This window comes from Sapajus apella, unplaced genomic scaffold (genome assembly GCF_009761245.1).
Source record: "Sapajus apella isolate SASKATOON/1434 unplaced genomic scaffold, GSC_monkey_1.0 scaffold250, whole genome shotgun sequence".
Classification (NCBI taxonomy): Eukaryota; Metazoa; Chordata; class Mammalia; order Primates; family Cebidae; genus Sapajus; species Sapajus apella.
The window spans coordinates 132,720-188,916 of record NW_022437190.1 but is presented as its reverse complement, the minus strand read 5'-3'; the positions used below and the strand labels follow the sequence as shown (position 1 = coordinate 188,916).

The window sequence follows — 56,197 nt, the reverse complement described above, 5'->3', positions numbered from 1 at the left end:
TTTTTTTTTTGATGAGAAATCTTGTTTTTAATTTTACACACATATATCATAAAAAATCTTGTTTTTAATTTTACACACATATATGATTAAAAACAGCTTGTAACATTTTTACAAAATGCATACACTATGAACCCAGGGCCCAGTGATGGAAGAGTGGGAACAACCTGGACACTCTCTTTTTTAAATTCTCCCTTTCAGTCACTATTCCCAAGAGTGACTTATATCCTGGCTTTTAATTATTTTATTTTATTTTATTTGAGACAGAGTCTCGCCCTGTCACCCAGGCTGGAGTGCCATGGTGCCACCTTGGCTCACTGCAACCTCCACCTCCCGGATTCAAGTGATTCTCCTGTCTCAGCCTCCCAACCAGCTGGGATCACAGGTGCCCACCACTATGCCCAGCCAATTTTTGTATTATTTCAGTAGAGATGGGGCTTCACCATATTGGCCAGGCTGGTCTCAAACTCCTGACCTCAGGTGATCCGCTGGCCTTGGCCTTGGCCTCTCAAAGCACTGAGATCACAGGCATGAGCTACCACACCTGGCCTGACTTTTTATACAATAAATAAGATTTGCCTGTTTTTGAGCTTAAAAAAAATAGATTAAAACAATAAGTTCTCATTCTTGGTCATCTTATTTTACTCAACATTGTGAAATTGATCTCTGTTGTTGCCTGTAGTTGTGCTTTATCCACATTTATTGCTCTACACTGTGAGGTGATATAAGTACACTACAATTAGTTTATTTATTGTTCATAAACATTTTGGTGATTTTTCAGATATTTTAGTGTCCCTATAAACTGTCTTGGACTTTTTTTAGATTTAATTTTTATTTTTTTATTTTTTATTTTCTAAGATGGGGTTTCACCATGATGGCCAGGCTGGTCTTGAACTCCTGACCTCAGGCGATCCACCCACCTCGGCCTCCCAAAGCGCTAGGATTACAGCGTGAGCCACCTCACCCAGCTTGTCTTGGGCATTTTTAAAGAAAAAATTGTGCAATTATGTAAATGTATAACCACACATATAATTAACATATGTTTGTATCTTCAGCTTGTGTAGGCATTGGCTACCAGCATTACATGAGGGATGATTTATTCCCTAATTGTCTTTATTTTTCAAACTACAGTGTAAACTCAGTGAAGGCAAAAACCTTTAATTTATTTTTGTTGTCTTTTTTATAAAGAGTGTCACCCTGTCACCCAGGCTGGAGTGCAGTGGCACAATCTCGGCTTATTGCAACCTCTGCATTTCGGGTTCAAGCGATTCTGGTGCCTCAGCCTCCTCAGTAGCTGGGATTTTCGAGGCATGTGCCACCAGCAGCGGCCAATTCTTGTATTTGTTGTACTGATGGGGTATCACCATGTTTGCCAGGCTGGTGTCTCAAACTCCTGACCTCAAGTAATTCACCCACCTCAACTTCCCAAAGTGCTGGGATTACAGGCACCAGCCACCACGCCCGGCCAACACCTTTAATTTTATTTATTACTACTATATTTGCAATTTTTAATTAAATAAATAAATTTGATTTGACTTTGAAGCATTTACTTTCTTAGAAATAACTGTGGTATGGCCGGGTGAGGTGGCTCACGCCTGTAATCCAAGCACTTTGGAGGCCAAGGCGGGTGGATCACCTGAGGTCGGGAGTTCAAGACCAGCCTGACCAACATGGTGAAACCCCGTCTTAAAAAAAAAAAGAAAAAGAAATAACTGTGGTACGCCGGGCGCCGTGGCTCATGCCTGTAATCCCAGCACTTTAGGAAGCCGAGGTGGGCGGACCACCTGAGGTCAGGAGTTCAAGAAAATATAAAATTAACCGAGAGTGGTGGCGCACGCCTGTAAGCCCAGCTACTCGGGAGGCTGAGGCGGGAGAATCGCCTGAACGCGGGCGCCGAGATCGCGCCACTGCACTCCAGCCTGGGCAACAGGAGCGAGGCTCCGCTTCAAATAAACAAAAACAAAAACCAACTGCGGTAAAATTTGTTTATCCTTCTCTAAAAATTATTTTCTTTTCGCATCTCCGTTTTTTGTTTTTGTTTTTGTTTTGTTTTGAGATAGAGTCTCGCTCTGCCGCCCAGGCTGGGGTGCAATGACGCGGTCTTAGCTCACCGCGACCTCCGCCGCCAGGGTTGGAACGGTTCTCCTGCCTCAGCCTCCCGAACCGCTGGTACTGCAGGTGCGTGCCATCGTGCCTTGATAACTTTTTGCATGTGTAGTAGAGACGGGGTTTCACTGTGTTAGCCAGGGTGGTCCCGATCTGCTGATCTGGTGAGCCACCCGCCTCAGCGTCCCAAAGTGCTGGGATTACAGGCCTGAGCCACCGCGCCCTGCTCACTGCTCTGTTTCTTAACACACAGGATTTCTCGGTCAGATTTTTTTTTCTTTTTTTGACCATTGTAAGTCAGGGTCACTTTTTTAAAAAGATACTGGAACCAAGCAGGTGCAATTTCAGCACAGATTTGAAAAAGATAGGCCTTGGCTAACCAGGTAAGCTCTAAGCAATTGTAAATCATTACCGTGTAACGATGTATAATTACCTGCCGCTGTGGCTCACGGATGTAATCTCAACACATTGGGAGGCCGAGGCAGGTGGATCACTCCAGGCCTGGATTCTGAGAGAAGCCTGACCAACACGGTGAAACCCCATCTCCGCCAAAAATTAGCTAGGTTGTCGGTGGAAAACGAGGATACACCTATTATTTTATAATGTTACAACTGTACTTCAAATAATCAAAAATAAAATTATTAAATACGGCAATTCCATTTATGAATCTATATATAAAACATGCAACATGGGACCCTTTACATATTTAATACAATGGAATATTATTCAGTCTTAAAAAAAAATCTTGTGACATTTAAAGATACACTTTGAGAATATATTTCAAGTGAAATAAGTCAGTACCAAAATGATGGATGTTATGATTTCACTTATATGAGACATAAAATAGTGACACTCATAAAAACAGAATGTGAAATGGTGTTTGTCAAGGGCTCAAGACAGCATAAAATGGGTAAATGTTATTTAATGCATATTGAGTTTTAGTTTTACAAGAAGTAAAATTTCAAGAAGTGTTTTGCATAATGAGGTGAATGTAGTTCACATGCCTGAAATAGTTTTTTTTTTTTTTTTTTTTTTTTTTAGACAGGGTCTCAATCTGTCACCCATTGAGTGCAATGGCACAATTATGGCTCACTTCAGCCTCACATTCCCAGACTCAAATAATCCTGCCCCTCAATCTCTCAAGCAGCTGGGACCACAGGTACACACCACCATGCCTGGCCATTTCTTATAAAAAGTGTTTGTGGAGAGGATGTCTCCATATTTGCCCAGGCTGTTCTCAAACTTTTAGACTCAAGAAATCCTCCTGTTCCGGCCTCTCAAAATCCTGGTTTCACAGATGTGACCCACCACCATGTCTTCTCCTGACACATACATTTAAATCGATTTAAGAAGGAAATAAGGGCTGGGCGTGGTGGCTCACGCCTGTTATCCAAGCACTTTGGAGGCCAAGGCGGGCGGATCACCTGAGGTTGGGAGTTCAAGACCAGCCTGACCAACATGGTGAACCCCGTCGAAAAAAAAAAGGAAAAAAAAAAAAAGAAGGAAATTATATATATCTTTACAATTATTATTATTTTTAAACTTGAAAAAATACAGAATTATAAATCTTTTTAAAAATTACCTTTTAATTTTGGGATGTCATGGCTCATGCCTGTAATACCAACATTTTGGGAAGCCAAGGCAGGCAGATCATGAGGTCAGGAGCTCAAGACCATCCTGGCTAACACGGTGAAACCCCACGTCTACTAAAAATGCAAAAATTAGCCGGGGGTGGTGGCATGTGCCTGTAGTCCCAGCTACTTGGGAGGCTGAGGCAGGAGAATTGCTTGAGCCCGGGAGGCGGAGGTTGCAGTGAGCTGAGATTGTGCCACTGCACTCCAGGCTGGGTGACAGAGCAAGACTCCATCTCAAAAAAAAAAAAAAAAAAAATTACCTTCAAATCATAAAAGTGTTTTTCTCACACAAAGGATATACATATTCATCATTAAACATGTGGTGAAAATAAGACTATTTCCAAGGCTACTCACTTAGACAAGATAAAACCAACACTGAAAATGAGCTAAGGGACTGGGCAAGGTGGCTCATGTTTGTAACCCCAGCACTTTGGGATGCCGAGGCAGGTAGAACACTGAGGTCAGGAGTTCGAGATCAGTTTGATCAACATGGGGAAACCGTGTCTCTACTAAAAATAAAAATTAAAAAGTAGCGGTGCATGGTGGCACATGCCTATTATCCCAGCAATTTGTGAGGCTGAGGCAGGAGAATTGCCAAGATTGTGCCATTGCACTCCAGCCTCAGCAACAAAAGCAAAACTCCATTTCAATGAAAAAATAAAGAAAATGACCTAAGAAATAATATATACAAGATAAGGTATAACCAAAATTGGGGTCATATCTGTGGATATAAACACACACACATATATATAATCTGATGGTGGTAGACATATGGCTAATTTATCTTTTAGTTAAACCCCACATTAACTTAAAGTATACAAACAATTATAAATTATCTAAAGTTATAATATATAAGTAAAAGCAATAGACACAATAAACTGATGTTAAGAAATTATGCTAAAAAAACACACTAATATAGAACTGCAAGACAATAATAACAGAAATGTTTACTCATAAAATCTAGTTTGCAACATTAATGTACATTAACAAATAGGCCTGGCATGGCAGCTCACGTCTGTAATCCCAACACTATGGGAGGCAAAGGTGGGCAGATCACCTGAGGTCCGGAGTTTGACCCCAGCCTGACCAACACGGAGAAACCTTGCTTCTACTATAAATACAAAATTAGCTGGGTGTGGTGACCCATGCCTGTAATCCCAGCTCCTTGGGAGGCTGAGGCAGGAGAATCGCTTGAACTTGGGAGGAGGAGGTTGTTGTGAGCCTAGATCCCACCACTGCACTCCAGCCTGTACAACTCCATCTAAAAAAAAAAATACAAATATTTTGTCTAGATAACTGCAATGTGTGACTGTCACTGTGCATTTGTGGAAGGCAGGGATTTTAAATTACTGGCATCTTTTGTATAGCAATAAGATTTCAGGGAAAATGCACCACAACCAGAAATAGGAGATGCTAATGAGAAACTTTACTAGATAAGCATTTAAAAGAAACTAGTGTCCATTTTTAAGTTTTAAATATATGCCATTTTTACACAAAATAAAACTACTGTAATCCAAGTTTAGAAGCAAAGAATAGCCTTACATCGCTAAATTATGTATATATATATGTACACACACACACACACACACGCACACACATTTAGCAGAATATGGTAAGAGTATCATATAAAAAACAAATATTTGGGGAATAAATTATATTCTTTAGATAAAGGCTAACAGAAGCAGTTTAAAATTTTATAATTCCTTTTTGCCTGCCTGCATACTAATTATCTAATTTAATTCAGGCACAACATGTAAATTCTAGTATATTGCCCTAAATGTCTGAATCTAAAATGACAGACAAATTTGAAGTAGAAAATGAAGAGTAAAAATTCATATGGACAGTGACATTAATAAGACAAGAAAGTAAAGGGTGCCCTATTTGCTTATCTTCTGACACCAAGAAAATCTGTCACTGATTCCTGACAAAAATCCCTTTATGAGAGAACCAGGCATCATGGTTCACACCCGTAATAATAGCTACGTGGTACATTTGGAGAATTGCTTCTGGTCAAAACACTAAGACCTGCCCGGGTTATGTAGCAAGACCCTATCTCTAAAATAAGTGCCTTTTTTTTTTTTTTTTTTTTTTTTTTTTTTTTTTTTTTTTACAGACTCTCCCTCTGTTGTCCAGGCTAGAGTGCAGTGGCACGACCTCGGCTCAGTACAACCTCCACCTCCCAGGTTCAAGCAATTCTCCTGACTCAGCCTCCCGAGTAGCTGAGATTACAGGCAGGCACCACCATGTCCAGATATTTTGTATTTTTTAAAAATTAATTTATTTACTTTAGGTGCATACTATATCTGGCATTTCTCCCCATGTTATCCCTTCCCACCCTCCCCTCCCTCCCCACCCCCTCCACCCCCTGCTGTCTCTCCCTACTCCCCTCAACTGCCCCCAGCGTGTGATGCTCCTCTCCCTGAGTCCACTTGTTCTCATTGTTCAACACCCACCTATGAGTGAGAACATACGGTGTTTGGCTTTCTGTTCTTGTGTCAGTTTGCTGAGAATGATGGTTTCCAGATTCACCCAAGTCCCTACAAAGGACACAAACTCGTTTTTTATGACTACATAGTATTCCATGGTATATATGTACCGCATTTTCTTTGTCCAGTCTATCATTGATGGGCATTGGGTTGATTCTATGGAAGTCTAATATATATATATTTTTTTGAGGCAGAGTTTCCAGTCGACACTCAGAAACAGGTTGTTCAGTTTCCAAGTGGTTGTGTGGGTTTGCATGTGTTTCTTGATCCTGAGTCCTAGTCTGACTGTGCTGTCGTCTGATAGACTGTTATGATTTCTGTTCTTTTGCATTTGCTGAGGAGTGATTTGCTTCCAATGATGTGGTCAATTTTAGAGTATGTACAATGTGGTGCTGAGAAAATGTATATTCTGTGGATTTGGGGTGGAGCATTCTGTATATGTGTATTAGGTCCACTTGGTCCAGCTCTGCATTCAAGTCCTGGATATCCTTGTTAATTTTCTGTCTCATTGATCTAATATTGACAAATATTATTATTGCGTGGGAGTCTAAGTCTCGTTTTAGGTCATTAAGAACTTGCTGTATGTATCTGGGTGCTCCTGTGTTGGGAGCGTATGTATTTAGGATACTTAGCTCTTCCTGTTGGATTGACCATTTTACCATTATGTAGTGTCCTTCTTTGTTTCTTTTGATCTTTGTTGGTTGGAAGTCCATTTTATCAGAGACTAGGATTGCAGCCCCTGCTTTTTTTTGTTCTCCGTTTGCTTGGTAAATCTTCCATTCCTTTATTTTGAGTCTATGTGTGTCTTTGCACGTGAGATGGGTTTCCCGAATACAGCACACTGATGGGTTCTGACTTTTTATCCAGTTTTCCAGTCTGTGTCTTTTGACTGGGGTGTTTAGGCCATTTACATTCAATGTTAATACTGTTTTGTGTGGATTTAATTCTGCCATTTTGTGACTGACTGGTTTTCTTTCCCATTGGTTGACTCATTTTCTTCATTGCATTTTTGGTCTTTGCCAACTGGTTTGCTTTTGCAGTGACTGGTACTTGTTCCTTTCCGTGCTTAGTGTTTCTTTCAGGAGCTCTTGTAAGGCAGGTCTGGTGGTGACAAAATCTCTCAATAATTGCTTGTCTGTAAAGGATTTTATTTCTCCTTCACTTACGAAGCTTAGTTTGGCTGGATATGAGATTCTGGGTTGAAAGTTCTTTTCTTTAAGGATGTTGAATATTGGCCCCCACTCTCTTCTGGCTTGTAGGGTTTCTGCTGAGAGATCTGCTGTGAGTCTGTCTGATTGGCTTCCCTCTGTGGATGACCCGACCTTTCTCTCTGGCTGCCCTTAGCATTTTTTCCTTCATTTCAACACTGGTGAATCTGACGATTATGTGCCTTGGGGTTGTTCTTCTTGAGGAATATTTTTGGGGAGTTCTCTGTATTTCTTGAATTTGAAATTTGGACTGCCTTGCTAGGCTTGGGAAGTTCTCCTGGATAGTACCCTGGAACATGTTTTCCAGCTTGGATTCATTCTCCCCATCATATTCAGGTACACTGATCAAGCGTAGATTAGGTCTTTTCACATAATCCCATATTTCTTGGAGGCTTTGTTCATTTCTTTTCTCTCTTTTTTCTCTTGTCTTGCCTTCTCTTTTTATTTTATTGAGTTGATCTTCAATCTCTGATATCCTTTCTTCTCCTTGATCAATCTGGCGATTAAAACTTGTGTTTGCTTCACGTAGTTCTTGTGCTGTGTTTTTCAACTCCATCAAGTTGTTTATGTTCTTCTCTAAGCTGGTTATTCCAATTAGCATTTTGTCTAACTTTTTTTCAAGGTTTTTGGTTTCTTTGCATTGAATTAGAACATGTTCCTTTAGCTCAGAAATGTTTGTTATTAGCCACCTTCTGAAGCCTGTTTCTGTCAATTCGTCACACTCCTCGGTCATGTTGTGATCCTGTGTTGTTGAGGAGTTGTGATGCCTTGAAGGAGGAGAGTATTCTGGTCTTTGATGGTTTCATCTTTTTTGTGCTGTTTTTTTCCCATCTTTGTGGATTTACCTGGCTGTGGTGTCAGGGAGCTGCTTGATGAGGTTGCTTGCCTGCCCAGGAAGGCCAGGTTTCTGTAGTTCTCTAACATCACATTCCTATATAAATTCTGCTGTGCAGTGTCCAGGCATTGCCACTCCTCCAGAGAGAATTCTATGGACACATCCCTAAATGTCAACGGTTCCATTTCTAGGCTTCCAGGGGATCCTGGCGTCTTAGCTGTGGATCTCCAATACTTGCAAGTCACAGGGCCACACAAGCTAGGCGTCTAGGAGCAGAGAACACAGAGAAGTGAAGACAAGACCCGGAGCTTCGGCTCTCAACATATGAATTTTGAGGAGACACACACATTCAGACCACAGCACTGAGTAATATTTTGTTTAATTCCAGACATTGTAAACTAAACCTTGCTGAGTTTTAAATCATTTTTCTTCCTTCAGGTATTCTTAAGATTTAGTCTAGGTTGCTGTTATGTTCTTAGAAGCAATTTGATTCTTTGGGTCTTGCCTTTAAAATTTGTTAGGTGGGATCCAGTCAACAAGTGGCTAGGACTAATTTCCCACCTCTGTGCCAAGACACACCTGCGAACTCTGCCCAACACCCCATGAATTGTGAGTTTTCTATGTGAACAGTCACTTTTCCTGGCCCTTTATGTAACTCTAATCCTTTATCATTCTTTCCCCAGGCTCAGGTAATTTCCCCAAATGCATGCACTTATCAACACTCGGCTAAATACTCAAAGGGGACTCTACAGATATGCAGCTCTATCTCCTCCCCTCCTCCCTACTCTCTCCCTCTCTTCTCTCTCTCTCTCTTCCTGCAACTATCCCCTCTATGAGACTATTTCCTGTGAATTCTAGCCACCCTAGTCTTCAGGATTCTCAGCTTCTTCTCCTCAACTCTGGGAATCCTCTGATCATTCTCTGGGTTTCCTATTCCATGTTACCCTGGAAACTATCTCAAGGCAGTAAACTCAGCTTAGCCTCTCATCTCTCATGATCACTATCCTTGAGATCCAGGCAACAACTATTCTTGCTGCCTGATTTTCAGTGTCTTGAAAATCATTGCTACACACGTTTGGTTTGGTTTTTAGTTGTTTCAGGTGGCAAGGGAAACACACTTCCCAATTCTTCATTTTGAATAGAAGCAACGATGTCTTGTTCACCTAGCTTTTTAATTTTTCACCAATCTATTTCTTCCATTCTTCTACTGTAACTTTTCAATTGGGCTCTTATGCTATTAGATTTTTGCTATAATATTCTACTTTCTCTGAATTTACTCTTGCTCTGATTTCCATTGTTAGCCTGGCCACAAATCATCCTCAACATCACCACCAAGATGAGATCTGTAAAAGACAAAGCACTTTAATACTCATGTGTCAAACTATTTAATGCCATTACTTGCCTACAGTGTAAAATTATAATTCTTTAAAATGGTATATAAAACTCTTTATGTAGCCCTTGTCTACCTCAGCAATAATAACAACATTATCAACAACAGCAACAAAACAGGTAATATTGAGTACCTCCCATCTGACAGGGGCAGGTGATGTCTTTTTGAAAAAAAGGTAGTTCCTATCCTGATATCTTAAGACTAGCAAGGAAGATAAACAATAAATACAAAAAGTATGATTGACAATCCTTATAAGTACAGGCCATCATGAGTGCATATTTTCTGGGGTCATTCAGGGGTCGAGTTATTTCTCCTAGTGAAGTGCTGTTTACTGAGAAATAAAGTATATGTGAATAAGAGTTAGCTTAGAGAAAGGTACTGGTAGGGAGGCAGTAGACACAGAAGGAACAATATGTCTGACATACCATGAGGCAGGGAAAGATTTGGCAGGCCCAAGAAATGGAAGAAAGTCAGGGTGCCTTTGTTGCCTGGGTTCTAGTGACTGTCTCTGTGGAAGGCTGGAGATGCACCTTCAATTCCCCATTTCAGGCCCGTCGCTCACACCTGACAGTATGTATTCCACAATGAACTATTAGTAGTTCTTTTGAGCTTGCATGTTTTATACACAAATATTCATTTGTGTGTGCTGTTTCTTGTGCCTTAAACTCCTTTATCATTTGCCCCTTTGGCAATATTCTTTTCATCTTTTAATATACAATTTAAGCCTCTCCTTAGAGAAAAGAATTTTCTGACCGTTCATTCTGTTCTCTCAGTAGGTAGGACTAATTTGTCCAGTATTTTTAACCCTGCACTTTAACTCTGTGTTTACTATTGTCATCATATGTGTTTCTCTTACTTGAATCTGAGTTAAATGGAGCTGAAAACATGTTTTGTTGATTTTTGTTTTAGCATTTGTAAAATCAGTAATAGTCTTGGCTAATTCTCTTGGTGTATTTCATCCCATTAGGAAAGAAATGACAAATGCTGTGTCTCAACAACTTACACAAAATTACTCATTAGACACATTTGATTATGGAAATAATATTAAAAGTAGACACAATAAAACATTATTTAATTATGCTTTGCCTGTTTTGCTTTAGTTTTTTAACATAATTTTTCTACATAACAATTACTACTTTTTTGTGTGTCTTATACGTTTGTCCAAAATGAAGTTCAAAAATGTAAAATATTTAGTTCAGCAACAGCAGCATATTAGTATTTCCCCTAATTTTTTGAAATCTGTGTGAAGTGTTTCCCAATTTCCTTTGGTTGTTTCATGTCACATAGTGAAGAGAACATGAGTATGAAATGGAACCTCAGCTCTTTCAATGACTTCCCTTTTTGGGTTGACTCCACCTCTATATGTGGGCTTTTCATTTTCATGAGAGTGAAGTGATTTTTAGAATTCTTAGTCCTTTCTTTTAGAAGAACATTTCTATGGAATAATACGAGAAGATTTAGGGAATTACTGAAGTTATAAAACTTTGGAATGAACAAACTCAGAATGACGCTGCTTGAAGACTCTGGATCTGCTGGTAAATGCTTCTCATTTATTCTACATTTCCTCTTTAATGGGGTATATCATTATTATGACAGTTAATGGATGTGATTTAAAAGTGGCATCAGGAGAGTAAGGAGTGAAGAAAGGACATAGGCTTATATGGCAGCACCTTTGATCTGCCAGAGATTCAAAACTGAAGATGAGATATAGGAATCAGAGTTGGCATTAATTTTATAAAACTGCTGAGGTAAAATTAAGTCACGAACTAAAGTTAACTGAAATGTAATTAGCATGAAAACAATAGTTGTCAGAAAATCTGGAATTTGCAGAAATGAATATTGATAGAGAGTTAATTACATAAAGAAGATTATCTACTCTGATAAGCGAGTTATCTGCTTTAAGATGTATATGGACATGTTAAAATCATTTAGCATTTTTAGTTTCAAATTAGTGTTGGGTTAAAGTAACAAGAAGATATGGGAGGAATAACAGCATTAAAGAGCGTATTAGGTGATAATGATATAGGTAGAGATGACAGGATTTAATATTTGGGTTTTTCAGATATGAACATCACCATTTTATTCCATCAAGGTATTGTTCAGCTAGCTACTATTTGGCAAGCATCAAGCCAGGTACTGATGACATTATGGTGAACATGATAGATAGAATGCATTTGCTCATGGAATTTATCCTCTGTCAGTGCGGCTCAGGTAGACTTGAAGATGGGGGCATCTGTCATTGAATATAGAGGGGGTTAGGGAATATACAAGTCTCAGGATAGCTTCCCTGTGCCGGCTGGGAGAATTGTCCACTACTAAGTTTCACTGATAGTTTCCATTTTCCAGGTTTTAAGGGCTGCCTTTGCGATTCTTATTTCCACCACCAACCTTCTTCTCCTCCCTTACCTCAAGGTTGCCTATAAACATGAAAGTTTTCAAAGCTATTTGCAGAAACTATATGATCCTGGGTATGAATGTTTCCTGCTTGCCTTGCAGTTTAGAAGGAAGGGTTTTCTGTCTTGGTTTGAGCTTCTTTGTTAATTAACCTCTGAAACCCATCTATCTTCTCCAAAGTCTCTTTTTGGGAAGATGCTACTTTTGCCTTCTTTCCTTTTTCACAGACTTCAGAAGACATTTTGTCAACTTGAGTCCCTTCACTACTGCCGTGGTTTTACTTCTCAGTGCCTGTTTGTTCACCAGCTCTTGGGGTGAGTACTTTGTCAAATTTACTTACAGCCTTAGCCCATTCTGACAATGAATGGTTAAAAAGCAATTTTTCTGAAGGCCGAGTAGCATCTAAAAACTAGGTGGCATGTTCCATGCATTCCAAGGATTAGATATTATAAAAGCACACACTAAAAATATAACCATGCAACACCAAAATATTAGCATGATGCCTTCCCAAAGAAAATAAACTCATAGAAGAAAAATAAATTTTACTTAAAGATTGGAAATAATGTTGAGCTGAAAAATAGGAAAGAATACAAAGGAGGAGAAACTTCAGAATTATTAGAATAAAAGTGAGTTTGGGGAACACATTAGTAAATTCAAATGCCAAAATTTATCTAAAAATGTTTTGAGAGATGCCAGGTTGGTGGGACCACCAGGTTCCTAAATAAAGCTAAAATATGCCAAGGAGGCAACTGAGGTCATCTACCATCTGTGGGTGGGAGCAAAGTACACAGAGGTTTATTTTATGGCAGAAAATAACAGGAAAATATCTCCATCTTAATTTTTATTTAAGTAGATAAATTTCAGTCAGATTTCAACTAGTGTTTTTAAGATTTACGCTATTTTTCATATATGTATGAAATAAGGGTTAAATTTCTTACACCTAGTCTTTTCATCTTCATGAATTCTCTATCAGCCTTCTTTCTATTGATCTTAGGATTCTGGAGAAACCTGTAAAGCTCATCCCTGTAACACTTTGTAGCAGCTTATTTAACTCAAAAATGTTTCATGGAAATTATATAAATTGCCGTTATTAAGACCATCCAGCCATAAAATAAATGTATTAAACACAATTGTGTTACTTACCTTTACTGTTATATGGAGCTGCTTAATTTGAAGCCAGTGCTACTAACATTTATATTTGAATGCCTGTGAAATATCATTTTTCTATTTTACCATGGATAGGACTAGGATGGGAATGGTTTTCAAATCTGACTTTGAAGGATTAAATAAATCATGTAATTTTGCAACCTTGGCCAATTACTGTCTTAATCCATTGTTGCAGGAGGACCAGACAAGGAGCTGAGGCTAACTGATGGTGAAAACAAGTGCAGCGGGAGAGTGGAAGTGAAAGTCCAAGAGGAGTGGGGAACGGTGTGTAATAATGGCTGGAGCACGGAAGCAGTCTCTGTGATTTGTAAGCAGCTGGGATGTCCAACTACCGTCAAAGCCGCCAGATGGGCTAATTCCAGTGCAGGTTCTGGGCGCATTTGGATGGATCACGTTTCTTGTCGTGGGAATGAGTCAGCTCTTTGGGATTGCAAACATGACGGATGGGGAAAGCATAGTAACTGTACTCACCAACAAGACGCTGGAGTGACCTGCTCAGGTAAGACTTGCATTAGTCAAAGCCTCCACACAGAATCCTTGGTGGGAAAGAAATATGTAGATGGGTTAAAACCTAGAAAAGGCCACTTTCCTGTAAACAATCTAGTTCATGTATAAAATTACTCAATCCGTTGCTAGAAAACCATAAAACACAAGCTCATTTTTTTTTTAATTAAAAAGAATTCTGAGCACTGTGATTAATGAGGAAGTGACTGGCTTCAATTTTATCGACAATCTTAGACAAAGGACCAAGAAGTGGTGGCTTAAATTTTATATTTAGTAAGCTTACTGTAACCTCCTACTCCTGAATCATAAAAATATCATGACATCTAAGTTATTTCCTTGTTTTCCTTCCAAGTGACTTGTTTTGATGTGTTGACCCACAAATTATTACCCTTTTGTACATTAACTAAGAATCAATTTAGTGAATCAAAAAACAACTATTTCTAGCATTAATGCATCATTTCTTGTTGTAGGAAGGATTCTTTGAAAGTATAATTGCTTGATCCAGTGTACAATGCTATTCATTTCATCTACATTGTTGTTTTAATTTACAAAACATTTTCACATGGTTTATTGCAATTGACCCCACAATAACTGAGAAAGCCATGTGTCAGACCTTTCTGCTGACAAATCCCAAGGGCACGTTTCTGACCCAATTCAAATTCTTGGGCTCCCCATTTCTCCTTGTTTGTTTCATTAATTTTTATGCAACCCTCGCACCTCCCAGCCTCTCTTGTAGAGACTATCTCTTCCATAAGACTGTCTAGAAAGGACTTATCTCTATCCAGACATCATAATGTGATAAGAGAAACCCACAGTAGCATCTAGAAAAATGCCGAAATAAATTCTCACATAGCTAAAGCATGTATCATATGATTTTGTGTAAGCTGTCAAATCTAACAGTTTCTGAGGACTTAATGATATAATACATGTAAAACCACTGGTACACTGTTTGGTATGTAACAAGTGCTGAAGATCCTCGTGGCTCAGTTCTCTTGGTGACTCAGTTCTCTTTCTTCTCTTCCTCTTCCTTCTCCTCCTCCTTTCCTTTTATTTTTAATTACTATGGGAGGTGTGAAATGGGGAATAAAAAAAGTAACATTTACAACAAAGTTTAAAATTATCATAAATTTTACCAGGCTCTTACCATAATTATTACGGTCTAGAGAACTGGTTGTTTAGCTAAAACATCAGTGTAGTACTTTTAGCTCTTGTTTTCTGTTGTTTTATAACTACCAGTGGAGTTAATCAATTTGCTTTTGAATTTACACACCTAAAGCTTTAACTGGAGCATAATAGTAGAAAAGAACCAACAGCCATTCAAAGACCCACTAATTTCATGTGGTTACAGAGTCTTCATTTCTGAGATTCTCCTCCCTAATTAATGCTCAATCCTCAGAGCCTCTACCTCTTGGGAGATTATGTTATTATTACATGCACTGAGGAGATACAGCCTAAGAATCAAGAGACTCTGGTGCTAGCTAGACTGCTTTTTGTCCTATATCCTGTCTCTGTTATTTTCTAGGTATTTGACACTGTGCCAATTATTCCACCTCAGTTTACTTGTCCTTGAAGTGGGGATAGTGATAGCAGCATATAATGCCTAAAATTGTTGTGGCGATTAAATGCGATAGCATGTGTGATGCAGTAAGAACAGCATATCCATATATTGACTGTGAATTCTTATTCAAATTCATTGTTATTATTTGCTCATAATAAAAATTCTTGTGAAGTAGTGGCCTTTGCGTGGAGTTTAGAGCTCTTAAAATTAAACTCCTTTTTTCGAGAAGCGCTTCTAAACATTTTCTTCAACCACAAAGAGGTTTTTTTTTTTTTTTTCGGGTGTCTCAAAATTTTATCCAAAATTTTCTTTTCTCGGGTATTTTAGGCCTCATAGAGGATCTAAGGGATTGTGTATAGTGAGAAATTTCTTCATGATAAAGCTACTTGTTGATTAAAAAAATGGTACCAGATGCTTTGGGGAGGAAAAAAAGGCTTTGGTTCAAACGGGAACTTGGTAAAAAATGAATATTTTGGTCTATTTTCCCCTCAACTGTTAAGAATTTGATATACCACAAGGTATTTTTGCAAACTGTTATGCGTGTTTATGCATTTTTGTCTTTGCTTTTTCTTCCTTCCTGATTTCAAATTCAACTTTAGTCAATCATCGTGTTTTGAACTATTTATAATAAAGAAAAGCTAAAATAAATGATCAACTGATGACCAGTTTGTCATTTTTACTTCCTTGTTGTATGGGCCAATTTTCTTTTTTTAAATAAATAACTTGAGTCAAATTTATCTATTTCTACTTAAAAAGAGTATTTACATCTGTCTTAGTAATGGAAGGAAACAAAACAAAAGAGAAAGTTTAAAAACTTTAACTTGTAAAACATTTTCCTTTGTAAGTAGTTATAGATAAAAATCCTAATTGCGGCCGGGCGCGGTGGCTCACGCCTGTAATCCCAGCACTTTGGGAGGCCGAGGCGGGTGGATCACGAGGTCAAGAGATCGAGACCATCCTGGTCAACATAGTGAAACCCCGTCTCTACTAAAAATACAAAAAAAAAATTAGCTGGGCATGGTGGTGCGTGCCTGTAATCCCAGCTACTCAGGAGGCTGAGGCAGGAGAATTGCCTGAACCCAGGAGGCGGAGGTTGCGGTGAGCCAAGACGGTGCCATTGCACTCCAGCCTGGGTAACATGAGTGAAACTCCGTCTCAAAAAAAAAAAAAAAAAAAAAAAAAAATCCTAATTGCTTCCTAGATTGTATCATCTTAAAATTCTCCACTGTGTGGAGCTGGGCAACATCTATAATCAGGCACCATTTTAAGGACAACATCAAATCCCAAGTTTCCAGAGGAAACTTAATTTCTAAAATAACTTCCAAATGAACATAATTTCTGAACTCTGGTCTTTTCTCTGCTCCAGATGGATCCGATTTGGAGATGAGGCTGACGAATGGAGGCAATATGTGTTCTGGAAGAATAGAGATCAAATTTCAAGGACAGTGGGGAACAGTGTGTGATGATAACTTCAACATGGATCACGCGTCTGTGGTTTGTAAACAACTTGGATGTGGAACTGCTATCAGTTTCTCTGGTTCAGCTCATTTTGGAGAAGGCTCTGGACCAATCTGGTTTGATGATCTTGTATGCAATGGAAATGAGTCAGCTCTCTGGAACTGCAAACATCAAGGATGGGGAAAGCATAACTGTGATCATGCTGAGGATGCTGGAGTGATTTGTTCAAGTAAGGACTGATCTTGGCTCATTCTGTTCTCCTGGAGAGGACAAAAGTAAGGGGGAATAAATCTTAAGAGCCTGAACTCTTAACTTCGAGTTCCAGTTCTGATACCTGTGGACTTTTTACCTTGACTGAAATCAGGAGAAATAGGTTAGGGAAGAAGGGTGTATAGTGAAACTGAGATCCAGGTCATAAGAAAAGAAGAACGTGTTTAGGAAAAGCCCATAAATAAAGTGAGAGACCAAAAAGAGAGGAAAAAGGAAGGACGGAAGGGCTTTACCAGGAAATTTTGCTCTATGAAGGAGTTTTAAGAGAAAACCACTCCAGTTATCACCTAACCCACGAAAGCCTCCTTTTTCGCTGCATTAACCCACTTCTTCCCAAATCACTTTTCAAGTTCACAGAATCAAATCACTTTTTAAAAATTGATATTGGTTTCCCGCTAAAACTTTACTCATACTAGACATGCGTTGTGTCTGTCTAGAGACTTTCACGTTGTATACTCAGGCTGGGGGCAGGGACAGTGGGTTTTCGTGTGCAGGGATACCACTCTTCGTTTTTCAATTGAATTCTTAGTATGAAAGGAGATTGAGCGTGTCCTGAACCCCAGAGAACACTTAGGAAAATAAGAGTAGAAAATCTCTGTCTTCACCAGGTCTCTCTCTCTCTCTCTGTGCAAATAAAGGAACGTCCATTGAAGTTCATTTAAAAAGAAGGGAATACTGGCTTCCAAAACTGGGAAATCCAGAGCGTATAGTTAGCTTCATGCATGGTTGGATTCAGGTTTTGAACGTCATCTGGATTCTATCTCTTTCTCCATGTCTTGAACAGGCTTTTTCTTGTTGAATGATGTAATCAGCTATAGCCTGAACCATAATGAATGGAACTCCTAAAGAAAGATAGATTTTAGTAGCTGAAGAATGTGAAGAATTGGAGTAGAAAAAACACAGACTGTACCTTCCATTCTTTTTTACCCATCAAAATTTCTCCAGGCTCCCAGTCAGCACATGCTGAGGAATCACAATAAATAGTATTGTGGGAATGAAAACTGAAGCTGCCAGAGGAATTTTATTACAGAATATTCTTCAGAATTAATATCTGTTCTTTGAAGAATATTGATTTGGGGAAGGTGATAATTTTAGTAATGAAGTCTTCTTTCTCTTTGCTCTGCTTTTAAACTAAGGAAGTGGTCACAAAAGGTTCAGGTATACAATACACTAGGTAGTACCAATGGAGAGTACAGTCCAAGGGAATGCTAAGTATGGAGGCAAACTGAAGGATGTGGGTGCCATCTGAACACATGCAAATATATTTTAACCAGGAAAAGTAAACAGTTCTAAGAAGAACTCTGTGGTGGTCAAATAAGCAGGTCTCTACATGAGATTCAGCCCTTGGATCTCCTGTTAGGAACACTTCCTGTAGTATGTGCTGTCTATACTGGAAAGTCCCATCTTCCCGCCTGCTCCACTCCTTCTCCCATCTTGAATGATTTCAGGTGGTAAACGCCACTGTTTTCCTTGTCTCTACTTAGATCTCTCCCTTTTTCTTTTTCTTTTTTTTTGAGACGGAGTTTCGCTCTTGTTGCCCAGGCTGGAGTGCAATGGCGCGATCTCGGCTCACCGCAACCTCCGCCTCCTGGGTTCAGGCAATTCTCCTGCCTCAGCCTCCTGAGTTGCTGGGATTACAGGCACGCACCACCATGCCCAGCTAATTTTTTTTTGTATTTTTAGCAGAGACGGGGTTTCACCATGTTGACCAGGATGGTCTCGATCTCTTGACCTTGTGATCCATCCGCCTCGGCCTCCCAAAGTGCTGGGATTACAGGCTTGAACCACCGCGCCCGGCCTCCCTTTTTCTTTAACTCGTCTCAGGTACAGTTATTTACAGTCTCTTGTTCTTGCTTCCTTATCTCAGACCTGTTTTGTGTCTCTGTTACAGATGGAGCAGATCTGAGCTTGAGACTGATAGGTGGAGTCAATCAATGTTCTGGAAGATTAGAAGTGAGGTTCCAAGGAGAATGGGGGACAATATGTGACGATGGCTGGGATAGTAACGATGCTGCTGTGGCATGCAAGCAACTGGGATGTCCAACTGCCATCACTGCTGTTGGCCGAGTTAATGCCAGTGAGGGATCGGGACACATCTGGCTTGACAGTGTTTCTTGCCAGGGACATGAATCTGCTATCTGGGAATGTAAACACCATGAATGGGGAAAGCATTATTGCAATCACATTGAAGATGCTGGTGTGACATGTTCTGGTAAGTTAAAACCAAACCCAAACCAAAAAGCTAAACAAAAAGAAAAGCAGAAAGAGAAAGCCCTATACTCCTTAGGAGTAAGAATAGATGTAAGGAGTAGAAACGACTAGGAAATTCCTTGCTGGAATTTTTTTTGTACTTGTAATCTTTGCCATGTTCTTTATTCAACTAGTTTGGAGGGTTGTGTGATGTTATTCTCTGCAATAATTATTCAGACTGCTGTTATGGAGCATGCTTCAAACTCAGAATCTACCTGGAGCTCAGAGAGACAAAATTTCATAGGACTCTCTTTTTAAAAATTTTTTTATTTACTTATTTTTTTTACTTTAGGTTCTGGGACACATTTGCCTAATGTGCAGGTTTGTTGCATAGGTATACATGTGCCATGGAGATCTCCTGCACCTATCAACCTGTCATCTAGGTTTTAAGCCTCACATGCATTGGGTATTTGTCCTAATGCTCTCCCTCCCCTTTCCCCCACCCCCTGACAGACCCTGGTATGTGATGTTCCCCTCCCTGTGTCCATGTGTTCTCATGGTTCAACTCCCACTTATGAGTGAGAACATGTGGTATTTGGTTTTCTGTTCTTGTGTTAGTTTGCGAGGATGATGATTTCCAGCTTCATCCATGTCCCTGCAAAAGACGTGAATTCATCCTTTTTTGTGGCTGCATAGTATTCCATGTTGTATATGTGCCACATTTTCTTTATCCAGTTTATTATTGATGGGCATTTGGGTTGGTTCCAAGTCTTTGCTATTGTAAATATTGCTTCAGTAAACATACCTGTGCATGTGTATTTATAGGAGAATGATTTATAATCCTTTGAGTATATAGCCAGCAATGGCATTGCTGGGTCAAATGATATTTCTGGTTCTAGATCCTTGAGGAATCACCACACTGTCTTCCACTCCACAATAGTTGAACTAATTTACACTTCCACCAATAGTGTAAAAGTGTTCCTATTTCTCCACATCCTTGCCAACATCTGTTGTTTCCAGACTTTTTAATGATCACCATTCTAACTGGCATGAGATGGTATCTCATTGTGGTTTTGATTTGCATTTCTCTAATGACAAGTGATGATGAGCTTTTTTTCATATGTTTCTTGGCCACATAAATAAATGTCTTCTTAGAAGTATCTGTTCATATCCTGTGCTCACTTTTTGAGGAATCTCTTTTAAAGCTAAATTGCTCATATTTTTCTTCCATTGACAATTTTAATCAACTCTTGAAACTATAGTCCCATTTCTAACAAAAATTTATGGTCTATATTATTGCTTCTTAAGAAGTCAGAAAATCAGTAAGCCATAATTTCCAGTGTATCAGTATCAGAGAAAACGAAAGACCAAAAAAAAAAAAAAAAATTGAAAGCTAACCTCCATATGTATCAATGATTTAAGTTCATGTTTCTTTTGCAGATGGATCAGATCTGGAGCTAAGACTTAGAGGTGGAGGCAGCCGCTGTGCTGGGACAGTTGAGGTGGAGATTCAGAGACTATTAGGGAAGGTGTGTGACAGAGGCTGGGGACTGAAAGAAGCTAATGTGATTTGCAGGCAGCTGGGATGTGGATCTGCCCTCAAAACATCCTATCAAGCGTACTCCAAAATCCAGGCAACAAGCACATGGCTGTTCCTAAGTAGCTATAATGGAAATGAAACTTCGATTTGGGACCGCAAGAACTGGCAGTGGGGTGGACTTAACTGTGATCACTATGAAGAAGCCGAAGTTACCTGCTCAGGTATGACTTTCAATCAACTTGTTAAGAAGAAGGGTGTACATTTCCAGTAATACCTTTGAAATTCAAAAGAAACATTGGTCTTTATGACTAGATCACTCTCAAGAAAGCAGAAAATAGCTACACAAATTCCACTGCGAGAGTCAGATAAGTTTACAATCCATGTTGCACTTTGGATAGAAGTGTTTGGGTTTTGCTCACTTTGGCTTTTGAGTAATTTTTAAATCAATAGAGATATAAGAGATTAAGGAGGATTAAAATTAAAAAAATAGAATTCAGTACTTTTCTCACAGGATGTCACCAAAAGATTTAAAAAATAGCTGTTGGATAAACTGACATAACCTTTAGCTCCCTCTATTGTACTGTGAAAGAATTTTCTTCTTTTTGAAAACCTGTGGCTATTTCACTGCAACCTCTTTAAAAAGCTCAAAAATGATTTGTGACCTGGTTAGGTTTGCGGATAATCTTTAGTATTTTATGCTAATCATATTTATACAAATGCTAACTTTGTTAAAAATTGATGCTTTTTAAAATAACTCTAAAGTAAACGTAGCTTTTACTCATGCAGCAAAAAGGCTTTAGAAGACCCGGTGTATGAGAAAACCATTAAACACGTAGAGACCTCGTAGCATGAAAACTGGCATGCGCTGTACTTCCTCTAACCAACAGTATGGCTCCAGATATCTCTCAACCTATGCATGCAGCAAGGGGCATTTCCCTGACGTTACAAACTGTGTTTACCTTTAGTTAAGTGGAAATTATTCTCCAATTGAAAAAAAGGCAATCATTTAAGACATATGTTTAAATTGCCATATTGCTTTTTAAAAAACATCCTTGACTAGGCAATATAATCATATGGTTTAAACTTCAAAATAAAAAAGTATATACTCTTCCCCTGCTACAATCCAATTCTTTTCCTCACAGACAATTTGTGTGTTTGGAATATTTATTATTTGAGATATTTCATGTAAATACAAGAAAATACAAGCAAATCTATGTATAGCTATCATTCACGTTTATTATACAAATGGTGTCACGTTTTAGAAATTGTCTTGTACCTTAAATATTTATTTAGTAAATTTCTTGATCATAATTTCACAGTAGTATTTGAAGAGCTTTCTGAAATTACTTCTGTATCAATAACATTTCTCCTCATCACTTATTGCCATGTGTATTCATTTACTCTTTAAATTTCCTTCACCTGACAAAATTTGCATTCTTTTGGCTAATTTTTTTTAAAAAAATCATTATTTGAATTTTAAAAACTTAATGTTACCTTTATTTGCTTTCGAATTCATTAAAATTTACTTTTCTTTCTGATAATTCTCTTCAGATTTCTTAAAGTTTCATTTCTTTTTGGCTCCTAACTTCTTGAGTTGAATCTTAAGTTTTATTTCTTCTGATTTACTAATATAAATATTTTAGGTTATAGGTTTTCCTTCTAATTTACAAAGGTTTGTATATTTTCTTATTAATTGTATTTCACATCGATCAGCATTAAGTTCTGCTGTATCTAAAGAGAAACAAATAATACTGGCTGAAGAAAGACAGTGTTTACTTTTTCTCATTTAAAATTAGTCAAATAGGTAAGCAGTTTAAGGCTGTTTTGGTGGCTCTGTGGTCATCAAGAAACATCCAGAATAGATTTGCTGCAATAATTACCAGATCCTACTGGACGGGAAGAATGAGCCACCCTGCAGCTCAGTGACTTCCTTGGAAAGCCAATCTAGTAGACAAGGTGCTGCCATCTGAGAAGGTGTCTTCCGTGCACTGTCCTTCATTGCCCAGTGTTGCTCTCAGGGCAGTTCTTCCTGGTGCATTATTCTTCATCGTTACATCCTAGTTTGATTTGAAGAGTATTTCTATCTAACGACAACACAACTTTCACAGCCCACTTTCTGCTAATATTATTTTATGGACCTTTGGATTACTCTAAAGATTGACTAATCAAGGGCTGATGTCAGCTACCCTCAAATTCAACCGAAAAGTTCTTCCCAAAGTTACTAAGCTTCTAGTCAACTTGCATTATAACCCAATGCCATCTGAAAGTAGCTGTAGTCCAAGAGCATATGAATATACTTTGATCTATGCTGTGACTAGCCATTCTCTTTAGTTATTGACCACTGCCTTAAGGACATTTGAAACTGTGGATTTGGGAGGAAGGACAAGACCTAAATTCTGACTTTGCTGGTAGACTCATTGTCTTTCTATCTGGAGCATCAGTTTTATCTTCTGATAAGGCTACAGTTTTACCACCACCTCAATTTGGGGGACAGGATACTTAAGAGTTTTTTCTTCAATTCTTCAATTCCAAATTATAGGACTCTTGATTAACTATATGCAACACCTGCAGGCAGACCATACCTCCTTATAAAATTGATATTTTTCCTCCCATTTCTGCTTGCATTCTGACTACTTATAGTCTGAATTCCTCATCTCTCTTCTAAATGCTGAAATTGGCAAGGAGGATCCATGTCATGCAAACATTCTGATTTTTTTTGTAGTTTTTTTCTTGTACTTTGCCCAATAAATTCTGCATTTTGTTTTTTTCTTACAACAGTCTTGCTCAGTCACCCAGGCAGGAGTGCGGTGGCACGATCTCAGCTCACTGCAACCTCTGCCTCCCACGTTCAAGCAATTCTCTTGCCTCGTCCTCCAGAGTAGCTGTGATTACAGGCACCTGCCTCCACACCTGGCTAATTTTTGTATTTTTAGCAGAGATGGGGTTTTACCATGTTGGCCAGGCTGGTCTCGGACTCCTGACCTCAGGTGATCTGCCTGCCTTGGCGTCTCAAAGTGCTGGGATTATAGGCATGAGCCACTGCCCTGGCCAAACTGCATTTTTTAAGCTTCAGTGAGCACATGGTTTTCTTTTCAAAGTGAGGTTTGCCCAAAAATTTTACCACGTGTAATAAGACTTATTAGCTTTTTAGCCTCTCGTATCTGAGTCATTAGTCCATTCTGCCAATCAACTCCATTCAACTGCACCCATATTTTAGGTTGCATTACTAGAATCCCTTAGTTATGGCAACAGATTCTGAATTATTTGATTCTATTCAGCTGCATATAAGGGAAATCATAAATAACATAAATTTGCCACTTAAGATGGGCTCCTTGCTCCACAGAGCTGTATTTTTATTTGCTATTTGCCATGTGCACTTTTGACTTACTTTTGCAAACTCTTTTGCTATATTTCTGTAGGTTTTGGAAGTTCTTCGACTTATGCTGAGGGCATTGGTTTTTAGCATTTTACATATTTTGTTAGTAATAGAGTTTGTAATTTTGTTTTTTTATTTACTTGACACTTTCAGTGACGACATGCGGTCTCTTTCAATGATGGACGTGCTGTCTCTGTGCCTGCCAAATTCAAGCTACGAATTTGATAATCTGTTTAAATTCTTTTAACTTTTATATGGTACAGGGAACCAGAAGAATTCAACTAAGCAGGACAACTGGAAACAATTTAAGATGCATTGTTGACAGAGAAAGGTCTAGGAAATTTTGGTCACAAAATTACTTTGAATCTCAAACATTTTGCGATATCTGTCTAGGTACTGTAGAGGACATCTGACCTTAAGCAACAGTTCATTTGAGCTGTGCTGTATTTTAACTTAGGATTGAGAAATAATTCTGACATTATGATGATCTATACTTCCTTAGAGTCTGAAAAGCATTAAATGTTGAAAATCCATTAATGCTTCTTTAAATCATATTGTGTATTTTATTTATCAGTAAACAAAAGGAAATAATTCTAGTTAATTATGTCTTATTAGCTATTCATTTTTCTAGAGAAAGAAAGAAAAACAGGTTTGTTTGCTTATGCCAGAAGAAAACTGAAGTTGTTGATCAATGTCTCTAAATCCAGGTGCAAACATTTACTTAATGGCTTTTATATAAAAACACAGTCATAGATTAACAGGAAAAAAGATCCATTAAAGAGATAAATTTCCAATATTCTAACCATGTCTAAAGAGTAATGATATAACGAAAGCAACCTGTAGGATAGATTAATATGTTACTAGCAGATTCACAAAATAAAGGCTGAGGATGCAATCTCCAAGTCACTTTCTGAGTGGGAGACTTTCTCCTCTGCCCTGACTCAAATATATTAGGACAAAGAAAACAAGAATATTTATAGAAGGGACTTGTTTTTAAATGCTTAATGAGTTTTCACAATGGAAAAGAAAGTATTTGTTTTTTGTTTATTTGTTTGTTTTTCACGGGTTTTCTTTTACTATATTTTGTTCAAGATGGACCCAAACGAAAGAGTGAGATTTTACAAGAAATCAGAATTTGGCTCGATCTAGGCAACTGCCTTTACTTAAAGATTTAGGGCATCCAGAAGGGATTGGGATCATAAGAATACTAGTTAATGATATCTTAAGAGAAATTTCATGCTTGAATAAAGATTCAAAAAGAAGAAATGAAGAACCATCCAACTCAAGGGTCATTAATTGTGTTGTAGGGGTGTTATTTGCTTTCAACTCTGAGCTATGTTCAGAAAGCGACATGTTTTTTCATCTTGAATTTGGATAGGGATATGTTTTTGCAGATTTAATGGATAATTGGTGAAATTTCGACATGTTAAGGTATTATATATTGCCGTAGTACAGAATATGTCACATCCAAAACATCTTCTAGGACATTTTAGTATAAGGTGATAGGTTTATGAGAGAAGAAGGGACATCAGAGTACGCAGAATGGCAAGGGCTGATGGTGTGTCTATATCGTGGTGACAGTAACATCAAGAGTTTACAAAAATTGTTCATATTCGATAGCAGGTATCTGTAAACAACTTAAGACCTTGAGAAGGTCTAGTTTTCAACTGCATTTTCTTTATTTCTTTAAAACATGGGTTAAAAGAAATAGTTTGTATCTCTTAAGTAATTTATATTGCCTCTGAGTATTTTCAAAGAAACTCACTTATCTTGATGGTTGTGTTTCTTAACTTGACAAAGAGCACCTTCATAATATAAATTCCATTTATTATTTCTGGTGTGTCTTTTCTTTATATTTTAAATTTCAGCTACAGTAAGTTACTTATAATTCTTCGGTGACACCATGCTCTTCCATGACCACATTCCTTAAAGGCTGTTTCACCCACTGTGTATTTGGCAAACTCAACTTTTTCCAAAACCCAATTTAGATTTATGGTACTCTCTCCTACATAGCCTAAATCAGAGTGGATGACTCCTTTATTTGTTAGTTTTATATCTAATACATATATCTATTTTTTGATTCATCACTATTAAAATATGTATAACTGCAGTAAACTGTGTTCGTGGAAGAGAAGGCTATTCGAAAGAAGTTGAACAGAAAAGAAGTAAGCTTTTCCCAGGTACATAAGCTAGGGAAACACATTTTAAGTAGAGAGAAAAGTTTCTACAGAGCCGCAGATGCATGAAAATTATAGCATGTACAAGCATATTTAGGCCGGAGCATCAGATTAGGTTGATAAAGTAATAGATGCTGTTTTTTTTGTTTTTTTTTTTTTCATGATTCCTTCTTTTTTTTTTTTTTAAAGACAGGGTTTCACCATGTTGGTCAGGCTGGTCTTGAACTCCCCACCTCAGGTGATCCGCCCGCCTTGGCCTCCAGAATGCTTGGATTCCAGGCGTGAGCCTCCACGCCCGGCCTTCATGGTTCCTTCTTTTGCCTCAAAGAGTGACATTTATTAAAGAAGGAAAAAAAAAAAAAGACAAGCTGTCCCTCCTTTGGCTCCCTTCCCTCCCCCATCCTGCTGCCCTCAGCTCCACCAAGACTGAACGCTGGCTGGGGCTAGGTGGTAGGACAGCCCCCCAGATAAGGTCAGCAAGTGTACTAAGGAATTAGTGTTTGTCATTTCTCCTTATTTTACCTTGTAGTTGCTGGATGAAATTAGGGAATCTATGAAAGCTCTTTATGCTGCAGTTTGCTCAGAAGAAAAATGGGAATAGTAATAGGGCCCACCTCACAGGAATTACACAGTGAGCTATAAAAACATGTGAGCTAATATGATTATAATTATTGTTTTTAGTATTATTTTCTATCTTCACTGACATACTGAGTTCTGCCAGCCTTTTGTTTTTTTTTTTTTGAGACAGAGTCTCACTTTGTCTCCAGGTGCCAGGCTGGAGTGCAGTGGCACAATCTCGGCTCACTGCAACCTCTGCCTCCTGGGTTCAGGCAATTCTCCTGCCTCAGCCTCCCGAGTAACTGGGACTACAGGCACACGCCACCAGGCCCAGCTAATTTTTTTTTTTTGTTTTTAGTAGAAACGTGGTTTCACCATGTTGGCCAGGATGGTCTCGATCTCTTGACCTCGTGATCCACCCACCTCAGCCTCCCAAAGTGCTGGGATCACAGGCTTGAGCCACCGTGCCTGGCCCGTGGCAGCCTTTGTAACCCACCCATCCTCAAATATCTAAAGGAGTCAGATAACTTACATTATAAGTCATTACATTGATACTTTTGGATTAATTAATGTATACATAATTATATGAAATCATGTAAAAGATTATTGCATAAATTGTAAGGAAACATTAAGTCATCGAAAGATAAAACATCACATGAAAATATTTGAAATTTATTAATACATATTAATAATCATGGCATAAATTTCTTGGAGAAAGGAAACAATTTAGGAAGCTATTGTAGAGGTCTGCCTGACAGATCATGACAAATCTCTTTATGGCAATAAATAGCAATAAATATGGGGAAGAAGAAATACACTGGAGGACCGAAAGATATGGTGGTTTTCTGTGTGTGTAATGCATTGTGAGGGTCAACACTGTAGGCTCTGGAATACAGTCTGACTTCAAATTCTGTCCCCTTACTGATTCTGTAGTAATTTGCTGTGTGGCCTTAGCAAATCACTACATCCCACCTCTCTATGTTTCAGATTCCTTGTCTATAAAATCAGAATTATATTAACAATTATCTCCTAAGACAATTTTAAGGATTAAATGAAATAGTGTTTGTTAAATGCTCATTGGAATGCCATATGTATAATATAGTAGATGCTCACTTAATGTTCACTACCATCATTATTACCGTTATTTGTGGTGAGATAAAGTGGTTCAATTTAGGTGATTCTAATTTGGTCTAGATATCACTAATTAAGTAAATAATATAGTGGACTTGTCATACAATAATTCATTCAACTTTGAATACTTTAAGCTCCACATGTCTAAGCAAATGTGTTTGTGAATCTAAAGTGAAAGAAAAAAGTATGGATGAAAATATATTTATTGGCAGTTGAGACATGTCCATTGAGCAGATGAGAAGGTTATGGACAGAACCTTGACTCAAGGAATACATGACATGTTTTGATAAAGCACTGTCAGAAAGGGAAGAGGAGAAAATGGAAGAAAGAAGGGTCACGTGTACCAAGTGTAACAGGCGTCAAAAGGAAGAAGTCTGATGTTCATTTGGAAAATTAGCAGTATATTGAAAAACTTTACATAGTACAATTCAAAAAGATTGAGCAAAGCCCAGACTGTAGCACATGGAGGATTGAGTACAAGACTGAGATAGAGATAGAATATATATATTGTTTGTGGTCTCTAATGTTATTATGAATAAATTAAGCAACATGTTTGAAGAACAGAGTTATCATTGGCTCTGAGGATGGTTGACTGCACAAGGTAAATTCTCAGAATCCTCTCAGATGGACGAGTTCAGCTAGGCATAGGGAGGTCTAGAATTATCCATACCCAACTCCAGGCAGAAAGGCCAAGACAAACCGGTGTAGGAAATCACTGAACACGCTCTGGTCTCCCTTTCCCACTCCTCACCACCTTCCTCACCCTCATCGTGAACGGAAATCTGGGAGTCATGTTGTCTGTCACTGAAATGATATTTATTTTTCAGCCCACAGGGAACCCAGACTGGTTGGAGGGGACATCCCCTGTTCTGGACGTGTTGAAGTGAAGCATGGCGACTCGTGGGGCTCCGTCTGTGATTCTGATTTCTCTCTGGAAGCTGCCAGTGTGCTATGCAGGGAATTACAGTGTGGCACTGTTGTCTCTATCCTGGGGGGAGCTCACTTTGGGGAGGGAAATGGACAGATCTGGGCTGAAGAATTCCAGTGTGAGGGACATGAGTCCCATCTTTCACTCTGCCCCATAGCATCCCGCCCAGACGGAACTTGTAGCCACAGCAGGGATGTTGGAGTAGTCTGCTCAAGTAAGACCCAGATAACACCTTGAATCAGTTCCCATACTGTAAAAGGGATAGGGTTAGGGAGTCCTAGCTGACTTTTTCTAAAGCCGTGTCTCCTTGCAGGATACACGGAAATTCGCTTGGTGAACGGCGAGACCCCATGTGAGGGCAGAGTGGAGCTCAAAACCCTTGGGGCCTGGGGATCCCTCTGCAGCTCTCACTGGGACATAGAAGATGCCCACGTTCTTTGCCAGCAGCTTAAATGTGGAGTCGCCCTTTCTACCCCAAAAGGAGCACGTTTCGGAAAAGGAAGTGGTCAGGTCTGGAGGCATATGTTTTACTGCACTGGGACTGAGCGGCACATAGGAGATTGTCCTGTAACTGCTCTGGGTGCTTCACTGTGTCCTTCAGGGCAAGTGGCCTCTGTGATCTGCTCAGGTAAGAGAATGAAGGGCAGCCAGTGATGGGTCGTAAGAGCAGGTGTACCTAGGGATGAAGAACAAAAGTGAAAGGCCATGATCCATTTTGAAGGGTCATGAGAAGAATGAATACTAATTCATGCTTCAGAATATTAACCTCATTTGTCTTTTCAGAGAGTGAGCAAACCTAATTTTGATGGAGTCATAGTTGTCCAGTGCTTACTATGAGCCAAGCCCACCTCAAAGCACCTGATTTATTCCAAACTTACTGACTGTCCACCTTCCACTCTCTCTCTGAGCTATGCCTGTCCTCACTCATGCAGATAACATTCCACCTGAGCCCCGAGCCTTTTGTATCTCGTATGACTGAGTACTTTGGCGTTTGCAGGGAACCAATCCCAAACCCTGTCCCCGTGCAATTCATCATCCTTGGGCCCGACAACGCCTACCACTCCAGAAGAAAGCGCTGTGCCCTGCATAGGTGAGACTCTGTGACCAATCTATGAAAATATGAATAACATGCATTCCTCAATCCTTTGGAATGCTTGTTATTAATATTTTCATTTCTCTTTGCAGAGAGTGGTCAACTTCGCCTGGTAAACGGGGGAGGCCGCTGTGCCGGGAGAGTAGAGATCTATCATGAGGGCTCCTGGGGCACCATCTGTGATGACAGCTGGGACCTGAGTGACGCCCATGTCGTGTGCAGACAGCTGGGCTGTGGAGAGGCCGTGAATGCCACTGGTTCTGCTTATTTTGGGGAAGGAACAGGGCCCATCTGGCTGGATGAGATGAAATGCAATGGAGAAGAATCCCGCATTTGGCAGTGCCATTCACATGGCTGGGGGCAGCAAAATTGCAGGCACAAGGAGGATGCAGGAGTCATCTGCTCAGGTAAATTATGCCTATAACCTCTGGTCACAATTCCACAGAGAAAGGACTGAAGACGAGTAGTGAGGGATATTAATCTTAAAGATTTTCCTGAAAAGCAGGTCCAAAAGGAATGAGCGCAGGAGTCGGGATACCAGAAGCTTGAGTTTGATGAGCCAGTGCTACTTCATGTGCAACGTGGTGTGATATTGTAAAGAGAAGAGACCAGAAATGGTCTTGTAGATAATGAAGATGACAACAGAGCTAATAATGAAGGTTTTTAATAGATATGTTTGGAGCTGGATATTAGAGAGCGATCCGCATGGCACCACCTGATAATTACTGTATTAATAAAGAAGTAGATTTAATGGGACAAGAAGAAATACATATGGTGCATCATTCTACAGTAAAAAAAGATAATTACCATGCCCAAACAATTTTTCATGGCAGATAAATGAGATTTACTTGTCACAGAAACAAAAATTAGCATGAGATTACTGTCCTTGCTTTGTATACATGATGAGTTTTAGAAAACATTCTGAAATCTAAAAATGTACTATTTCATAATATATTGGGAGAAACAGTACTATGATTCAGTAACTTAAGGAAGTGAAAAGCTCTGTACGCCAGAAGTGATTTATTCCCGTTTTAATGACATAAGTCTGGTAGAAGACATGCACAGCAGAACTGAAGTGTCAGCAAACGAACTATGTCATTTTAAGACATGTACACAAAACATTGATTTTAGTGCCGAAGTGTCTGACAATTTTAACTATCAAAGACAGTTGCAAAACAACAACCACCACCAGAGTATTTTTGGGGAAAAAATCCAAACTATGTAATTGAAAAAGGCTCTGAGCGTTTGAGATCTGGAAATCCTCTTAGAATCATTGAGGGTAATCTAAAGAGGTCCCTGAGTACAAAACCTAAGACTAAAAAACTGTAATATATTTGTAGAATAAATACTCTGTTTTAATAACATCTATGAAATTATCCAGAAGTTACTAAAGAATTATTAGTAACTGACATATTGTACCTATTTTTAAAGCCACTCTTACATCAAGGTAAAGGGAAGGAGTATCTAAATCTTCAGGAAAGATGCAAAACTACTAATTCTGTGTTTCACTGCAGAGTTCATGTCTCTGAGACTGACCAGTGAAGCCAGCAGAGAGGCCTGCGCAGGGCGTTTGGAAGTTTTTTACCATGGAGCCTGGGGCAGTGTTGGCAGGAGTGGCATGTCTGAAACCACTGTGAGTGTGGTGTGCAGGCAGCTGGGCTGCGGAGACAGGGGGAAAATCAACGCTGTGTCTTTAGAGAAGGCAACGTCCATTCCCATGTGGGTGGACAATGTTCAGTGCCCAAAAGGACCTGACACGCTGTGGCAGTGCCTGTCATCTCCATGGGAGCAGAGACTGGCCAACCCCTCGGAGGAGACCTGGATCACATGTGACAGTGAGTATCCATCAACCCGTATGAAAATTCCATTCTGCAGCCCCACTCTCATCTTCTGATAAGGCACATTGGATTTTCTTTTTCTCTTCTCATACTGGCTTAAGGTGTTAGATCTAATTAAGCAAGGATGGGTAACCTGTGGGTAATATCTATTCCACTTGGATGGTGTAGTTGATTTTATTTAATTTGACCTGCAGGTATTCAGGACCAGTGATTATTATTCCAAAGGAGATCATACTTCCCATGGTCTGCTGGAAAGGTTTTTTCAATTGCCTTCTCTGAGGAGGAGAGAATATGTGATTTAATATTTGACTGTTGCGTGGTCTACTTTACCTTTCCCATTTTTCAAATATTATCTTGTTACACTAATATAAGGAGAAAAGCAGTCAGAAAGATCAGTCCTGAAGTATTTCTACACTCGACATCTTCTAGAAATGTGAGATTTCTATCAACCTGGCAATTTCCCAAGATCGTGTCCACTTGAAAGAAACTGACATCACATATTTATAATGTTAACTTTAATCATTTAACATTTACTGAGTCACACCATGTATCTTAGATGCAGGATGAAATACACCTAGTTTGCTGAAATGACAAGTCCTTTCATAAAAGATAAATTTTGTAAAAATAGAAATTAAAAAATGCACATTCAGTAACATTTTAAATAGTTTTTTTTTTTTTTTTTTAAGTTTCAAATCTCTCTTTTCCCCTGTGAACTCTTGGAAGCTTTTAGAAATCTTAGAAATAGCCTACATGTCTCTGATTTTTCAGACAAGATAAGACTTCAAGAAGGACCTACTTCCTGTTCCGGACGTGTGGAGATCTGGCATGGAGGCTCCTGGGGGACGGTGTGTGATGACTCCTGGGACTTGAACGATGCTCACGTGGTGTGTCAACAACTTGGTTGTGGTCCAGCTTTGAAAGCATTCAAAGAAGCAGAGTTTGGTCAGGGGACTGGACCCATATGGCTCAGTGAAGTCAAGTGCAAAGGGAATGAGTCTTCCTTGTGGGATTGTCCCGCCAGACGCTGGGGCCACAGTGAATGTGGGCACAAGGAAGACGCTGCAGTGAATTGTACAAGTAAGTGCCGGAAGGCTGGATTGAGCTTGTAATCCCTGGCAGCAAAGAGGGGTTGGGCAGTGATGTGTGTTGTGTAAAAATCAGACTTATCAACACAGGGATCTGGTGGGGGTTCTCATTAGAAAAGCATAATGTCTCTACTGAAAGAATGACGAAAACAATTGTTACATACTGGCCTTCACCAAGGAGAAGCATATGACCTATATCCATTGTGCAGAGAAACAAGACTCGAGGACTCTAGTTTTAGGTGGGAAAGAGTTATTTACTTGGTTGAGAGGGACTAAGAGTTCAGACAAGGAAATAAAAATGTTTGTTCTATATATCACTCAAAGAATTAAGCCTCTATCTCTTTTCTCCTACAGATATTTCAGAGCACAAAAACCCACAAAAGGCCACAACAGGTATGTTATGGAGTTTATGATCATGGGACCAATTATATGCATACATAGATTTTTTGTTGTTGTTGTTTAGAAATTTTAGGTCAGAAGAGGTTCTGCGGATTTGATATTTACCTCAGGGATCCTGTGTCTGACCTAAGAGAGAGTCAGTGACTAGGGACCTTGGCATTTTCCATAAGACATATCCTGTCTCTTGATATTTACTTAGGTCGCTCATCCCGCCAGTCCTCCCTTATTGCAGTCGGGATCCTCGGGGTTGTTCTGTTGGTCATCTTCGTCGCATTATTCTTGACTCGAAAGCGAAGACAAAGACAGCGGCTTGCAGGTTTGAATCAAATTAGGGTTTATCTAACGTGTCTACAGGATAAGGAAGTTCTTGGGAAGAAAAAATATTAGACTCAAGTCTAATGGCCAGAAAGATGGAATGTAAAAGAGGCTTAAGCAGCTTCTCAAAACAGAGGGAAGGGCCAGGCATGGTGGCTCACACCTGTGATCCCAGCACTTTGGGAGGCCAAGGCAGGAGGATCACTTGAGTCCAGGAGTTCAAGACCAGCCTCGGCAACACAGGGAGCCCTATTTTTTTTTTTTCTTTTTTTAAATAGAGGGAATACGATTTCTGAGGAGAAATGGGGCTTTACGTTGCATTGAGGATTCTTGTGCTCTATCTACCTGCTTAATGAGAGCATTATAGAATTGAAAGTTCAGAATGAGTATCTTATATATTGTTTAGGATGGCATTTTGCCTCAACATTTATTTTCTCTTACTATAATCAATCGCCTTATTGGAAATTTTGCTGTTCTGTTGAGCAATGTATTAGGCTCTGAAGATACAGACATGGGCAATAAATCTTGGTGGAACCTTCAAGTCTAGTGGAAGAGATACCTATGTAAACAAATACACTACAATGCAGCCATTATACTTATACATTAATAGGAATAAGGAACGGAAGTGGCACAGGGAAGGGAGTGATTAACTGAAAGGAAGGGGGTTACTGGAGGCTTCAAAGAGGTTTGGGGGACACATTTTCAACATAGAGGCTCAGACAATTGGATGAGGAACATTCTAGAAAAGACGATGTACAAGTGTAGAGACGCGTAAAGGATGAAGCATTTCTGGTTTTTTTTCTGTGGGGCGGGGGGAGTAAAAGTTGAGTGTAAGGAGAGAGGCTGCTAAGTCTGAAGAAGAGAAAAGGCACAAATTATGACGTTCTTATGTTTCACAGTAAGATTCATAGCATTAAAGAGTATTATGTAGGGGGTGAAATGGTCTGAGGTCTTTTAGGAAGATCTTTGGCCACAGGATGTATGAAGGATTCAAGGAAAACCACATGACTGAGAGGGATGGCATTTTCTAACAGTTGCGGTGAAAAATGAAAAGTACTAAAACCACAGTGAGAATGGAGGGGAGAGAAAAGACTTTTAGAGAGACTTAAGAAAAGCTCCAGCCGGGCGCGGTGGCTCAAGCCTGTAATCCCAGCACTTTGGGAGGCCGAGGCGGGTGGATCACGAGGTCAAGAGACCGAGACCATCCTGGTCAACATGGTGAAACCCCGTCTCTACTAAAACTACAAAAAATCAGCTGGGCATGGTGGCGCGTGCCTGTAATCCCAGCTACTCAGGAGGCTGAGGCAGGAGAATTGCCTGAACCCAGGAGGCGGAGGTTGCGGTGAGCCGAGATCGCGCCATTGCACTCCAGCCTGGGTAACAAGAGTGAAACTCCGACTCAAAAAAAAAAAAAAAAAAGAAAAGCTCCAGTGAGTTATGGAAGACCGCTGGCTTACTTGGGGAAGAAAAGTGGGTTGTTATATTACTACAATGGCAGTGGGGAAGATTTAGCCTTGTGCCTATTTCATTTGAGTGTGTGGCATGATACGGGAAGAGCGTGGTGGTGGAATGGGGTAGAAACAATAGCATGGATAAAGACGAGGTATGTTTGCAGCGCTGGGAAAAAGCACACATACAGGAAAGAAAATTCTTATGATGATGGCTGATCTCTAACCTAGGATCTCTGTTGTCAGTTTCCTCAAGAGGAGAGAATGTTGTCCACCAAATTCAATACCGGGAGATGAATTCTTGCCTGAATGCAGATGATCTGGACCTAATAAATTCCTCAGGTCTGTAGGTTCTTGGAGGGTCTATTGCCCTGGGGTTCAGACCAGTGGCTTCAATTGAGGCCTAGACATTTTACTTTGATAAGCAGTTTAAAAAAATCTAAAAATGTAGTAGGAAGCTTAGATGCATATAAGGGACAAGAATGACTGAAAATTATTCTTAGTGAACATCAAAATTGCAGTCATAGGGAGGCCTTTAGCTTAAGAGGCCTGTGATTATTCCTGACAGAGGTATGCAAAAGACCATGCAGCAGAATATTCTGAGCTGGTCTTCCTTTTATTAAAACAGATATTAATCTATATTAATCTTACAAAAGACTGTCAAAAGTGACAGTTTAACTTTTTTCTTTAAATAAATTTTGTTGTGTATATTTAAAGCATCCAACAAAATTTTATGGGATGTATATAGACAGTAAAAAGCTTACTAAAGCAAAGCAAATTAACACATCTATCATCTGACATAGTTACTTTTTTGCTCTTGTGGCAAGAGCAGCCAAAACCTCCTCACTTACCATGAATCTCATATACAGTACAATTTTAGTACCTATAATCTTCATGTTGTACATTAGACCTCTAGACTGTTCATCCTACATGTCTGCTACTTTGTATCCTCTGACCTAGGTATGTTTTTCACAGTTTCTTGCATTCCCATTTCCTATTACTTTTTTTCTATAGCTTCATATTTATTATAATTTCCCTAAAAGCCTAAAAGCTTAAACTTTCCATTTCTTTATTGCAAAATCCACAGGACTAGCCTTATTTTTCATCACATCATGCTGCTTTGTCCTTGAACTTCAGTTTAGCATGGATGCACTAATTCTGCCTCTGGGCAGCATAAATTTACTGAGTTGGAAGAAATATCCAAAAACCCATTGTCTTTACTCCAGGAAGGGTCCCTGACCTTCTGAGAGGGGGCTTCCTCACTTCTTCAATCCAAAGAATTATGCATCTGCTACGGTGTCAGGGATCATATTTAAGGTGTAAGAAACATGTACTGTTCCTTTGTCAGGAAATATATTTAAGGAAAGGAATAGGAGAGACTCTATCTGCCCTCGAAATCACACATGCTTGTGGCTAGTGTTTTTAGTTGCTCAGAGAGGCTCACAGTTACTTGAGGAGAGGTCTGGTTTATTTCCCAGTAATTATTTTCTTCCTTTCAGAAAATTCCAATAAGTCAGCTGATTTCAATGCTGCTGAACTAATTTCTGTGTCTAAATTTCTTCCTATTTCTGGAATGAAAAAGAAGGCCATTCGGAGGCACACTGAAAAGGAAAATGGGAATTTGTAACCCAGTGAGGTGAGTGAGGAGAATTTATTAGTCATTGTTCAAAACAGCTACATTTCTTTTGAGGACTGAGAGCTCCTCTGGCATTAGAAAGAATGTATGTATACATATTTTATATGCTTATGTGTATATGTTTGTATACGTATATATCTATATCGAGACTATGTAAAAGCTTATGATAAAATGACTCATTCATCTTTTAATTATACACACACACATATATAGTAAGCAATAATAACACATCCATAGAGCTAAGGAGAAACTGAGTAAACAAATATAAATAAGTCTTTTGAAGACATTACAGGTATCATTTAAGAAAAAAGATAAGACAAACTATTCATCTGCATTGTATAATACATGCTATGGCAACAATTATTCAAGACATTACAAGAATACAGAAACTTTCCCTGAGAAAATTTGGGGTTGCTGTAAGACGATGTGATATTTAAGGTAAACTTTAAAAATGACTGAAAAATAGACAATTCCAAAGAAAGGACACAGTATGTGCAAACTAGAGGCAGAAAAAAGAACCATGCCTTTAGGGAATTATATGAAGCTTTTTATTCAAGAACATATATTGAACATATTAATGGTAACAAGTAGCACTTTCAGCACTCAAGAGACAGAGATAAAAGATATTATTGGCAAAGACACGATTGTTTAATAAAAGATAGCATAGTCTATAGGTGGTAATATGAACAGGTCATGCGGAGAGAAAAGGTGGTGGGAGTCTAAGCTGGAAAGGCTGCATAGAGCCCTTTAATGAATGGTCTTACCTGCGATATTTTATGCTCGAATTTAATTTTGGGGTCTGTTGAGGAGGTGGTGAAGAGCTTTGAAAGTTTCGGATGAGACAAGATGATTAGAATTGCATTTTACAACTTGCTTTCGTGAGAAAAACATAAAAGAGAAAAAATTTAAAATGTGAACAAGATGTATAGTTAAGCTATACATCAAAAGAAAAAGACTGTGAAATGAGTTACTGGATACATTTTCTGTTTTAAAATGACACTTTGGGGACAACTACATGTAGAAATGAAATGCAGAGGAAGTATTTCTTATTGAAATATTATTTATGGCATATAAGAAATATCGATGAGACAAAGGACGAAAGTTGGAACTCAAAGTGCACAAAATGTAAATTGTGGACATCTATAAAATGCAGAGCTAATTTTACATACTACACACACACACACGTATACATGGAGTTTTTATAAATTGTACAGAGCACAAAAGGGTTAATATATGTGAATGTAAATTGTGTGTATGTATGGGTATGTGTAACATCCAATGGATAATTGGGCAAAGGTATGAAAAGACAATTTGCACAAAATGAACTTCAAATGACAGATATTTTTAAGTGTCCGGAGGACTGGAATTATAATTAACAATGAGGTATCACTTTATACAAATCAGACTAACAAAAATATAAAATACCATTAATATTGATTACTGGTGGGAATACAGAGAAAAAGTTCGTTTCAAACACTGCTCTTGGAAGTGTGAGATATGGTAACCTTTGGAGAAAGCAATCTGGCAAGAAACGGAGAGTTGAAAGCAGGGAAATAGGAGCTATGGCTTGGCGGGTCCCACCCCCACAAAGTCCAGCAAACGGAAGCCCTCCTGCTAGAGTTTTGCAGCCAGCACATCAGTTTGAACTCCAGCCGGGAGGATGGAGCTTGGTGGGAGGAATGACGCCCGCCATTGGGAAGGCGGGTCTAACCTCACCAGTGTAAGCAAAACCCAGGAGGACTACCCAGCGGCCGGGCTGCGCCCGAGGCAGCCCAGCAGCGCCTCTGCGGACAGCCTTATCAAGCGGCTTCCAGACAGCTGCATAACCAAAAAAACCGCCTCATACAGGAAAAATTATTTTCAAAGCTTCACAGATCCTTTGACCCAACAATTCTATCCCTGAGAATTTCTTCCAATACCAATAAAGTCGCTAGTATGTAATGACAAATATACAAAGATTCCTTTTTGCAATGTTGTTGATAGCGGCAAAAAACTAGAAACAAAGTGATTGGAGTAGTGGCGGGAAAAATTATGATTTAACCAATCAAAAAAGGAAAAATCACCTGTAAAATATGACAACATGATTCTATGTATATTTTGGCTATAATTAAATATAATGTTTACATCTATAAAATTATGCATTTCAATGGGCATAAAGAAGCTAAATATTCTGGCAGTGTTGTAAAATGAGAACTATGAATAAGTTTTGATTTATAATCTGAAGCATATGAATGTTTTCTGATGTGATAAATAATAATCGAACTACTTTTTCCTTAAAGAGTAATCACTGCTTAATAACTGCTTCAGAATCACATGAGGGTGATTTTGAAAATAATGTTTCTTGTTTTTTAAAAATTTTACTTTAAGTTATGGGATACATGTGCAGAACATGCAGATTTGTTTCATGTGCTTTGCTCCACCAATCAATACATCATCTAGGTTTTAAGCCCCACATGCATTAGGTATTTGTCCTAATGCTCTCCCCGCCTTTACCACCCACCCCCTCACAGGGCCTGGTGTACCGTTTCCCTCCCTGTGTCCATGTGTTTCTCGTTGTACAACTCCCACTTGTGTGTGAGAATATGCAGTGTTTGGTTTTCTGTTCTTGTGTTACTTTGCTGAGAATGATGGTTTCCAGCTTCATCCATGTCCCTTCAAAGGACATGAACTCATCCTTTTTTATGGCTGCATGGTATTCCATGGTGTGTATGTGCCACATTTTCTTTATCCAGTCTATTTTTGATGGGCATTTAAGTTGGTTCCATGTCTTTGCTATTGTAAATAGTGCTGCAATAAACATACATGTGCATGTGTCTTTATCATAGAATTATTTATAATTCTTTGGGTATATACCCAGTAATGGGATTGCTGGGCCAAATGGTATTTCTGGTTCTAGATCCTTGAGGAATTGCTATGTTGTCTTCCACAATGGCTGAACTAATTTACACTGCCACCAACAGTGTAAAAGCATTCCTATTTCTCCACATCCTATTCAGCATCTGTTGTTTCCTGACTTTTTAATGATCGCCATTCTAACTAGCATGAGATGGTATCTCATTGTGGTTTTGATGTGCATTTCTCTAATGATTAGTGATGATGAGCTTTTTTACATATGTTTGTTGACAACATAAATGTCTTTTTTTGAGAAGTGTCTGTTCATATTCCCACTTTTTGATGGGATTGTTTTTTTCTTATAAATTTGTTTGAGTTCCTTGTAGATTCTGGATGCTAGACTTGTCAGATGCATAGATTGCAAAAATTTTCTCCCATTCTGTAGGTTGCCTGTTCACTCTGATGATAGTGTCTTTTGCTGTGTAGAAGCTCTTTAGATTAATTAGGTCCCATTTGTCAAATGTTGCTTTTGTTGCAATTCCTTTTGGTGTTTTAGTCTTGAAGTCTTTGCCCATGCCTATGTACTGAATGGTATTGTCTAGGTTTTCTTCTCACATTTTTGTGGTTTTAGGTGTTATGTTTAAATCTTTAATGCATCTTGAGTTAGTTTTTGTATAAGGTGTAAGGAAGGGGTCCAGTTTATTTTCTGTATATGGCTAGTCAATCTTCCCAGCACCATTTATTAAATAGGGAATCTTTTCCCCATTGTTTGTTTTTGTCAGGTTTGTTGAAGACCAGATGGTTGTACATGTGTGGTGTTATTTCTGAGGCCCCTGTTCTGTTCCATTGGTCTATATCTGTTTGGGTACCAATACCATGCTGTTTTGGTTACTGTAGCCTTGTAGTATAGTTTGAAATCAGGTAGCGTGATGCCTCCAGCTTTGTACTTTTTGCTTAGGATCATCTTGGCTATACAATCTCTTTTTTGGTTCCATACGAAATTTAAAGTAGTTTTTTCTAATTCTGTGAAGAAAGTCAATGGTAGCTTGATGGAGATAGCATTGGATCTGTAAATAATTTTGGGCAAAATGGCCATTTTAACAATATTGACTCTTTTTAACTATAAGCATGGAATGTTTTTTCATTTGTTTGTGTCCTCATTTATTTCCTTGAGCACTGGTTTGTAGTTCTCCTTGAAGAGGTCCTTTATATCCCTTGTAAGTTGTTTTCCTAGGTATATTATTCTCTCTGTAGCAATTGTGAATGGGAGTTCACTCATGATTTGATTCTCTGCTTGTCTATTATTGGTATACAGAAATGCTTGTGATTTCTGCACATTGATTTTGTATCCTGTGACATTGCCGAAATTGCTTATCAGCTTAAGGAGATTTTGAACTAAGACAATGGGGTTTTCTAAATATACAAGCATGTCATCCATAAACAGAGGTAATTTCAGTTCCTCTTTTTCTATCTGAATACCCTTTATTTCCTTCTCTTGCCTGATTGCCCTGGCCAAAACTTCCAATATACTCTGTGAATAGGAGTGGTGAGAGAGGGCATCTTTGTCTTGTGCCGGTTTTCAAAAGGAATGCTTCCAGCTTTTGCCGTTCAGTATGATATTGGCTGTGGGTTTGTCATAAATAGCTCTTATTATTTCGAGATATGTTCCATCAATACCTAGCTTATGGAGAGTTTTTAGCATGAAAAGGTGTTGAATTTTATCAAAGGCCTTTTCTGTATCTATTGAGATAATCATGTCGTTTTGGTCTGTGGTTCTGTTTATATGATGGATTACATTTATTGATTTTTGTATTTTGAACCAGCCTTGCATCCCAGGGATGAAACCAACTTGATCATGGTACTTTTTGATGTGCTGCTGGATTCAGTTTGCAAGTATTTTATTAAGGATTTTCCCATCAATGTTCATTAGAGATATTGGCCTGAAATTTCCTTTTTTCGTGTGTGTCTATTCCAGGTTTTGGTATCAGGATGATGCTGGCCTCATAACATGAGTCAGGGAGGAGTCCCTCCCTTTCTAATTTGGAAATAGTTTCAGAAGGAATGGTATTAGCTTTTCTTTGTATTTCTGGCAAAATTTGGCTGTGGATTCATCTGGTCCTGGGCTTTTTTTGTTTGTTTGTTTGTTTTGGATGGTAGGCTATTAATTCCTTCCTCAATTTCATAACTTGTTATTGTTCTATTCAGAGATTCGACTTCTTCCTGGTTTAGTCTTGGGAGGGTGTATGTGTTGAGGAATGTATCTATTTCTTCTAGATTTTTCAGCTTATTTGTGTAGATGTGTTTATAGTATTCTCTGACGGTAGTTTGTAATTCTGTGGGATCAGTGGTGATATCTCCTTTATCAATTTTTATTGTATCTATTTGATTATTCTCTCTTCTATTCTTTATTAGTCTGGCTAGCAGTCTATTTTGTCTTTTCAAAAAACCAGATCCTGGATTGATTGATTTTTTGAAGGGTTTTTTTCTGTCTCTATCTAGTTCAGTTCTGCTGAATCTTAGTTATTTCTTGTCTTCTGCTAGCTTTTGAATTTGTTTGCTCTTGCTTCTCTAGTTCTTTTAATTGTGATGTTAGGATGTTGATTTTAGCTATTTCCTGCTTTCTGATGTGTGCATTTAGTGCTATAAATTTCCCTCTTAACACTGCTTTAGCTGTGTCCCAGAGATTCTGGTATGTTTTGTCTTTGTTCTTATTGGTTTCAAAGAACTTCATTATTTCTGTCTTAATTCTGTTATTTACTCAGTAGTCATTCAGGAGCAGGTTGTTCAGTTTCCATGCAATTGTGTTGTTTTGAATGAGTTTCTTTTTTCTTCTTCTTCTTTTTTTTTTTTTGTGTGTGTGTTTTCATTGTTGTTGTTGAGTGAGTTTCTTAATCTTGAGCTCTAATTTGATGGCACTGTGGTCTGAGATACTTTGTTATGCTTTCTATTCTTTCGCATTTGCTGAGGAGTGTTTTACTTCTGATTATGTGGTTAATTTTAGAAAAAGTGCTATGTGGTGCTGAGAAGAATGTATATTCTGTTGATTTGGGGTGGAGAGTTTTGTAGATGTCTATTAGGTCCATTTGGTCCAGAGCTGAGTTCAAGTCCTAAATATCCTTGTTAATTTTCTGCCCCATTGATCCATCTGATATTGACAATGGGGTATTGAAGTTTCCCACTATTATTGTGTGGTAGTCTAAGTCTTTTTGTAGGTCTCTAACATCTTGTTTTATGAACTGAGTGTTCCTGTATTGGGTGCATATATATTGAGGATAGTTATCTCTTCTTATTGCATTGATCCCTTTACCATTATATAATGCCCTTCTTTGTCTTTTTTCATCTTTGTTGATTTAAAGTCTGTTTTATCAGAGACTAGCATTGCAACCTCTGCTTTTTTTTTGCTTTCCATTTGCTTGTTAAGTCCCCATCCGTTTATTTTGAGCCTATGTGTGTTTTTGCACATGATATGGGTCTCCTTAATACAGCAAACTGATGAGCCTTTACTCTTTATCCAATTTGCCAGTCTGTATCTTTTAATTGGGGGCATTTAGCCCATTTACATTTAAAGTTAATATTGTTGTGTGTGATTTGATCCTGTCATCAAGATGCTAGCTGGTTATTTTGCACATTAGTTGATGCAGTTTTTTCGTAGTGTCATTGGCCTTTATATTTTGGTTTGTTCTTGCAGTGACTGGTACTGATTTTTCCTTTCCATATTCAATGCTTCCTTCAAGGAGCTCTTTTAAGGCAGGCCTGGTGGTGACAAAATCCCTCAGCATTTGCTTGTCTGTACAGGATCCTATTTCTCCTTTGCTTATGAAGCTTAGTTTGGCTGAATATGAAACTTTGGATTGAAAATTTTTTCTTCGAGAATGTTGAATATTGGCCCCCACTCTCATCTGGCTTGTATGGTGTCTGCAGAAAGATTTGCTGTTAGTCTGATGGGCTTCCCTTTGTAGGTAACCTGACCTTTCTCTCTGGCTGCCCTTAACATTTTTTCCTTCATTTCAACTTTGGTGAATCTGATGATTATGGGTCTTGGGATTGCTCTTCTTGAGGAGTATCTTTATGGTGTTCTCTGTATTTCCTGAATTTGAATGTTGACCTGTCTTGCTAGTTTGGAGAAATTCTTCTGGATAGTATCCTGAAGTGTATTTTCCAAATTCGTTCTATTCTCCTTGTCACTTTTAGGTACACCAATCAATCATAGGTTTAGTCTTTTCACATAGTCCCACATTTCTTGGAGGCTTTGTTTGTTTGTTTTCATTCTTTTTTCTCTGATCTTGTCTTCATGCCTTTTTTCAGTAAGTTGTTTTTCAATCTCTAATATTCTTTCTTCCACTTGATTGATTCGGCTATTGATACTTGTGTATGATGCAGAAAGTTCTCATGCTGTGGTTTTCAGCTCCATCAGGTCATTTAGTTTCTTCTGTAAACTGGTTATTCTACTTAGCAGTTCCTGTAACCTTTTTCAAAGTTCTTAGCTTCCTTGCATTGTGTTAGAATGTGCTCCTTTAGCTTGGAGGAGTTTGTTATTACCCATTTTCTGAAGCCTGCTTCTGTCAGTTCATCAAACTCATTTTCTGCACAGTTTCATGCCCTCGCTGGAGAGGAGTTGTGATCATTTGGAAAAAGCACCATTCTGGTTTTTGAAATTTTTAGCACTTATGCATAGTTTTTTTCTGTCTTCATGGATTTATCTACCTTTGATGTTTGGGGTGATGACCTTTGTTTGGGGTTTTTGTGTGACATTCCTTTTTGTTGATGTTGATGTTGATGTTATTGCTTTCTGTTTGCTAGTTTTCCTTCTAACAGGCCTCTCTGCAGCAGGTCTGCTGCAGTTTGCTGGTGGTCCACTCCAGACTCTATTTGCCTAGGTGTCACCAGCGGAGGTGGCAGAACAGCAAAGATTTCTGCCTGTTCCTTCCTGTAGAAGCTTCATCCCAGAGGGGTACTGGCCTGATGCCAGCCAGAGCTCTACTATATGAGGTGTCTGTTAATCCCTGTTGGGAGGTCTCTCTCAGTCTGGAGGCATGGGAGTCAGGGATCCACTTGAGGAGGCAGTCTGTCCTTAGCAGAGCTCCAGTGCTGTGCTGGGACAATTCTCTGTCAGGACCCCCTGCTCTCCTCAGAGCCAGCAGACGGGAACATTTAAGTTTGCTGAAGCTGCACCCATAGCTACCCCTTCCCTCAGGTTCTCTGTCCCAGGGAGATGGGAATTTTATCTATAACCTTCTCACTGGGGATGATGCCTTTCTTTCAGAGATGCCCTGCCCAGTGAAGACGAATCTAGAGAGGCAGTCTGGCCACAGCCGCTTTGCCGTGCTGTGGTGAGTTCTGCCCAGACTGAACTTCCTGGCCTCCTTAGCACTGTCAGGCAAAAACCACCTACTCAAGTCTCAGTAATGGCAGACATCCCTCCCCGACCAAGCTTGATTGTCTGAGGTTGACTTCCGATGGCTGTGCTAGCAGAGTTTCTCATAGCTTGCTGTGCTCAGTGGGAATGGGACCCACTGAGTAAGACCACTTGGCTCCCTGGCTTTAGCCCCCTTTACAGGGGAGTGAATGGGTCTGTCTCCCTGGGGTTTCAGGCGCCACTCAGTTGGAAATGCAGAAATCACCCACCTTTTGCTTTGATCTCAGTGGGAGCTGCAGACTGGAGCTGTTTCTATTCAGCCATCTTGCCAGCTCCTAAAAATGACATTTGTTAATTCCTCTGTATTTCCATGGAATAAAAGTAATTCTTATGCACAGGGAAGTTAAAAAAAATAGCATTTAAGGTTTCTTATCAGGAAAGTAGTATAATTTTTAACATAAGTGAGTCTGTCTTTGTGTTATAATGTAATGAATTCTTATATGCATATGAAGAGGAAAATGACATTTTTCTATTTATGGTTTTAGTTCAGCCTTGAAGATACCTTGATGAAGACCTGGACTATTGAATGGAGCAGAAATTCACCTCCCTCACTGACTATTACAGTTGCATTTCTATGGAGTTCTTCTTCTCCTAGTGTTCCTAAGAGTGCTGCTGAATTTATGAAAGTTAAGTTTGTGAACGTGACTACTTGACGGTGTATATGAGACTTTCAAGAGAATTAAATAAATAATTAAGAATATTACTGATTTGAGTATGTGTTAACTATTTTTTCTTGATTCTATTAATTTCTAAATGGGCTTCCTAATTTTTTCTAGAGTTTCCTAAGTATATTATAATGTCTTTTATTTGACAGTGTTTCAATTTGCATATACAGTGCTATATATTTTTTCTTATTTGGTTTGAATAATGTAAAACCTAAAACTTGAAAAAAAACCCTGGAAGACAACCTAGGTAATACAATTCAGGACATGGGCAGGGGAAAGATTTTATGATAAAGCCAAAAGCAATTGCAATACAAACAAAAATTGACAAATTGGATCTAACTAAAGAGCTTCTTCACAGCAAAATAAACTATCAAGACAGTAAACAGACAACCTACAGAATAGGAGAAAATGTTTGCAAACTGTGCATCTAACAAAGGTGTAATATCCAGCCTCTCTAAGAAACTTAAATTTACAAGAAGAAAACAACCCCATTAAAGACTGGTCAAAGAACAAGAACAAACCTTTTCAATAGAAGACATACATGCAGCCAACATGCATATGAAAAAAACTCGATATCACTAATTGTTAGAGAAACGCAAATTAAAACCACAATGAGGTACTATGTCACACCAGTCAAAACGATTATTAAAAAGTCAAAAAAAAAATCGCAGATACTGGCAAGATTGTGGAGAGAAAAGAATGCTGTTGGTGGGAGTGTAAATTAGTTCAACCATTGTGGAAGACAATGTGGCGATTCCTCAAAGACCTTAAAGACAGAAATACCATTTGACTCAGCAATGCCATTACTGTGTATATACCCAAGGAATATAAGTCATTCTATTATAAAGACACATGCATGTGTGTGTTCAATGCAACACTATTCCCAATAGCAAAGACATGGAATCAACCTAAATGCCCATCAATGGAAGACTGGATAAAGAAAATGTAATATATATACACCAAGGAATTCTGTGCAGTGAGACTACATCCTTTGTAGGAACAGGGACGGAGCTGGAGGCCATTATCCTTAGCAAACTAAGGCAGGAACAGAAAACCAAATGCCATATGTTCTCACTTATAAGTGGGAGCTAAATGATGAGAACACGTGGACACATAGAGGGGAACAAAACACACTGGGTTTTTTGGAAAGTGAAAGTGGGAGGAAGGAGAGGATCAGGAAAAATAACTACTAGTACTAGGCTTAATAACTGGGTGATGAAAAAGCTGTACAACAATCCCCCAGGACACAGGTTTATCAGTGTAACAGACCTGCACGTGTAACCCTAAACTTAAAAGCTAAACAACAAAAAAAGAGAATTCAAAGGGGATTGAGTGTTATTACCTAAACCTGTGGTGGTCATGGCAGCCTCTCAGCACGAGGGGGCACCATAAGCCCCAGAATGCTACAATTTTTTTTTTTTTTTTTGAAACAGGGCCTCACTCTGTTGCCCAGGCTGGAGTGCCATGGCGCGATCTCAGCTCACTGCAACCTCCACCTCCTGGGTTCAAGTGATTCTCCTGCCTCAGCCTTTCGAGAGGCTGGGATTATAGGTGTACGCCACCATGCCAGGCTAATTTTTATATTTTTAGTGGAGACAGGATTTCACCATGTTGGTCAGGCTGGTGTTGAACTCCTGACTTCAGGTGATCTGCCTGCCTCGGCCTCCCAAAGTGCTAGGATTACAGGACTAAGTCACCACGTCCGGCCAGAACACTATGATTTTTGCAGACTCAGATACACAGCCTTGGTGGACTTGGGGAAGATAAAAGAGAATTCCCTGGGTTCCCAGGTGGAGTCTCTTGCTCTCTTCCTTCAGTTTCTCCCAAGCAGGAGTCTCTTTCTATGCTGGGCTGCCTGGAGATGTGGGAGGTGTCATTCAGGCACTCATGGCCACCACAGCGGGCATCACACTGAGTCACACCTGAGGCCAATGGCCTCCTACACCAACACAGTACTTGGGCTCACCCAAGGTCTGCAGACACTACTGCCTGGCTACCACCGATGTTTACTTAAGACCCATGGCTACTTTAGTCAGCAGGTGGGGAATTCTGCTATGGCTGAGTCTGTCCCATCAGAACAGTGGATTCCCGTTTGGCATGGGTGGGCCTAGAAATGTTATTCAGGAGGAAAGGCTTGGAAGTGAGGTCCTCAAGAATCTGCCTGGTGCTTTATTTTACTGTGGCTCAACAGGTACCTGAGTTGCCAAAGTACTCCATATTCCTCCGTCTTCTTTCCCCAAGTGGAAGGGGTCTCTCCACATACTCCTCTGTCTGGAGTTGAGTTGAGAGGTGATGTAGGCACTCCCATGGCCACCACAGCTGGTGTCACGTTGGGTCATATTCCAAGCCCACTGCCTCCAAGACCAGTGCAGCACCAAGCTTTGCCCAAAGATTGCAGTCACTGTGGGCTGACTGCCACTTGAATTTATTAAAGGCCCCAGGCCATTGTAATCAGGCTGTGGTGAAGCTGGCTGGAACTCATTTTCCTTCCTTTGGGATGAAGGAGTCCCCTCTGGCCGAGTGCTGGTCTCAATGGGCACTGGCAGAATGCTCCCTGATGTTGAGTTCCACTGTGACAAGACGGCACTGAGCTCCAATGCAAAGTCTCACACTCACTTCCCGCTCCTTCCCCCAAATACACAGATTCTCTCTCCATGCTGTGTTGCCTGAGGCTGGGGGTGGGCAGTGTAGACAACGCAAGACTGTCCTTCCTACCTTCTTCACTGTCGCTTTCTTTGTTTTTTTTTTTTAATTTTTTTTTATCCCTTATTCTGGCTTTATTAAGGAAAAGAATTCATTAAAAAATACAGTAAAGATTGAAACCATGTTCACTGCTTCTTGAACAGAATAAGAAGAAAATATTTTAAATGATTGAGCTGGTCATTAGACTATTACTCATTTATCTTAAAGGCAGAAACGTGTCAACCCAACAATGTGATACAGAAGCATGATTTGCTCAGGCAGGCGACATTGGAGTCAGGCTCCTCAGTTGAAGCTTCCCGAGGGCACGAGGCAGACAGGACGTGCCCATCATTCCGAAAGGGAGGACAGGAGAGGCCCGGGAGAGTCCTGGGCTGTCTTCTCATCGAATGATGGGTGCTGAGCTATCATTCGTCACTGTCGGGCGGAGCTTCACAGTGGCAAAGGGGTTTTCTCCGCTGAGAAAAGGTGGCTTCCCAGTCCCGTTGGCATCGTTAGGAGCCACGGTCTCTGGCTAGGACGCTGGCGACTTGAAGGTGGATGTAGTTCTGGCCGCGTCTGCCCTCTTGTCGGCAGCTGCCCCCATGGACAAGCATTCCAGGTAGTTCAAGGTGCTGATGCTTCTCACGGGCGCGGGGCTTGGTGTGGACACAGTCATTGCTTCCGTCTCATTTTTTTAAATTGCATTTTAGGTTTTGGGGTGCATGTGAAGAACATGCAAGATTGTTGCATAGGTACACACGTGGCAGTGTGATTTGCTGCCTTCCTCCCCTTCACCTATTTCTGGCATTTCTCCCCATGCTCTCTCTCCCCAACTCCCCACCCCCCACTGTCCCTCCCCTATGTCCCCCTATAGACCCCAGTGTGTGATGCTCCCCTCCCTGTGTCCATGTGCTCTCATTGTTCAACACCCGCCTATGAGTGAGAACATGCGGTGTTTGATTTTCTGCTCTTGTGTCAGTTTACTGAGAATGATGGTTTCCAGGTTCATCCATGTCCCTACAAAGGACACGAACTCATCATTTTTGATGGCTGCATAGTATTCCGTGGTGTATATGTACCACATTTTCCCTATCCAGTCTATCGTCGATGGGCATTTGGGTTGGTTCCAGGTCTTTGCTGTTGTAAACAGTGCTGCAATGAACATTCATGTGTTAAAACCAGGTACCACAATCTCTCACCTGTTTGCTCTGTTTGTTCTGTTTGGGCATATTTCCACCTCCAACCATTAAAGGCATTAATCCATTTTGAGTTTATTTTTGTATGTGGTGTTAGATAAGGGTCACATTTCATTATTCTTGTGGTTATCCAAGTTCCCCAACAGTATTTAATACAGATACTATTCTTTCTCCATTGTGTGTTCTTGGCATCTTTATAAAAAATGAATTGACCTTAATGAATGGATTTATTTCTTGTCTCTTTATCCTGTTCCTCTGACCAATGTGTCTGTTTTTATGCCAGAACCACTCTGTTTTAATTCCTATAGCTTTGTGATCAGTTTTGAAGTAAGGTACTATGATGGCTTTAGCTTTTATATTTTTGTTCATGGTTGCCTTGGCTTTGGAGGTCTTTCGTGGTTCCATTCAAATTTTAGAATTGTTTCTATTTCTGTGAAATTTTGATGGGATCGCATTGAGTTTGAAGATTGCTCTGGGTAATATGGATACTTTAACAATATTAATTCTTCCAACCCATGAACACTTGATAACTCAGCATTTATTTATGTTGACTATAATTTTTCATCAATGTTACTGTTTTCTGTGTACAGATTTTTCACCTCCTTGATTAAAGTTACTCTTCATTATTTTGTTTATGACATTGTGAATGGGGTTGGTTTCTTAATTTCTTTTTCAAGTACTTTGTTGTTTGTGCTAAGGAATGTTACTGAGTTTTGAGTGCTAATTTTGTACCCTACAAGGTGACTGAATTTATCAGTTTGAATAGTTTTTCAGTGGACTTTTTTTGTTTTGTTTTTTTGAGACAGAGTCTTGCTCTGTCACTCAGGCTGGAGTGCAATGGCGCAATCTCAGCTCACTGCAACCTCCACCTCCCAGGCTCAAGCAATTCTCTTGCCTCAGCCTCTCAAGCAGCCAGAATTATAGGCATGTGCCACCACATCCAGCTAATATTTGTAATTTTAGTAGAAACAGGATTTTACCATATTTCCCAGGCTGGTTTTAAACTCCTGGCCTCAAGTGATCCTCCCGCCTTGGCCTCCCAAAGTGCTGAGATTACAGGTGTGAGCCACTATGCCTGGCCCTTTTAGGATGTTCTCTATGTTAGGCAATGTCATCAGCAAAAAGAAACAGTTTTACTTCTTTTTCTATTTGGATGCTATTTATTTCTCTTGCCTCATTGCTCTGGGTAGACTTCCACAACTATCTTGAATTAAGTGGTGAGAGTGAGCATTCTTGCATTCCCTATCTTAGAGGAAAAACTTTGAACTTTTTACCATGAAAAACATCATGATGTTATATGTAGGTTTTCATATGTGGCCTCTATTGTGTTGAAGTACATTTTTCGACATCTAATTTACTAATGAAAATACATTAGATTTTGTCCAGTGTTTTCACTGCACATGTTGAGATGATCATATAGTTTTTGTCTTTCATTCTGTTATTATTATGTATCACATTTGTTAACTTGAATATGTTCAACCATCCTTGCATCCCAGGGATAAACCCCCCTTAATGATGGTGAATGATCTGATTAATGTGTTGTCGTCTTCAATGTGCTAGTATTTTGTTGAGGATATTTGCATCTATGTTCATCAGGGATATTGGCCTGTAATTTTCTTTTCTTGTAGTTTTTTTTTTTTTTTGGCTTTGTATCAGTGTAATGCTGACATTGCAAAATGAGTTTGAAAATTTTCCCTCCACTTCCACTTTTTGGAAGAGTTTGAAGAGAGCTGTGTTAGTTTTCTTCTTCTTTAAATGTTTGGTAGTATTTCACCATGAAGCCCCCTGGTTCCGGAATTTTCATTGAGAGAAGATACTTTATTATTGATTCAATCGTTTTACTCATTATTAATCTGTTCAGTTTTTCTATTTCTCCTTGATTCAGCCTTTGTTGGTTGCACATTTCTAGGAATGCGTTCATTTCTTCTAGGTCGTTCAAGTTTTTGGTATGTAATTGGTTATAGTAGCACCTTATGGTCCCTAGTATTTATGGGACATCCGTTGTAATGCCTCCTTTTTCATACCTAATTTAATTTATTTGAGTTCTTGCTTTTCTTGGTCTAGGTAAATGTTAGTCAATGTTGTTTATTTTTTTAAAAACAAACTCTTAGTTTTTTCAATCTTTTGTTTTGCTTTTCTAGTCTCTGGTTTACTTCTGCTCTGATATTTATTATTTCCTTTTTGTACTTAGCTTTAGGGTTAGTTTGTGTTTCTTTTTCTAGTTCCTTGAGTTATAACATTAGGTTGCTTATTGGAGATTGTTTTTTAATGTAGATGTTGAATGCTATAAACTTCCCTCATCAAACTACATTTGTTGCATCCATAAGCTTTGATACGTTATTTCCATTTTCCTTTGTCTCACAATACTTTCTGATTTACCTTTAAATTTTTTTCTTTGATCCATTTGTTGTTCAGGAACATTTGATTAATTTCCATATATTTGTGAATTTTTTCAATGTTTTTGTTACTGATTTCTATTTAATAGTATTATGTTTGGAAAAGACACTTGAGGTAATTTTAGTCTTCCTAAATTTGTTAAAACCTGTTTTGTGACCTAACATATGATCAATGCTGGAGAATGTTCTATGTGTGCTAGATAAAAATATTTACTCTGCTGCTGTTAGATAGAATGCTTTGTATATGTCTATTAAATGTAGTTTAATCTGACGTTTCTTTATTTTTTTGTTTGAATAATTAGACAATTGCTGCAAGTTGAGTATTTAAGTCCCGTATTATTTACTATATTATGTTCTGTTCCTCCCTTCAGATCTATTAATATTTATTTTACATGTTTAATACATAGATTTACAATTGTTGTGTCCTCTTGATGAATTGACCCCTTTAGCATTATATAATGACCTTCTTTTTTCTCCTTATACAGTTTTTTTCTTTTTCTTTTTTTGAGACAGGGTCTGGTTCTGTCACCCAGGCTGGAGTGCAGTGGCACAATCTCAGCTCACTGCAACCTCCGCCTCCTGGATTCAAGTGATTCTCCTGCCTCAGCCTCCTGAGTAGCTGGGGTTACAGGTACCCGCTACCGCGCCTGGCTAATTTTTGTATTTTTAGTAGAGACGGGGTTTTGCCATGTTGGCCGGGCTGGTCTCAAACTCCTGACCTCAGGTGACCCGCCCGCCTCAGCCTCCCAAAGTGCTGGGATTACAGGCATGAGCGACTGCATTGGCCCTTTTACAGTTTTTAATTTAAAGTTTATTTGTCTAATACAAGTTTAGCTACCTCTGCTCTGTTTTAGTTTCCATTTTCATGGATTAACTTTTCCTAGCATTTCACTTTCAGCCTGTGTGTGTCACTAATGTTAAAGTGAGTCACTCGTAGTCAGTGTGTAGCTGAGTCCTGTTTTCCACTCTGTCTTTTGATTCGATAATTTAATCCATTTACATTCAAAGTAATTACTAATAAGTAAGGTCTTATTACTGACATTTTGTTAATTATTTGCTAGTTGTTTTGTAGATCTTTCGTTACTTTCTTGCTTGCTGTCTTCTTTTGTCATTAGATGATTGTCTCTAGTGGTATGCTTTGATTTCTTACTCTTTATAAAAATAGAGATGGGGTCTCAGTCTGGAGTGCCGTAGCTGTTCACAGGCATGATCATAGTATGCTATAGCCTCAAACTCCTAGACTCGAGTGACCCTCCTGCCTTGGCCTCCCAAGTAGCTGAAACTACAGTTATGTGCCACTACATCGGTTCTGATTTCTTACTTTTTATTTTTGGGGTATCTATTATGGGTATTTGCTTTGTAATTACCAAGAGGCTTATATAGAATACCCAATAGTTATAATAGTCTGCTTTTAAGCTGACAACAATGCAACTTTGCATAAAAAACAAGACTTTCACTCCACTGCTCAGTATGTTTTATGTTTTTGATTTTTACATTGTGTACCTAACAAACTATTGCAGCTATTACTACTTTATTTATTTATCTTTCAACTATCATATTAAAGATATAAAAATATGTTTTTCATCTATTACACTAAAGATATAAAAATTTACATACTAAAGATATAAAAGATAGATAAAAATTTCACCGTTGTTACAGTATCAGAGTATTCTGACTTTGACCATGTTCTTACTTTTTATTAGTAAGTTTTGCACTTTCGTAGGTCTTCATGTTGCTAATTTGCATCATTTGTATTCAGCTTGAAGAACTTCCTTTAGCATTTTTTTGTAAGACAGGTATAGTGGTGATGAACTCTCTTAGCTTTTGATTTTTTGGAAAAGTCTACCTCTTTTCCATTTTTAAAAGACAGATTTTCTGGGTGAAATATTCTTGGTTGATATTCTTGTTTTTTTTTTTCCCCCTTTGGTACTTTGAATATATCATCTCACACTCTGCAGGCCTGTACATTTTCTTCTGAGAAGTCCACCGCTTTTCTTACCGGTTCTCCCTTGCATTTGATATGCTTCTTTCTCTTGCTGCTTTTAGGATTTTCTCTTTGTCTTTGACTTTTGGCAGTGTGATTATAATAATATGTCTAGTTAGAGTCTTGTTTGCATTAAATCTCATTGGAGACCTTTGTCTTCCCTATACCTGGATATTGATTTTCTTAAATATGTTTTCTGGCCTTTTGTCTCTTTCTTCTTCTTTTTGTAATCATATAATTTGGATATTTACTCATTTGATGCTATCTCATAAGTTTCATAAGTTTTCGTCATTTCTTTTTATTTCTTTTTTTCCTCTGACTGGCTTTGAGTTCACATATACTTTCTTCTGCTTGATCAATTCTGTGGTAGATGCTCTGTATTGCATTTTTATTTTCTTCATTGTATTTATTAGGTCCAGAATTTTTATGGTTTTTTTTTGGAATTTTAATCTTTCTGTTAAGCTTTTTTATTTTGGTAACTAATTGTTTTTCTAATTATGTCGAATTGTTCCTCTGTATTATCTTGTTCACCTAGCTTCTTTAAAACTATTATTTAGAATTTATTGTTAGGCAGTTCATATATTCATTTCTTTAAAGTTGGTGTCTTAGTCTGTTTTGTGTTGCTATAAAGGCACACCTGAGACTGAGTAATTTATAAAGAAAAACATTTGTTTGGCTTACAATTTTCATATCAGGAAAATCCAAGAGTGAGCATCTTGTAAGGGCCTCAGGTTTCTTTCACTCATGGCAGGAAGAGAAGGGGATTATCACATGCCAATCTCAACCCACTTCATGCATTTACATTAGTTGCCTCATCACTATGGACAAATACATTTATTTAGGATTGAGTGAGTAATAGATATAGATGTTGGGATTACTCTGATGAAACGGTATCATGTCTTCTGCTTGGTGCTGCTGTTGACTCTGTGATCTCACCAACTCAGTGTGTAAATATAAGCCTTCCTTCTTGGCATGTAGGGCTTTCTGGGTTCTTATAGCTCTGTCTATTTTCTGTAACCTGCGATTGTCCTCTCAAACCAAAAGCAAATGCTATGTCCTCCTACCTAATCATACCCTCAATGGTCTTGTCCTTCCTGCCTAGTGTGATCTCATGGTTATCTGACAAATAGATGGCCCTAGAGTAGTTGTAAATATTTTTGTCATCTACAATCTTGTTTGCATATATGTTCTAGTTTTCCTAAAGGTCCTCTAGTTGGAAGAAAGAAAGAAAGAAAGAAAAGTTGTTTTTTTAATTATTATTATATTTTAATATAATATACCCTCAAGTACACGTACAGAACTTGCAGGTTTGTTACATAGGTATACAGGTGCCATGGTGGTTTGCTGTACCCATCAACCTGTCATCTACATTAGGTATTTCTCTTAATGCTATCCCTCCCCTAGTCTGCCACCCCCTGACAGGTCCAGTGTGTGATGTTCCCTTCCACGTGTCCATGTGTTCTCATGGTTCAACTTCTACTTATGAGTGAAAACATGTGGTGTTTGATTTTCTGTTCTTGTGTCAGTTTGCTGAGAATGATGGCTTCCAGATTCATCCATGTCCCTACAAAGGACATGAACTCATTGCTTTTTATGGCTGCATAGTATTCCATGGTGTATATGTGCTACATTTCTCTTGTCCAGTCTATCATTGATGGGCATTTGAGTTGGTTCCAGGTCTTTGCTATTGTAAACAGTGCTGCAATGAACATTCGTGTGCATGTGTCCTTATAGTAGAACGATTTATAATCCTTTGGATATATACCCAGTAATGGGATTACTGGGTCAAATGGAATTTCTATTTCTAGGTCCTGGAGGAATCGCCACACTGTCTTCCACAATGGTTGAACTAATTTACACCCTCACCCACAGTGTAAAACTGTTCCTATTTCTCCACATCCTCTCCAGCATCTCTTTTCTCCAGATTTTTTAATGATTGCCCTTCTAACTGGCATGAGATGGGATCTCATTGTGGTTTTGATTTACATTTCTCTAATGACCATTGATGATGAGCAGTTTTTCATATGTTTGTTGGTCTCATATATGTCTTCTTTTAAAAAGTGTCTGTTCATGTCCTTTGCCCACTTTTGAATGGGTTTGTTTGTTTTTTTCTTGTAAATATGTTTTAGTTTTTTGTAGATTCTGGATAGTAGGCCTTTGTCAGATGGGTAGATTGCAAAAATTTCTTCCCATTCTGTTGGTTGCTGGTTCATTCTAATGATTGTTTCTTTTGCTATACAGAAGCTCTGGAGTTTAATTAGACCCCATTTGTCTATTTTGGCTTTTGTTGCAATTGCTTTTGGTG

At 38.9% G+C, this 56,197-nt stretch overlaps 1 protein-coding gene across 2 annotated transcripts; it reads left to right on the top strand.

Moving 5' to 3' along the window:
• Positions 1–10,948: 10,948 nt before the first annotated feature.
• On the top strand, positions 10,949–45,676 carry CD163 (CD163 molecule). Of its 2 annotated transcripts, none has more exons than XM_032271820.1 (17): positions 10,949–11,191; positions 12,278–12,364; positions 13,393–13,716; positions 16,646–16,966; positions 18,899–19,219; positions 20,638–20,958; positions 28,807–29,121; positions 29,221–29,535; positions 29,905–29,997; positions 30,093–30,407; positions 31,515–31,835; positions 32,607–32,915; positions 33,278–33,316; positions 33,522–33,638; positions 35,332–35,427; positions 36,668–36,721; positions 45,455–45,676. In XM_032271820.1, exons 1-16 carry the CDS (start codon positions 11,146–11,148, stop codon positions 36,688–36,690), a joined length of 3,363 nt encoding a protein of 1,120 aa, XP_032127711.1. In that variant the 5' UTR covers positions 10,949–11,145; the 3' UTR covers positions 36,691–36,721; positions 45,455–45,676. The 2 variants fall into 2 exon arrangements, with proteins under 2 accessions (XP_032127711.1, XP_032127710.1); XM_032271819.1 differs by having other exon boundaries at positions 36,585–36,721.
• The last annotated feature ends 10,521 nt before the right edge of the window (positions 45,677–56,197 follow it).

Coding starts and splice junctions, on each gene's coding strand:
- CD163 (XM_032271819.1), top strand. CDS start 11,146: ATGAACAAACTCAGAATGACGCTGCTTGAAGACTCTGGATCTGCTG. Junction 11,192..12,277: donor TGAAGACTCTGGATCTGCTG/GTAAATGCTTCT, acceptor CCTTTTTCACAG/ACTTCAGAAGACATTTTGTC. Junction 32,916..33,277: donor CGCTGCAGTGAATTGTACAA/GTAAGTGCCGGA, acceptor TTTCTCCTACAG/ATATTTCAGAGCACAAAAAC.